Here is a 67,412-nt window from a genome sequence, read left to right as displayed (position 1 = left end):
TTTAAAGTCACTTCTTTGACCAGAACTCTGCTCTACAGCTCTTTTTACTGAGCCAGCTTTGCCAGTCACTCAAATGAATTGGTATTTGCATGCAGAAATAGAATTCTTATTTAGAGAAATAGAATTCTCATGCAGAGCTAGCAAGTAGAAAAGAACAGCCCAAGGCTGGACAGGCCATGAATAAGTTTTGCTTTGAAAGAAAAGGGTCTACATTGAACAAAGTCTTAACATTTCACGTGGCAGCTTCCATTCCCTCCACATGAGGAAATGGAGAAGGGGAAGTGAAAGGAGGCAGAACTAAATCTGAGCTGGTTCTGGCCATTGCTCCACTCATTGCTGCCCTCCTCCCCTCCCTGTGCCCAGCAGAGCCTGGCAGGGCCTGGGGGTGGGTACCCAGTGACAGTCCCTGGGGATGGGGATGGGGATGTGTCCCTGTGCCATGCCATGGGGATGGGGATGAGGATGGGGATGGGGATGGGGATGTGTCCCTGGTGCCATTCCCTGGGGATGGGGATGGGGTTGGGTACCTGATGCCATTCCTTGGAGGTGGGGATGGGTACCTGATGCCATGCCCTGAAGATGTGTCCCTGATACCATTCTCTGGGGATGGGGATGGGTCCCTAGTGCCATTCCCTGGGGCTGTGTCCCTGTGCCATGCCCTGGGGATGGGGATGGGGTTGGGCACCTGATGCCATTCCCTGGGGATGGGGATGGGGATGGATCCCTGATGCCATGCCCTGGGAACGTGCCCCTGATGCCATGACCTGGGAACGTGCCCCTGATGCCATGACCTGGGGATGTGTCCCTGGTGCCATTCCCTGGGGACCCCTCCCTGATGCCATGCCTTGGGAACGTGTCCCTGATGCCATGTTCTGGGGACATGTCCCTGGTGCCATGCCCTGTGGATGGGTACCTGGTGCCATGTCCTGGGGACATGTCCCTGATGCCATGTCCTGGGGACGTGTCCCTGGTGCCATGCCCTGTGGATGGGTACCTGATGCCATGTCCTGGGGATGTGTCCCTGGTGCCATTCCCTGGGGTGGGTACCTGGTGCCATGTCCTGGGGACGTGTCCCTGGTGCCATGCCCTGTGGATGGGTACCTGATGCCATGTCCTGGGGATGTGTCCCTGGTGCCATTCCCTGGGGTGGGTACCTGATGCCATGTCCTGGGGACGTGTCCCTGATGCCATTCCCTGTGGATGGGTACCTGGTGCCATGTCCTGGGGACGTGTCCCTGGTGCCGTGCTCGTGTCCCTCCACCATTGTCCCCGGCGGTGCAGGCGGTCCCCGGGGGGCAGGAGCTCGGGGGAGCGGGGCCAGCAGGACTCACACTCCTCATCTGGGGAACACGGAGGTGGGGCAGAGGCATCCAGATCCCTGGCAGGATTCTCCCAGCCTGAGAGGTGTCCCTGGGATGTGGCAGGTGGGACGCTGCTCGTGCCACCTCTGCCAGCAGCAGGACAGAGCCTGTCCATGGGTCCCCGGAGCCAGGGCTCACTCTGGTTGCTCTCAGTGTTTATTTTCATTTGAGCCAGGTCAGAAAGGGAACTGGGAGCTTTTTTTTTTTTTTTTTTCAAGAGACCAATTGAAACTGCAGCTGGGGAGCTGTTCCCAGCCGTGCCAGTGACTCACTGACCTCCTCAGTGCCAAAATATTTTGTACCAGTGGGAAGGAAACAGCTCCAGCCCCAGCCAGGCGCAGGTCCCAGCACTCAGGGCTGCACTCCTGGCTCCAGGGCTGGGTGCTCAGGGCACCTCCTGGCCCTGGCTCTGCTGGGCCACACGTGGCCACAGTGGCTGGCCCTGAGCCATGTCCCTCCTCCAGCTCACTGGGACACACTGGAATGGGAATGGTGCCTTGGGGGATGCCAGAAGCCCAGGGGCTGTGCTTGGAGGGCTCCTGGGCAGGAAGGGGAAACGCCAACAGCATGGGAATAAACCAACCCCCGAGTCATCCTGTCCCCTCCCTGGCAAAAACGTCCTGCCTCACTCCCCACACACCCCAATCCAAGAGGAGAGAGCACCAGGAGCCATCCCAGAGGAAAGAAAAGTGGCCAGAGGGGCCAGTGCTCAGTGCCAGGGTGTCCCCAAGGGTCCCATCCCATGGGAGGAGTTCTGCAGCCCCACGGGCACCTTACCTGTGCATCCCAGTGCCAGGTCCTGGTGCCAGGGGGTCCCCAGGCAGCAGCCCATGTGTGCAGTGACACCAGCAGAGGGCTGGCAGAGGGCTGGCAGAGGGCTGGCAGGGGCAGGGCTGCTCGCTGCCCGCCCGGCACCGCGGCTGGGCACGGCCACAATGCACAATGTCCCCTTTGAGCGGGCACTGCCACGGCGGGGGCGGCGGGCACGGGCTCAGGGGAGGGCTGGGGATGGAGCCACTGCAGCAGTTGGGTTTGGAAAGGCCTTTAAGGGCATCAGGTCTGGCCACACACCCAATGCTGCCAAGGCCAGCACTAAACCACGTCCCTAAGTGCCATATCTGTGTTTTATAAATGGGGACTCCACCATGTCCTGGATGGACAGTGCCAGTGCTTCCCAAGCCTTTCCATGGAGAAATTTTCCCTGATATCCCACCCAAACCCTCCCTGGTGCAATTTGGGATCATTTCCTCTGCTCCTGTCCCTGTTCCCTGGAGCAGAGCCTGATCCCCCCTGGCTGTCCCCTCCTGTCAGGAGCTGTGCAGAGCCACAAGGTCCCTCCTGAGCCTCCTTTTCTGCACTCTGCCTCCAGGAGGGCAGTGCCCATCCCACATGGCACATTCCTGGCATTCCTCCTCGGGATCCCTCGCTCTGCCAAGCCTGCCCCAGAGCTCCCAGCTGCTCCCTCCAAGCTGATCTCACCCAGTTCCAGAGGCAGAGCTGATCCCTCACCTGCGGGGATGTCCAGCTGGGGCACATCCAGCATCCTCCACCCGGGGCTGGCTGGGATCCTGCACCTCCTTCCTGCCCGGTGCTTCTCCCGTGTCACCGTGGGGGCAGCTGGCAGCACCACGGGCATCTCTGCCACTAAATCCAGGTGAGCTCTGCAGCCCAGGCCCTGCGGGCACCCCGGGGGCAGCGCTGCCCAAACCCCAGGTCCAACAGCAGCAGGAAGGGGTTGGCTGCCCTGCAGGATCCCTTGGGCATCCCAGGATGAGGGTGAGCCTCATTCCCTCCTCACTCACATGCTCAGAGCTTCCCCAGCCCTCAGGGTCGGGATTTGGGGTGGCTGGGAGGGCTCACTGTGCTGTGGGGGGTCTGCAGAGCATCTCTGGGCAACAGCAGCACAGCCCCTGCAAAAAATAAAGCCCACAAGGGTTTAAGGAGAGAACTTGCAGGCTGGGAGGGGTTTCAGGGGTGGGTTTTTACTCCAGCAACCAGGCAGTGCCACCACTGCAGGGATTTGTGTGCTAGGGTTGCTCCAGGAGCATTACTGGCTCTCCCAGGCTGCATACCAAGCCATGGCAGTGCCTTGGACTTCTCCAGAGCAGGGAATAATTAATCCAGGGAGTTATTTAGGCCAGCTGGATGAGGCTCTGAGCACACTGGTGCAGTGGAAGGTGTTCCTGCCCATGAACAGAGATAAATTTTAAAGTCCTTTTTAACCCAGACCTGGTAATGTCTATGATTCCATGACCCAGAGAGGGAATTTCTCACCAGACAGATTCCCATGTCTGGCACAGCTGCAGTGCCCCTAAAGCAAAACCTGAGGAGTATCCAGCTGTGGGAATGGCAGGATGGAACCCACCCACATGGGGCTGGCTGGCAACTTCCACAAGAAGGGGAAGCCAGACCAAACCTCTGCAGGGAGGGCTACACTGAGAGCAGTTCAGGGCACACTCTCAGAGCAGCTGCAGGACTGGGGATTCCTAATCCAGATCCCCAAATGCCAGGAGTGCCTGGAGAAGGGAGCATCCCCTCCATCCTCCTGCTGAGCCCCAGGGCTTTGCACCCAGGGCTGAAGGAAGGGCAGTGCTGAGCCAGGCCAGCGCTGCTCCCCCTGCAGCAAAGGCAGAGCCCGGTCCCTGTTCACCAACCCTGGGAAGCTGCACAGCTAAAAACCTCCCCCAGCTGAGCCAGGGCTGCTCTGAAGGTGCAGGAGTCAGAGAGGGGATGCAGCCTGCCTGTGCTCAGATGGAATTTTGTGATGGAATCATGCACAGCTTTACACAAGAGGTGTTGCTGCTTTGGGCCCATGCTGTCCAAGTGCTCAGAGCTCGAGCAGGGCAGTATTTTTAAACAAAGCTTTTTGCTTTCCTCAGAAGATTCTTGGTTTCAGCAGCTCCTGCTCATCAATTAGCATCAATTTCTTCTACACGAGGGAATTTTATTTTGTTTTTAATCAACAAAATGGCGTTTTAAAAAATTTTTAAACACAAGTGTCTTCCTTTGTGGTTGTGAAAGGTCTTTTTGTTTTTAAGTCTACCTTGACAACTTAGCTACGAAATCCATCCCTGTACAAGCAAAGGTGTCACCTCCTGTTTGACCTGACCTGGAATTTGCCTTTTGGCCAGCAAGCTGAAAACCTCTCACTCCACTTCCTACCCTTCTGCTTCCCAACAAATCCTGGCTCTCCCCTGGAGCAACCCCGTTGCTGCTGCTGCTGCTGCTGCTGCAGCCTGGCCTCCCTGGAAAAGCCAGGGATAAGTTTGGAATACCTCCTGGGATCTCAGCCTGTTCCAGAGGGGGTTCTCTGCCTGTGCCGGCTCTCCAGGAGCTCTGCTCCCTCTGCAATCCCCGTGCCAGCCACGCTGCCCTGCCCTGGGCACAGAACGGGGTGAGAGGGGCTGTGCAGGCACCCTCGGCTCGGGGACAGAGCTGCCACACACCCCGCAGCTCTGCGGGGCTGGCACCCCGTCCCCAAACCCCCTTTCCCAAGCCCATTTCTCCCGTCAGTTCCCAAAACACCCAAACCCTCCTGTCCCTCCATCCCCGAGCCCCTGACCCAGGCAGCGCCAAAGCCCCGCACTCCGCACCCCAGCCTGCAATTCCAGAGGCGCTGGATCGCTCCAGCCACCCGGCTGGCTTTGCACGGCTGGGACAAAGGGCAGGGGACAGCCCCGGGGACACAGAGCGGCTCTACTGACCTGCTGCCAGCTCCGCTTCCCTCCCGGAGAGCTCCCGCACGCAATTCCAGCCTCGGCGAGCCCCGCGGGAGCGCTGCGCCGCCGGGATGGAGCTGCCGGGGCTGCGGACGTGTTTGCGAGCGTGCCCAGCGCTGCCACTCCCTCACACGAGGGAAGGAATTCCTTCCAAGAGCTCCTTATCATCCTGGGAACCTCCGCTTCCCAGCAGAGGTCAATGAGTTACCCAGGGCTGGGCTAGAAACACGGCACCGCCGGCTCCCGGAATTCCCAGGCGCCTCCTTCGGCAGGAATCAATTCCAGGGAGGCTCTCATGGGCACCGTGAGCCCGTTCCTGGCAGGAGCAGCCTCTCCCGGCCTCACCTGTGTCCTGCTGGCAGTCCTTGGGGCAGCAGAATCCCGGGAGAGGCATCCCTCGGAAATCCCAACTCCGACCCCCCTTCTTCCCTGGCAAAACGCAAATACAGGCGCACAGAACAAGAGATCTGTGGACCCAGCAGTATTTATGCTAAAGTCCGCGGCAGAGGGAATCACAGGGAGGTTTTTTCCTCTTGGAAACGATGAAATGGTTAACACCGAGCTTTCCCGACGTTTCTGCTCCTCCTGAAGTCGGCCATTCCTTGGCAGGTTTAAAAACGAAGCCTCGTGGCTTTTCAACTTGTTTTTTCACACCGAACCTGAAAGCAGAGGAAGTCAGCCCAGACCCGGCTTCGCTGGAGGAAAAAGCAAACAAAAAAGATGAAAGGTTTTGTTTGAGGCCAAAGAAACTCTTGGTTCATGGTTTGATCCTCTGGTACGGGTGGGGGCACCCACTTTGGTGTGAGATGGAGCAGAGCTTTCCTTCCCTGCCTCTGGAATCCCAGTGGGGGAGGGCTGGGAGCTGGCAGGAGCACAGGGGACAATTCCTCGGGGACATTTCCTCATTCCAGAGCTCTGCTTTTGCTGTCACCCTGCGCAAATGGGCACAGAGCAGCGATAAGCACCTGCCCAATCCAGGTTTTCCAAGAATCCAGGACGCCTCAGGCTGCTCACCTGGAGAACCTGCCTCATGTACCTCCATCCCCAAGGCTGGGTGGCCTTGGGACAACATTTTCCCAGGTTTTTTAGCAGCTGGGACAACATTTTCCCAGGTTTTTTAGCAGCTGGGGCATTGGGGAAGGCGGGGGTCATGCGTGGCTGAGGACACAGGGAAATCTCAAGGCTTTCACTGCCAAACTGGTGTGGCCAGTCCCTGAGTGCAGCCAGACTGGCCTGGCTTTCAGATCTTTCTCCTCATTGATGGAGAGAAAATTCCTCCTCAGGAATTTTCTTCCACCACCAAGCCCTTTCCGACTTCTCTCAACACAAGGCAAACCAGAGCTGCTGCTGCTGCCCTGGGAATTCTGCTCCATCCCACAGCTAAAGGGTTAAGAGGGCTCTGGGGCTGAACTGAGCTGAACTCAGCGCTTCGTGTTCAGAAATGCTGAGTCCTGCTCCTCTTGCATTGTTTTCAGCCAGGGGAGGAAATGAACCCTCCTGGAAAACTGCAAAACTGGAAAACTGGAAAATGGGAAAACTGGCTGTGTGTGTGTGCTGGATGGATCCGTGTGGGTCTGGAGCCTTTGCCACACCAGGAGCTGTGGTTTGAGGTCTGCTACCTGGCACTGGGGTGTGAATCCCAGGAACCCTCCCTGCTCCTGCCTGCCACCATCACTGCCACCAGCCAGGGCAGCCTCCAGACTGTCCCCACACAGAGCCAGGGAAGTGAGAGCATGGATGAGGCATGGGAAGGAGGAAGGGAGGACCAGAGGCAGGGTGCTGGCACTGCCCAGGCTCCCCAGGGATGGGCACAGCCCTGAGGCTGCCAGAGCTCCAGGAGGGTTTGGACAGCACACCAGGGTGGGATTTTGGGGTGAGGAGTTGCACTGCTGATCCTGTGGGTCCTTCCAGCTCAGGATATTCCCATATCCCTGCATTTCAGGGTGCGAGGGGCATTCACCCTGCCCCAGGAAGGGCAGAGCTGCTGGCACCCGAAGCACCATCCCATCATCCCTAAGGAGCTTGTCCTGAACTTTGCAATAGGAATGCCTGTCCCTGCCCTTCCCCCCGTGCCTAGTGTCCCCTCAGGGACATCGAGCAGTGCTTTGGGCTCGCTGTGGCCTCCTGCAGCCCCCGGGAGAGCTCAGGAACTCACCAGTGCTGGCTGCAGCCGGGCCCTCCCTGCCGGGTGTTAATTGTCAGAGCCATTAGATGGCAGCAGGAACCGCTCCACGGCATCCCAGCCTCGGGAAAACGCGATTGCAGCCCGGCTGGCCCCAGCCCTGCTGTCCCCAGCACCAGCAGCTCCACAGGCTGGCAAAATTGGGCAGAATTGGGATCGCCAGGAAAAACGAGGCAAAGCCCCAAAACAGGGGAGCAGCACCCTGAGCAGCAGCAGGGACACGAGAGCCAGGTCTGGAGGACATCTCCAGCAAAAATAACCCTCTGGAGCCCTTCTCCAGGGATTTTGGGAGCTCCCAGCTGGTGTGACTCAGTGGTCAGAGAGGCCATGCGCAATTCCTGCAGGGATTTTATGGTTCCTGAGTTAAAGACACCCCAGGTCAGGTAATGCTGTGGCAAATCCTGATGGGAATGTCCAGCCAAGGTTCATCCAGGTGCTGCTTTGGATGGAGCTGACTGAAAATCAGCAGGGAAAACTGCTCCAAACATCAAAGCTGCTCTCCTCCAAGAGGCTTCCAAAGGAAATGTCTTTCACCTCTAGAAAATGAGACTTCCAAAATATTTCATGTTCAATTTCCCTTTCAGTCTCTCTTTTCTGTGTTATCCTCTGCTTTTACCCTGATGTTGTTTTGCCACTGGAACAGAAATAAACAGGGCAAGGAGAAGGAAAGATGACAAAGTGAATTTAAATGAACCACCCCATGTAATTCCCACAGCTCAAGCTCCAGCTTAACCATGCAGTGAGGGAATCATACTTAAAGAAATCTTTGGATAAAATGGAAAAAATCAATATTTTTAGACTTCCCTCTGGAAGAAAAAGAGAAAATCTAATTATGAAATTAATTGCTTATGCTGAACTAGGGCTTTTTTTTTTTTTTTTTGAAGTGCTTAATGATCCAAGCTTCTTGTAAAGGTGTTGGTCTCGATGCCATTTGCTTTTAGAAAGCAACAAAGCAGCTCAGCGAGGCTCAGCATCTTGTTTTGATATTTCCAGGCTGGAACATTTTGATTTTTCTACTTCCAAAGCTTTGCTGCTTTAATTTTTTGTCCATAAAACCGAGGCTGAAATCAGAATGAAAGCTTTCAGTTTAAGCTAATTAATCCAAACACTTTGAATCAAAGCCTGGGATGTTTGCACAGTGGTGTTCTCTGGGAATTTATTTTCAGGGTCTGCATTCCATTTTTAGACTGAGGAACAAAAAAAACAGAGTGAGATTTCCTAGAAAAGAGATAACCTGCTGCTTACCTGGGGCGAGCCATTCTGCAGCTTAGAAGTGGAAAAAGAAATTAGCTCTCCTTAATTACAGCATTTGGCCTCCTCCTGAGGATCTGGAGACCTGGCCTGAGCTCCAGTTCCTGGAGGTGCCCTAAATTCCCCCAGAATCACCCTGATTCCTGGTTTTCCCATGGAATAGTTTGAGGAAGAAAAGGAAAACTGAATTATTGTGACAATCCCACTGCAGCAATGCGAAAGCAGCAGCATTTCCCGAGGTCCTGCTGAGCAGGGAGAGCTCCCTGAGGAGCTCAGGGAAGGCAGGAGGAATTCCAGGCAGATTCCAGGAGTGCAGAGATCCCAGAGCTGGGCTTCCCACAGGTGGTTCATGCTGGGCAAGGCTGTCCATGAGCATCTCCTGATCCCAAACCAAGTAAGGAATTCCTTCTGCCAGCAGCCCTCGCTGCTGCAGGGCAGCTTCCAAGAGAAAACTGAAATGAACCCCGATTTCCCCTGCCCTTCAGTGGGGGGAAAGCAGGGCAGGGGCCTCAGGCTGCAGCTGGAACTGAGCTGCCTGTGCCAGGCAGGAGCTGCCAGCTGGGCTCAGCAGGGTGGCTGTGCCCACAAAGGGTCCCTCTGTGTCACACTCAGGGTGTGACATGGAAATGAAGCAGCCCCAGCTCGGGCACTGAGCCCTGACAGAACCCGGGAGCCCCAGCCCTGCTGTGTGACACAACAACTGCTCCTCCTTTTCCAGAGTGCTCCAGGGTGAAAGAGTCACAGGTTTTAGGAAAAAACACTGACTTTCAAAGCCCTTAAACCTTTGCCATCACTCCTGGATCAGTCCAGGCCATGCAGCTCCTCTCTTCTCCTGCTGTCCAGGTCTCTCAGGAGGGAATGTGGACATTCCTGATGTGCACAGCTTCTGCAGGTCTTGCTTCGACTCACCTGCTGTTGGTTTGGGAATATTTGTTGCATTTGACCCAGAGGCAGCCTTGGTGAGGATACGAAGGAAGGAGGATGCAGGAGCCAAAGGATGGAGCTATTTCTTCATGGCTTTGCAGGATGGCTCCAGATACAGATGGGCTGTGGTGCATCAGCTTTCCCTGGAGCACATCCAGATCCCACCCATCCTCCACTGCCTGGGCGCTCTTTTCACTGCCTCTCTCTGCACAGCACTAAAATTAATGCCTGAAAATGAGAGTTTGCTTGAAAATAATCTATCATTTGATTATCACTTTAATGCAGGCAGCCCGGGGAACATCTGCCTCTGCCAGGCTGTGTCTCCTCCTGCTGATGTGGGGAATTGCTGGGAAGGGAAGAAGAAGGGTTTCTGCTGGGGAAACTGGAAGAAAGCCAAACCACTGGCAAATGCCTTGGTGGTGGCTGTGAGGAGGAAGAAGAGGAGGAAGAGGGTGAGAGGAGACCTTTGCTGGACGAGGCACCAGGACCCCACTGCCCAGTTCACTGCCTCTGCTCCCAGTTGCTTTGTGGTCCAGGGACTCACAAATTAAAACATTCATTTCCATCACATGGGAAATAATTCTGCCATCACTAGGAGTGCCTGGCTTTGCACTGGGGCAGTGGACAGCAGGATCTGCCCACGCCTGACCTTACCCCTGCCAGATCCCACCTCCCAGGGGAACCAGGGACAAGAGAAAACAGACGGGAACTGCCCAGCGAGGCAGAATTTCCTCCATGCCATGACACAGCCCATGTGCCGTGGTAGAACGGGGTCTCCAGCCCCCTTAGGCTCCTCTGCTGCCTTTTGGGAACATCACAGCCCCGGACTTAGAGGCTTTTTTTGGAAAATGTCACCAGCTTGTGATGAGTCAGTCGTGCCTCTCTGCAGCTTGCCCACTGCTCCGTGCGAGGCGTGGGGCTGTCCCCACGGGCATTCCCGGCTGTTCTTTGCACTCGCATCTTCCTGGAGACAGGAGAGGCTGTGCTGGCAGCGCCGGGCAGGAGCTGAGCCGGGGGCTGGGCTGGCAGGGCCGCGTTTGGCCAGCTGGAGCCGCAGGGACAGACGGACACATGGGTGCTGCAGCTGCCATCCCCGGCAGAGGCATTTCCAGCCCGCTGGGGATTCTCGGAGCCCGGCAGCAAAGGCTGTGCACCCAAATGACTCCCAGTGGAAGGGAAGTGGCTGGGAAAGCACGGGGAGAGTGCTGGAAGCTGGTGCTGCCAGCATGGATGTGTGGGCGGTGTCCAGGTGTGCTGCAAGGGATGCTCCGGCTCCGAATGAACCAGAAACGCCAGAGCCGAGGCTGCTGATGGACCATCCCGCTGTGCCTCGAGGACAGGGTGTTTCTGTGGTCCTTTTACTCTCCTGACTGTCTCTCCCAGCTCCTGCTGTCTGAAATTCCCCTTGCAGCCTCACCATTCCTCATGTGTCCCAAGTCCCACGGCAGTGAGGAGGGATCCCCTTCCCTGGGATGCCCCTCCAGCCCTGGAGACCCAAATCCCTTCCCAGGGACAGCAGCTGAGCACAGCCTCACAAGGAAACACGGCAGAGACACGTGGAGAGGTACTGAGCCTGATTTCTCACAATTCCTGGGGCAGGTGTGGCACAAGATGTGTTTGAGCCCAGCTCCCGATGGTTCCACGTGCAACCAGCAGCTTCCAGCTCTCCAGCTGGGATCAGGCATTGGGAAAGAAGGAACACAGTGACTGAGCAGGTGGGGGAAGTTTGGTTCAGGTGATTCTCAGCATCTTATGGAGGAGGGATAAAAATCCCAGTTTCCAGGGAAGGAAAATTAAATGAAATGAGGACCTTTTTCTCCTCTGTCCTCTTATGTCCATCACTCCTGTGTCCCTTCTCGCCAGAGGATGCAGGGCTCCCCTTCCTCTGCACAGCCCAAGCTCTGTGGGACCTGCAGGTGTTGAACGGAGCAGGAGCCGTGTGGGAAAAACATATCCAATAATTACTGTGAAAATTCATGTTGCGGTGCACAGACACAAAGGGATGAAAGGAGGCTGCCTTAACATCCTGACATTTCCTCCTTTTTGACTCCTGTCTCAGGCATCCCGAACATCCTCTCCCGGCAGCTTTCGCAGGCAGTTCCCTCAGACAAAGGAAAGGAAATGGGATTTCCAAAACGCCCTGGGACGGCGCTGATGGTGAGGGGCACGGAGCAGCGCCCAGGAGCTGCTGGCTGAGCTGGGGAGGTGACAAGGGTCACAGGTCCTTGCTGCCACCTCCCCAGCACCAAAACTCACAGATCCCACTGCAGGGAGCACTGGCACCCTGCCTGCCCGGCAGTGCCCTCTCCCCTTCCCCACAGAGCACCTCTGGCACCACCCAGCTGGGGAGGGGATGCAAGGGCAGAGGTTCTGCCCTGGTGCCCCCTGAGCTCCACCAGAGCACCCCATCCTCCTGTGCAGCCCTCTGCAAGCCCAGCCTGTCTGTGCTGGAGATTTCAAGTTGTTCTAAAGGCAGCAAGTTAACAAGATTTGGAAACCAGGTCAGTGGAAGAAGCTCAATTAGCTGCTGAACCGTGGGGACCAGCTCACGTCCTGGCTGCTTTATTGACTCCTCAGACAGGTGTCATTGACACCACTCACAACAGTCTGGCTGGGATGGGGACCTTCCCTGAGGAGGGGACACCTGGACATTCATCAGGCAGAGGAAACTTTACAGAAGACCAAACTCAGTGCAGCCTGAGCCATCCCACCGTGCTGTGTCATAGAATCACCACAGATTTATAGAATGGCCTGGGTTGGAAGGGATCAGGGAAACCTTCCATTAGCCCAGGTGGCTCTGAGCTCCATCCAGCCTGGCCTTGGGCACTGCCAGGGATCCAGGGGCAGCCACAGCTTCTCTGGGCACCCTGTGCCACGGCCTCCCCACCCTCACAGGGAGGAATTTCTTCCCAATATCTAATCTAAACCTCCTCTAAAGCCACTCCCTCTTGTCCTGTCACTACATGCTCTTGTAAACAGCATCTCTCAATCTTTCCTGTATCAGCAGCTCTGTTCCCCCCAGCCCTGCAGGAACCTTCAGGCTCCCACTCCCACTGCTCGACCTGCTCTTCCCTGACACCTCAGGGGAGGGGACAGCCCAAGGGGACAGGCAGCAGGGCTTGCAGAGAGCCGGCAGCACCAGCACAGCTCAGGCGACCTGCTACCTGTCTTGTCACGTCACCAGCAGCATCTGCTGCAGATAAAGCAGCGGGAGGAAGGCGAAGCCAAAGGGGCTCTCTGAGCAGCTCTGCAGCCCCAGCAGCGCGGGAGACGCGGCGCCTGTCACGCTGCATGACAAACCTCTTTCATTAGTGGCAGGGCTGCAGCTCAGATCCTGGAATCGCAGCGAGAATCACAGCTTGGAATCACAGCTTGGAATCACAGCACGGCTTCCTGGGGGCTGCGCGGGCAGGGGGCACAGCCCCGGCTCTGTGGGTACCCGGGGAGCAGCCTGGGCATGGCTTTGTTCTGACTGACAGCGTTTCAGCCACAAAACAAGGAGCTCAGGGTTTGAAGCCCTGGCAGGGATCCTGAGGTGCTGCCAGCAGGGAAGGCTGCTCTGATCCCGAGGGAAGAGCCCCTCTCTGTCCCACAGCCGTGCAGACACCCTCAGCTCCCTTCCCGATCCTGGCATGGGACAGACTCCCAGGCTGCCAGGAGAGCCAGGGCTGCCAGCCTGGACAGCTGAGGGAGGGAATCTTGGCATGGGAGGAAATCCAGTTTACTGCACGAACTGCATCCCTTCGTCCTGGGACAGCATTTCTGGGCTGCTCAGTTGGAGAGCAAACAGTGCAGGGCAGGCAGCAGGCCACCCAGGGCTGGGCAGGAGCCCTGAGGCAAGGAGGGATCAGCCAGGGGGCTCAGGGGCTGCAGGCAGGGCAGGGAGCAGGGCAGGGGGCTGAAAAAAGGGCAGCTGGAAGGGCAGGGCAGGGCAGGGCAAAGCCGGGCTGGGCTGTGGGCAGAACTGCAGCCAGGGCAGGGCAGGGCAGGGCAGGGGGCTGAAAACAGGGCAGCTGGAAGGGCAGGGCGGGGTAAAGCTGAGCTGGGCTGTGGGCAAGACTGCAGCCAGGGCAGGGCAGGGCAGGGCAGGGGGCTGAAAACAGGGCAGCTGGAAGGGCAGGGCAGGGTAAAGCTGGGCTGGGCAGGGCTGTGGGCAAGACTGCAGCCAGGGCAGGGCAGGAGAGGGGAGAGGAGGGCAGGGCAGGTCAGGGCAGGGCAAGTCTGGGATGGGCTGTGGGCACTACTGCAGCCAGGGCAGGGCAAGGCAGTGAGCAGAAGAGGGCAGCGGGCAGAGCGAAGCAGGGCAGGGCAGGGCACTGCCAAGGCTGAGCATCCTTCAGCCGCCTCCGGGTCCGCTCAGGGATCCGGGTACCGGGTCCCCGCCCGGCCCCGCCCGTGTCTCCCGGGCCGGTGGAAGGGCAGGGCAGGGCAGGGCAAAGCCGGGCTGGGCTGTGGGCAGAACTGCAGCCAGGGCAGGGCAGGGCAGGGCAGGGGGCTGAAAACAGGGCAGCTGGAAGGGCAGGGCGGGGTAAAGCTGAGCTGGGCTGTGGGCAAGACTGCAGCCAGGGCAGGGCAGGAGAGGGGAGAGGAGGGCAGGGCAGGTCAGGGCAGGGCAAGTCTGGGATGGGCTGTGGGCACTACTGCAGCCAGGGCAGGGCAAGGCAGTGAGCAGAAGAGGGCAGCGGGCAGAGCAAAGCAGGGCAGGGCACTGCCAAGGCTGAGCATCCTTCAGCCGCCTCCGGGTCCGCGCAGGGATCCGGGTACCGGGTCCCCGCCCGGCCCCGCCCGTGTCTCCCGGGCCGGTCGCTGCCCGCGGGCGGTGCCGCCGGGCCGGGGCGGTGAGCAGGGAGTGCTCCNNNNAAGCGGGCGGCCGCGGCCGCGCTCCGCAGTGCATGGCCGAGCTCCGGCCGGCCCCCGCCGCTCCGCCGGGACCCTCCCCCGGGCCGGTCCCGGCCCCCTCCCCGCCAGCCGTGACCTTGGCATCCTCCGGCCGCGGGGACAGCCCTGGGGACAGCCGCCGTGGGATGCGTTAGGCGGCGGATCGCACGGGAATATTCTCCTGGGAGAAGGAGAGCGGCAGCCTCCTCCCGCGGCCGCGGAGCTGCAGGAGAAGCGGATTTAAAGAGCATCTTCGCCCCTTTGTTGGGTGAGAAGGACGGGGAAGGAGCGGCAGGATGAGCACTAGCAGTGAGTACGGCGTCCTCTCACCTTGGCTGAGGGAATGGGGCTGATACCGCACCGAGCTGGCTGGGAGCAATTGGAAAGAAAATGTCATAGCGGCGCTGACAAGCCTAGTGGGATGAATTTTGGGTTATTTTCCTGCCTGCCTTTTGCTCCCCTGCTTTCTGACAGGCTCTGGCTCGGCTGTGTTTGATGTGGGCTGAGCCGCGGTGCTTATCTCCTCGGAGTACTTTTCTTGGCTTGGATTTCTGGGGTTTTGGAGGGCAGAGCATCGACTGAAATGTCGATACGCAACATGGTGAGAGGCAGCCAGGAGCGCTCTGACAGGCACAGCCTCACTTGCTGCTGCCTCTGCCTGGGCAGAAATGGACGGGAGGGGAGGAGGAGAAGGGTGAGGAGAGACCCAGAAACCTGAGCAAAGCACAGGTGCAATCCTGAAAAAAAAAACCAAAAAAACCCAAACCTTCTGCAGCTGGGAATGTGGGTGTTGCTATTGTGTGTGTGAGACAGGGACGGAGGCACTCATGCGCTGTGGATGAATTTCTAAAGAAGCAGAGCTCGGAAATGTGCTGCATAAGATGAGAACTGGCACCAGGCTGCTCACTTTGGATTCTGTGCCCTTGCTGGAAAGTCTGGGAAGATTGATCAGGGTTGAGCAAGTCACAACCAATTTCTTTTCCCTGCCTGACGTGCTGTGTGACAGCTGTGCCCACCTCGCTGGTGCGGCTTTGATCCCTGGCTTTAAAAGCAGCAAGTCCCTGGTAAAGGAGTCGATGTTGATGGCCACCTGAGGGGCTTCCTCCTGGGCTAACCTATCCAGGGAAGCCCCCCTGCCCCTCCCGTGGGTCCTGGAGCTGTGTGAGGAGCGGAGCCCTCCCCCAGGCACGAAACAGCAGAGCAGCAACTTCTCCATTGCACTGGCGTGCTGAGGTTTCTCAATCCGAGGGCTTGGGGTGGTTCCCGAGCAAAACACCGTGAAAAATGCCTTGGCACGCTGCGAGGCAACAGAACAGGTGATTCCAGCTCTGTTGGGCTGTGTCAGAGGCAGAGGAAACTTTCCAGGTGTCCTGTGCCCGAGCCACACCTGGGGCAGGAGCAAGCCCCCTCCCGGGGGAGCGGGGCTGGAGCTGCCTAGGTAGGAAACAATAGGGACTGATCCTTTCCGAGCCTGCAGGATGCCTGCTAACAAAGGGTCCTCCCTCTGCTCCTCGGGGGGAGCAGCTCAGGTCTGCTGCAGAGCCCTGCTGGGGTCGGTGGCCACCGTGGTCAGGTGGGACTGCTGGGCTTCCTCTGAGCCAATTCTGACAAATGCCTGTTGGTTCCTTTTGGGATTCCTTGCCAGATCTTAATAGCTGCTGCTGGAGATAAGGGCTGTTTATGGCACTGCTGTGTTCCAGCTATCTGATGGTGCTGCAAAACTCCTTCAGCTGCGGCCTCCCACGCCCAGAGAGGTGCCAATCCCTGCTGCCTGCCCCCTGCTCTGCCCAGGGATGTGCCAAACCCTGCTCCTGCCCCCTGCTCTGCCCAGGGATGTGCCAAACCCTGCTCCTGCCCCCTGCTCTGCCCAGGGATGTGCCAAACCCTGCTGCCTGCCCCCTGTTCTTCCCTGCCACACAGGGAGGTCACTGGGCACAGCCAGGAGTCCTTGGGAGCTGCTCCTCCTTCTGCCACCACCCAGCTCTGTGGCCCTGGGCACATCACTCAGCAGTGCCAGCAGCTGCCAGGGCTCTTGCCAAGCCCTTTGGGGGTCTTTGCACTCTTTGCCTAAGTTGCCATTACCCCATTTTAAGTAGCCACGTGTTTTAGTCAAGGCTTGGCAACTCTGTGACATCCCCTGGGGCTCAGGGTGCTGGGGCTTGGTGATTTGGTCACTGCAGGGCTGTGCAAACCCTGCTGGGGCTGGCTCTGCCCTCTTGGGCTCCCAGTTGCTCTCCCAGCAGCTGGAGGGCTCCGAGCAGGGCTTGGATGCCCAAATGCTGCTTCACTTGTGTTCCAGCATGGCTCTGTGAGCCAGGCCGGGCTGAGGGGCCATCTCTGCCATCAGCACATTCTGGGACTGCTGTGAATTCTGCCAAGAGCTGCCTCACCCAGCTCTGGGCATCCCTCCCCAGCCTGTAGCACTCCAATCCATCCACGAGGCTAAAACCCCAAATCCTGGCGGCTTTGTGCCAGTGCCATCTCTGTTTCACCCCCTGTGATGCCCCTGGCACTGACCTACCATGGATTTTTCACCCCTCTGCTGGTGGCCAGTGGCTCACTGGAGTTTGGTGCCACTTGCCAGAGGCTTCCCAGCCCTCCCAGCATGGGCAGGTCTGCTGCTTTCATTTTCTGGCTGTTTTTTCCCCAGGACAAGGGCTGAAGAAGGCAGATTGTGCACAAATTTATGATGTCCAGGTGTGCCTGTGCCTGCAGGCCTAAAATTTTGGGGCTGGCAAAGGAAGGAGAGGCACAGCTGAGGACAGAATGCCACCATCTGATCTGTGAATTCCCACCACTGCTTCCCATTTCGCTGGGTGCATTTTGTTCACGCTTCTCCCCTGCCTGGAGCTGATGTGAGGCAGGAAACCTGTGGCTGTGGGCCACGGCTGGCCCCGAGCCACGCTGCTGAGCAAATCTGCGAGGCCTCCAGGAGCTCTGGGCAGGATTTGCTGGGATTATCTCTGGAGATGCTCCATGCACAGCACACAGGAGCCTTGCTGAGGGGACAGGGGGTCGCTTTTCAGCCTGGATATGAGTGTCACCGTGTCATCATCTGTCCCGTGATGAAGGCAAAGCCAGATGAAAATTGTGTATTTGGGGTGAAGAGATAAAAGCACTTGAGATCAGGTGTAAATTCCTGTCCTGAGGCTGCAGAGCAGCTCAGCTGGCCCTGAGGGTGGGAAGGTGGCCTCTGCTCCTGGGATTGCAGGCGTGCAGTGAAGGTTTGGAGGGCACAGTGCTGGTGTTTACATTCGTTAGGCTATCACTGCCTCTCACTAATTGCTTACAAATGGATCCCTTACCTTAGCAAACAGGTCTGTGCTGCTGCTTGGCATTTCCATGGGAGCTGGAGCTTGTGGGATGAACCTTTGGCCAAGAGAACATCCCTTAAAATCACCCCCTGGAGTCTGCTCTGCCTGCAGCCAGCATCTCCCTGGGAATCTGGGCAGGGAGTCTGATGTGACTGATGCTGTGTTTGTGCTGAAAGGGTTAAAGCTGCCACTGCCCCGAGGATTTCGGAGGCTGAAACGAGTGGGAAGGATCCCTTCTGCTGCTCTGGAGGGAGCCAGCAGGTCTGGGTGCTGCAGGTCCGTGGAGTGCTGGCTGTGAGTCACCCCGTGGGATTTACACATCATCCCCAGCCCCTCTGGGGTGGCACAGGGGCTCTGCCAGCCTGGGCTCTGCTTTTGGCAGCAACAAGGTGCCCCTGCTTGTTCTGGGTTCCAGCAAGGACACCCCAGCTCTTGGGGGTGAAACCCTGGCCAGCTGTGGATGGGCAGGGTCTGGAGCAGTGTGCACGGGGTGATGGGGGCTGGCTCACACTCTTGGCATCTTCCAGCCTCCCTGCTGTCTCCAACATGCACCTGGCAAAAATGGGGCCAGAATCTGATGGCAAGCCAGCTCAGGGTGGGCTCAGCCATTTTTCCCCATCTTTGGAGCAGCTGGGAGCCTGTTGGAGCACGGAGAGCTCCCAAAGTAGTTTGGTATGCCAAGTGCAAAGTTTCATCCCTATCCCTGGCACCTCTCAAATTCCTGCCCCTGCTCTGAGAGAGGAAAGGCTGGACAGCAAAGCATTTGGGATGGGAGGCTTCCTGACAGATCCTGATGAATGCAGCATGTTTGCTTGGTTATTTTTGTCTTCCCTAAATCATGCTTGCTCTTAGATCGTGATCCTCTAAGCGTAATTACCCCGTAATCTGCAGGCACATGTGGTTACAAGGTGTTTACCAGCAAACTCCATTAAGGCCCTGTGTAATTAAAGAGGAATCCCGTGGTGCTGCACATCTCTGGGAGCTGCAGCTCTGCTCCTGGGCCAGGTGATTCACCAGGTGTCCCCACCCTGCGGGGCAGCAGCTGGGAGGGTCCTGCAGGGAGGGTGTCCTACGGTCAGAGATGCAGGGAACCCAGAGGGATCAGCCTGTTGATGTCATGAGCAGGGTGTTTTCCAGAATTTGGGCACCAAGGAGAACTCCCAGACTCCCTGCCTGCATTTTAGTCCTCTCAGTACCCTGACTGTGACAAACAACCAGACACAAATCATTCCCTGTTCTCCTGGGCGGCCTGAGGGACAATCACCCATTGCATTCGCTTTGCTGCCAGAAAATTCCAATCCCGGGCAGCGGCTCTGTCCCTGGGCTGGTGGATGGGCTCTGTCCTCTGATCCAGGCTCTTTCAAACCCTCTTTCCTGGCAGCTGGCCCTTGGAAGAGCAGGAGCCATGGAAAGTGGCCCTGCAGATCCGTGGAGTGCGTGCTGTAAGGTCAATGGAAGCGACTGAATTCTTCCAAGGGCCTAGCGTGCTCTTCTGGAACAAACAGTGCATTTTCTAATCATCAACTGCTGCTGCTTTAGCAGGAGAACAGCGTTTGGGATGCCAGCAGGCTGGGCTGATGACAGGAGTCCATGTGCTGCTGCCTTTGCTGGGAAGGAGGGAGGAAAAACCCACCCAGTTCCTGCCAGACCCTGCAGTCCTGTCGTGCTGGGGCCATCACGAAGTGCTGGGAACACCTCATTCGGTATTTCGGTATTTTTAGTTCTTAAATGCATCAGTGCCTGAGTTGTGAGCGCTGCAGAACCTCCAGAAAGCATCTGGGGGTGGAGTGGTCATGGCAGGAACTGGGCTGAGCAATGATGGAGAGTTCTGCAGGATGGAAGGGAATGTGGAGGGAGGACCAGGTGCCTCGGGCTCAGGGATTTTGGCTGTGGGCAAGGCTGGCAAGGGACTGGAAGCCTGGAGCAGGGATTGTGGGTGTGGGCAAGGCTGGCAGGAGCCTGGAGCAGGGATTTTGGTTTTGGGCAAGGCTGGCAGGGGACTGGAAGCCTGGAGCGGGGATTTTGGCTGTGGGCAAGGCTGGCAGGGGACTGGAGCAGTGATTTTGGTTTTGGGCAAGGCTGGCAGGGGACTGGAGCAGGGATTGTGGCTGTGGGCAAAGCTGGCAGGGACTGGAAGCCTGGAGCAGGGATTGTTGCTGTGGGCATGGCTGGCAGGGGACTGGAGCAGGGATTTTTGGCTGTGCCAAGTGCTCCTGTGCCCAGCACCTCTGGGGTCGGGGGGCTCAGTGCATCCCTGGGGGAGCAGAGCAGCTGGAATGCACTGCCCCCAGCCCCATGGGCACTCCTGGCTCTCAGGAAAGGGCTGCCTGAGGTTTACCAGGCCCAAAGTGATCTCTCCCAGGAGCAAATTTGGCTGCACAGGTTCCATTTATTTGCTGGTGGCTCAGGTATTTGATGGGCCTGAGTTTCTGGGTGCATTTTTCAGCTCAGGTGGAGTTTTCTGAATGCTTTATCAGTATCAGCCATAAGCCCTGGCCTGGGAATTGATGAGCTTTCTCCACTGCCTGGGGCAGAGAGCAGAAAGAAAAAGGAGCTGCTGCTGTGGTTTCCTGAGCCAGCCTGTCTGACCTTCCTTTCTTCTTACCCTTGCTGGCCTGGCAAGGTCTGCAGAGCCCCAAGGATCATCTGTTTTTCTCTTCATGGACTTCATTTTACTCCACTTCCATTTTGAATCAGCTTCTTCCTGAGCCTTGAAAAAGGCTCAGACCTGGGGAAATCCTTGTGGGAAGGTTTCTCTGAGGAGCACAGCAGTGCAAGAGGGGAGCAGGTGCCTGAGGTTTGAAGCCATCCCCTTGGATTCTGGTTTTTCTTGGCAACAAGTGGCACATGTGGAGAGCTGGGGGGCAGGAGAAGCTTTGCTGGAGCCAATGCCAGCCCCAAAAACCCTTCCTCAACCCAGGCTGAGTTGGAGCTCCAGGTTTTGACCTGTCCTCAGGGACTGTTTCCCAGAAGTGCAGCCAGGCTTTGGCATCAGACAAGCCAAATGTAGAGCAGGGCTCGCTGGGGGCTCCCAAATCCACTGCCAGGCCCTGTGGAGCAGCCCCCCTCAGCCACACCTCGCTTGTGAAAGCACCTTGCACCTTGCCTGTCCTTCCCAACACCCCAGCTGTGCTGTGCTGCCAGCCCTGGATTTTTCCTGGATTTTTCCTGGATTTTTCCTGGATTTTTCCTGGATTTTTCCTGGATTTTTCCTGGATTTTTCCTGGATTTTTCCTGGATTTTCAGGATGGCCAGGGCTGGAAGGGACCTGCAGGTTCTTGTAGCACCCCCTGCCATGGCAGGGACACCTTGCACAGAGCAGGGTGCTCCGAGCCCTGCCCAACCTGGCCTTGGACACTTCCAGGGATTGCTCTTGCTGGAGAATGGGAGCTATTTTTGAATCCTCCTGGGGACTGGGTGGGTCTCTGCCTGGCTCAGAGGCACTTGCTGGGACATGTGGGGATCTCCCAGTGCCAGCTGCTCCCAGCCTGGACTCCCAGGGCAGGCACAGAGGGTCCCAGCAGGGTGGATGGCTGTGCTTCACCCCCTGAACAAACACCTCAAAGCTTTAGAGGAGCAGGGGGAACAAATCCGAGTGTGAAACCCCTGCAGGGCCCAGAGCTGCCAAAGGAAGGGGGTTCCTCACCCAGGGCTGGCCTGACAGCTGCTCTGCCCTGCCCCAACCCTCTGCACTCCATCCTCAGGGCTGTTCCTAAAAGAAGGGATGAGATCCTCGAGGGCTTTTCCTAAAAGAGGGAATGGAACCCTCGAGGGCTTTTCCTAAAAGAGGGAATGAAACCCTCGAGGGCTTTTCCTAAAAGAGGGAATGAAACCCTCGAGGGCTTTTCCTAAAAGAGGGAGTGAAACCCTCGAGGGCTTTTCCTAAAAGAGGGAATGGAACCCTCGAGGGCTTTTCCTAAAAGAAGGAATGAAACCCTCGAGGGCTTTTCCTAAAAGAAGGAATGAGATCCCCTGGGGCTGGGGCAGGGCTCTCTCTGACCCTGTGCCAGCCAGGGTGCCCTGGTGACCACAGGACCATCAGCAAGGACTGCAGCAGGTCCCCGTGTGAAGCAGGGAGCGGCCAGCAGCTGGCTGCAGCACTGGGAAGGTTCTAGAAGCCAATCCCAAAGAGGGCTGGGGTCGGCAGGGGTCCCGAGCCCCTCCAGGGTGCTGCAGTCCCGTTTCTGTGGCACCGACCCGCAGCCAGCTGTGGGCTGGGCAGCTGTGCCCGGCTCTCTGCTCCTCTCCTGTAGCAGCAGCCCCGCTGGGATGGACAGGAGGCTTTGCTGGAGCTCGGCTGTCCTCCTGTCTGTCTGTCCGACTGTCTGTCTGTCCCCATTCCCCGCCGGCACCTCCCGCGCCAGCCGCGCTGCTCGGAGGATGGAGAAGGTGGAGCGAGGGAAGGAGAGCTCGCTGTCAGCTCCCAGAAATAACCAACCGTGCCAGCCTGGCACCGGCCGAGCGGGAGGGACCGGCCCGGGGCTGCCGGGGACCGGCTGGCTCCGTGCCAGGCACAGCCAGGCTGGGTGAGCACGCTGCGGTGGCACGGAGGGTGCCATGGCATCGGGGCACTGCGGGGACGCTGCTGGGCTCCTGGCCAGCCTCAGCTTCCCTGGCAGTGACAGCTGGCACCGTGACCAGCATGGCCACACCTGGCTGGCACTGGGGTCAGTGTGCCCACACCTGGCTGGCAGTGACAGCTGGCACCGTGGCCAGCATGGCCACACCTGGCTGGCACTGGGGTCAGTGTGCCCACACCTGGCTGGCAGTGACAGCTGGCACTGTGCCCACACCTGGCTGGCATTGGGGTCAATGTGCCCACACCTGGCTGGCAGTGACAGCTGGCACTGTGCCCACACCTGACTGGCACCGTGGCCAGCAAGGTGCAGGCATCCTTCCCCCGTGGCACAGATGTGCCAGCCTGCTTTTGGCTCTTGCCAGGCTGTGCCAGGGTGCAGGTGGCACGGGTGGGGTGCCTTTGGGGTTTGTGCCAGACTTTGGGACAGGAGGGCATGGCAGCTATCCCACAGGGAATTACCAGGTTCAGGAGGGCAAAGAGGGGCTGGTGGGGCTGATGCAGTGCCTGGGGAGCAGGGAGACCTTGGTCCTGTCTGTCTGTCTGTCCAGGCTGTGCCTTTGGAGGCAGTTTGGTTGGAATTTCCCCCACCTTTTGCCCACGAGCCAAGAGCAGCTTCCAGGAGTGTGGGCACACAGGGAGAGCCCAGCCCCTCTCAGCAAGGAGGCCATCCTTTGGCTGGTGGCAGCTGCTGAGGCACGAAGCTGGATGAGCCCAGCTTGCAGCCTTTGATCAGGGAGCAGAACCATCCCTCCATCCACCCCCAGATGCCACTGGAGAGAACTTGCACTGGTGTCCCACCAGGAGAGGAGTGGGCTGGGTCTGATCCTTCCCCTCTGGAAAAGGATGGCCTGGATGAGCTGGCTGAGGGATTGAGTGTGGATGTTCTTCCTCCCCTGCTTTTGAAAAAAAAAATAAAAGAAGGAAAGGCGCTGCCTGTGTGGTGAGTTATGTGGTGATGACTCCTTCTGATGGGCTACATATAAAATCCCTCGCCTCCCCGAGGATGCTCCACGTTGAAAGCTTTTATGGCATCTTAAAAATAGCCACAGAGGGGGAGAGAATGAGAAGATGGATAGGTAGGTGGATCCCTAATAAGGAGAGAAGAGGAAACAGCTCGAGGGGGAATGGAAAGACTCTGGTGCACGGCATGTGAGTGGCTGCTGAGGGAGGGGACGATGTGGCCGTGCCGAGCCGCTGAGCTGCGTGCCCAGCAGGAGCAGGAAACCCTATAAAAAGCCTGCCTGGCAGATCTGTGCCTTGCACGTGCTGGGGACGGGGCTGGGGTGAGCAGCAGCTCGGGCCTGGCTCTCGCTGCATTCTACAAGTAGTGTTAAAAATAATCCGTGCCTTGGCCAGCTGCTGCTGCTCCTGTGGGATCCCCAAACTGCTCCTCCCCACTCATCCCTTCCCTGCAGGCTGCAGCTGAGGGATGGGGTCGCTCCTGGAACTCCCTGAGTGCCCTTTCCCACCTGGGAGCTGCCTGGCTTTGTGCTCCTGGCAGGTTGTAATGCCCAGGGTGAGACCTGAGGTGGTGGCACTGGGAGGGGGCTCAGTAAGGAGGGCACAGCCCCCCAGGGGGACAGTCCTGCTCTGCACTGCCAGCACAGCCTCTCCCTGGCGGGGAGGTGGCTCCAGGCCCTTTGCTGAGCTTGTGGCAGCTCTCCCCAGCACTCGGGGAGGATTTTCCAGAGTGTCTCCAAGAAATGCTAATTGCTTTGGCTTCTCTTGGTACAGCACAGCCACTGGGCACAAAGGGCTCTTAGTCAGCTGAGAGATCTGCCTGATCCTTCCTCTGGAGGCCCTGGAGAGCTGCTGCAGTCTGCTGTGGCCACTGCTGATCCCCACATCCCCTCTTGTCCCCAGGCTGGCCCAGACCTGTGCTCCCAATATCTGGTGGCACGAGGCACTGTGAGCTCTCTTTGGGATGTGAAACCCCCCAAACTCAGCCCTGGCAGGCACAGCGTGGTCAGATGCTCTCCTTGAGCTGCAGGAAGTGTGGCTGGAGGAATGACAAGTTTCCCCCATCCTGGGGATGTGGCAGGAGCCATCAGCTGAACCCCTGGGTTGCCACTGCCCACCCGGCTCTGCCCCTGTGCAGCAGCCTTGGTTTGGTGCAGGCAACTGGGAAACTCTCCTTGGCTTTGCCCCTGCTCCAACTGCCGGGAAAAAAATGCTGCTAACGAGGCTCCTGTGTCACACCCGCCAGCCTGTCACATCCAGGACATCTCCCTCTTGCCTTTCTTGCCTTTTTTTATCTTTTTTTTTTCCCTCCCTCAGCTAGACAGGAACCCAGAGAAGCAGAGGTTGTGGAGGGTTAGCTCCAGGGAAGAGTGAAGCTGGGGAGATCCTGCCTGGTCCCTGGGCGTGGCTCTGAGCCAGCAGCACCATCCCGGCTGGAGAGTGTCCATCCCCCTCCCCACCTGGAGGGCTGCATCCTGCTCTGGGCTCCAGGAAAGCCTGGAACACCTGGGATTGTCCAGCCTGGAGGAGAGAAGCTCTGTGCTCACCCAGCTGTGGCTTTCCAGTGCCTGGAGGGAGCCTGCAAGAGATGTGGAGAGAGAGAATTTCCAGGGGATGGAGCGGCAGGGTACAGGGCATGGCTTCACACTGCCAGGGAGTGAGGTTAGGTGGGATATTGGGATGAAATTCTTTCCTGTGAGGATGGGCAGGCCCTGGCACAGTGCCCAGAGCAGCTGTGGCTGCCCCTGGCTGCCTGGAAGTGCCCAAGGCCAGGCTGGATGGGGCTTGGTAACACCTGGGACAGTGCAAGGTGTCCCTGCCATGGCTGGCGTGGAATGAGATGAGTTTTTAGGTCCTTTCCATCCCAAACCATTCCATGATTCTACCCCTGCTTCCTGCTCTTTCCTTGCCTTCCCTGGGCTGGGAGCAGCATCCCGTGGGTGTCCAGAGGGAGAGCTGGCCAGGAGGGGACACTGCAGCAGCCCCAGCCCTCTCTGCCTGCTTGGCTGCTCAGGTGGCAGCGAGGCTCCAGTTTGGGACACAGTTCTGTTCCCTGGCAGGCAGATTTTGGCTCATTTAACCAAAAGCACAACAAAGCCCACGCTCATTTTCCCCCTCCCGCTGAAAGGGGACTTGTTCCCGGAAAGTGCCAGCTCTGCCGGGCCCATTGATTGCCCGTTAATTGTCGCTAATGAGGAGCTGGGCGAAGTGGCATCCAGAGGCTCTTGGGGACAGACTGTCGCTTCGGCTTGGGAGGGACATCTCAGCGGGGAAGGCAGCCGTGCCCTCGGCGCGGGTGAGCGGAGCTGCATGGATGGGTTTGTTAACGAGGAATGCTCCAGTTCCTGTGCCCGCAGCTCGCAGGGCAACGCCAGCCCTGGCTCGGCTTCAGAGGGTCTCTGGTGCTTTCCTGTCCACAGATGGATTTATTTCCACGTGGAGAGGTGGGATGGAGAGGGCTAAGCCCACCCTGCCAGGAGGGAGTGATGCCTTCAGTTTGAGCTTTGATATTTCCCAGACTCTGCACTGCCCTGGTGCAGAACTCTGAACTCCACATCAAGTGTCAGCAGCTCTCCTCACAGCTCAGGCACACAGAACAATCCTTTTCCAGCCCAGAACCAAGGACACCGCTGCAGCTTCAGCCCAAAAAGTGCCACCAACAGGGAATGGAGGAGAGCAATCTGGGAGGATGGGACTGCATCAGCTGGAGCTGGAATTGGACACTGAACCCCCGTATGGAATGGACCAAAACTGATCAAAGAGTGAGAACTCGTGGCCAGGAGTCCACCTGGGGTGGAGCCACGGCCGGGCTCCTGCACTGCCCGAGGTGTGTCCTGTGAAGGGCTTTTAATAAATCCCTGCTTTATTCCTTTACCAGTCCAGCCTCCACTCCAGGGAGCCTCTGAAGGCATCAGCAGGACTCAGACTGTGCCCACGAGCAGCAGGAGCCATGCCAGCGCTTGGCCCCTCGCCTGCAGCCCGCCAGTGGAAGGCTGTTGTTTCCCCAGCCCCGATGAAAGGCACCAAAGGCTTCCAGCAGGATCCAGCCCTGTCTGTCTGCCCAGAGCTTCCCCTGCCCTGGGAGTCAGGATTCTGAACAGGGGAGCCAAGGGGAGCTCGAGTGTGGGAAGGAGGAGAGAGCTGGGAGTGCTCAGCCTGGAGAAAAGGAGACTCAAGGGTGCCCTCATCACTCTGCACAGCTCCTGAAAGTGCCTGTGCTCAGCTGGGGTTGGGCTCTTTCTCCAGGCAGCACTGACAGAACCAGAGGACAGCCTTGAGCTGCACCAAGGGAAATACAGGTTGGATATCAGGAAAAAGGTTTTTCCAGAAAGGGTGATAAAGTTCTGGCATGGCTGCCCGGGGAGGTGGTGCAGTCCCCATCCCTGGGTGTGTTTAACAAAGCCTGGATGTGGCACTGGGTGCCAGGGTTTAGTTGAGCTGTTGGGGCTGGGTTCCTAATCTTGAAGGCCTCTTCCAACCTGGTCATTCTGTGACTGTGTGTGATTCTGTGACTGTGTGTGATTCTGTGAATCCCATCTGTGCCAAGCCCCTCGTGTGCCATGGGGGGCTCACTGTTCGAGGTGTGCCTGTCCTGCCACGTCCCTGCCATCCCTGGCCAGGTGTGGCCCTGCCCCGTTGGCACCTCTTGCTGGGCAGCCCCACATCCCCCAGCTGAGGCTCAGGATGGGGCTGGGGGGTGTGGAGCTCCCTTGGGAGTGTCACACTGGTGCAGAGGTGTGGTTTTACTTGTGGAGACTCCTCTCCCACTGCAGCAGCTTCCTGGGTGCCCGTGCCCTGCTCCAGCAGCTCCTTGGCACCTGTGCCACTCACCTCAGTGGTTCCTTTTATCTCCTCTCTGCTAAAATGGCTGAGCAGCTTCACCAGTCCCTTTTCTGGCTGTTTTCTCTGTTTTTTCTCCCATTCCTGCCAGGTTTCCCTGTACCTGTGACCTCCTCCAGCTCTCTGGGTGCCCGTTCTTGTTCTCACAGCAAGAGGCTTTGTCTGTGATTCCTGATCAGCTGCAGGCAGAGCTGCTCTGCAGAGGGGATCTTCCCTCTGGATTTGTTATTTCATTAGGATAAACAGCCAAGTGGGATGTTATTTTCCATTCTTGCTGAGAGAGGTTGGAGCTGCTGCTTTCTGACCCAAACCCTGACGTCTGGTTTTGGATTCTCTGCCTTTGAAGCAGGGAGGAGAAGCAAGAGTGGAGAGTGTGGATGTGTTTTTCTGTACAAGGGATTGGTGGCTGCACCACTGCTCCCCACCCTGGCGCTGCTCTGGGGTTCAGGGGAGCCCTGAGCCATGCATGGCTTATCCTGTTTTCCCCTGGTTCCAGGCTCCTTTCACAACCAGCCACTGCTGTGGATTTGGGACTGGTTATTGTTTGTGTTCTGAAATACCTTTTAGGGGGCTCAGGCAGCTCTGCTCCACTTGGGAAGCAGCAGGACAAAGAGCTGGCACATCTGGGCTGAGAAATGTGCCTGGGCCCAGAACTGGGGCAGAGTGGGAGAGCCCTGAGCTGCTGTGGTGTGTGTGCTGGGCTGTGCCCCAAAACCTGAGCCAGCCCATCTGTGCTGGGACAGGGGAAGGTGCTGAATCACCTGGCCCATCATCCATCCATGGATCCCTCCATCCATCCATCCATCCCTCCATCCATCCATCCATCCCCCAGGGTCTCTGAGCTGCCTCAAGGCTCCTCTGGGGTCTGGCAGCTGTCACCTCCTGCACCACAGTGGGACACTGGCAGGGGACAGGCCATGTCCTGGAGGGATCCTCTGCTGGGACAGTGGAAGGAGACAGGAAATGTCTCAGTGGTGCACTCAGAGGGTGGCTGTGTGAAGGTCATCCCAAGGGGAGCAGCCTCCATCCTCCACCACTGCTGTTTTCCCTCCCCACGGCTCCCTCCTGCCCCAGCCTTTGCTCCATGGCTTTTTGCCTTTCCTGCTTTTTCCCTTCCACCCTTTTCCCACCTTCCTTTTCTCTTCCCTTCTCCTGTTTCTCTCCTGGCAGCTTTGTTCTCCTGGCTGTGTACTGGGGTTGCCATGGTGACTGCCAGAGCATCTCTGCATCCCACAGCATGGTCCTGTGCCTGCCCTGGCCATGGCAGAGGCAGGGCACCCTCCTGCCCCTCCCAGGGATGGGATTCCTTGGGGACATCCCTGTGGCACATCCTGGCATCTGGGGAGAGGAGGGGACAGCGTGGGGCGGCCCTGAGCAGCTCAGGGCAGGGCGGGGGTGCAGGGCTGGCTGCGTGGCACAGCTTCACTGCTGCAGAAACATATCAATAAAACCTTCAGTAAATATTTTTTTAATAAGCAAACACTAGTTGAGGAAAACAGAGGAGCTGCAGCAGCACGGAGTGTCCCTGGGGTGTGGAGGCAGAGCTGCTTGTGGCCTTCTGGTGGCCATTTGCAGATGACAATATCTCCTTGCAGTGTGTGTCAGAATTGCTGGGCCCATTTCAGGAGATAATTAGGTTGACGTGTTATTAGCTGATTACTGGGGAAACATACATTTACTGAGGATTTATCCTGCAACCAGCATTAATCTCCTGTATAGCTGCTAAACCTCCATAAATAATCTGATTTTGATAATCAATTGCTATTGCAAGTTCCCCTATAAATCTCAATTAAATGCACATTTAACAGGCATCAAGGTGCCAAATTTGCTTGTGCCTGTGTGTCCCGCTGCTTGCCTGGGGCAGAAGTCTGGGGCTGTGCAAGCTCAGCTCTGGTTTTCAGCCAGCCCAAAAGCAGCGTGGGCTTTGCCAAGGCAGAGCATCCCAGAACAGCCCCGCTCCTCCCCGGGTCCCACCTGGGGAACCCAGCCCAGCCCAGCTCCATGCTGCTGGGCCTGGCTCTGCTGGGCCCGGCTGTGTCCTGCCTGGTGCCGGCTCTGCTGCTGGGCCTGGCTCTGCCGCTGGGCCTGGCTCTGCCGCTGGGCCTGGCTCTGCCGCTGGGCCTGGCTATGCTGCCGGGCCCGGCTCTGCTGGGCCCGGCTCTGCCCTGCCTGGTGCTGGCTCTGCCGCTGGGCCTGGCTCTGCCGGGCCTGGCTCTGCCGCTGGGCCTGGCTCTGCTGCCGGGCCCGGCTCTGCTGGGCCTGGGTCTGTTAGGCCCGGCTCTGCTGGGCCCGGCTCTGCCCTGCCTGGTGCTGGCTCTGCCGCTGGGCCTGGCTCTGCCGCTGGGCCTGGCTCTGCCGCTGGGCCTGGCTCTGCTGCCGGGCCTGGCTCTGCTGCCGGGCCTGGCTCTGCCTCTGGGCCTGGGTCTGCTAGGCCCGGCTCTGCTGGGCCTGGGTCTGTTAGGCCCGGCTCTGCTAGGCCTGGCTCTGCTGAGCCTGGCTCTGCTGGGCCCGGCTCTGCTCCGAGGGGATGTGGCAGTGCCCTCCCTGCTCAGCCCCGGACCTGACAGAGCTCCCAGTGCTTCCAGCCAGCCCCTTCCAGGCTCTGGGAGCACCTGGAGGAATCTGGAGCCAGCCAGGGAAGTTCCTGCTGGAGTTCTGCCCCCAGCCCCCAGCTGTAACTCATCCCCTGGAATGGAACTGCATTGAGAGGGCTCTGTAACAAATATCCCTGCCCCGCAGCCTATTTCTGGGGACATTGTCCCCTCTGTGACGCCAGGGCTTGCTTTGCCAGCTGTCACCCCCAGCCCAAATTCCCATTTCGTTGCATTAATATCCATACAGTGCCTCTGGACGGGGATTTGATTTCAGCTGGCTCCCCGGAGTAGAAAGAGTTAAAAATAGCAAATCCACCACCACCCCTCATTCCCTGGCTCTGACGAAGTCTCCCAGGTTGGAGTTACAATGCCGACAGGAATAGGGTTTAAAATAAAACAAGGGAGTGCTCTGCACTCTGCAGAACGGGAGCAAAGAGCTGGAGGAGCTTTAGAAAACAGGCAAGAGTTTGTCTGCCTGGCAGGTCGGTGATGCTGGGCACACACACAGAGATGAGTGGGGGAATTCAGGAGGTTCTCCATCCCCAGGAGAACCAGGCAGGAAGGAGCCCAGTGGTGCAGATCCCCGTGCAGAGCACCTCACCAGGGCTGGGTTCAGCCTCCTCGGAGGTGCAGGCAGGGACAGAGCAGGCGGATCCTCTCCCAAAAGTGCTCCCAGACTCTGGAAGCAACAGTCTGCTGCAGGGTGGCGAGGTGCCAGCCTGGCTCTGCCTCATCCCACGGGGCTGCTGCTCTGATCTGGCAGGGAAAATCCTCAATCCCCACACTTCTCCCTCTCTCAGACGCTGGCCTAGTTTAAAAATGTCAGCTCCTGGCTTTTCTTTTGTAATATTTTAAATATAGCAGCCTTTATGTCTCTGATGGATGCGCCATATGTTTGGGAAACGGCCCCGAAATCCACGGGGCTGGTGGGTGGAGGTTCAAGGGAAAGAGCATTTCCACACGGGAAGCTGCAAACACAAAACACAGCAGCAGCAAACAGCAAATCCCTCCTGCAGCAGCCAGCAATAATCTCCTTTCTGTCCTGCCTGTCTCCGGGTGTTCATGTGAGCAGCAATGAGTGTTTCCATTGTGTCACCTCCTGTCCTGGCCACCCTGGCACTGCCTCCACGGTGCCCAGCAGGAGATGCCACCATCTGACAGCTCCTTTGCCCTTTCTCCTCCTCAGAAAGCTCCTTTGCTGCTTTCTCTTTGGGGTTTTTTGGGGGGTTTTCAGCTGGGATGGGTCCCTGGTGCTCCAGCTGGCTGAGACTGCTGCAGGCCTGGCTGGGGGTGCTGTGGGTGGCTTTGGCAGCCAGGGGACAGTCCCCCCGGGCTCCCTGCACTCCCACACAGCCAGGACTGTGTCCCAGCCCTGAACACAGCCTCTGCTCAGCAGGAAATCTGGCCTCAGCAAAGTGATGAGCTCAGGCTTTTCAGCTTTTGGCCAGGACCTCAAGTTTAGATTCTTCTACTCCGCACATCCCTCAGCTTTAGGACCCAAGTGTAGCCCCTTGCGTGGACCCCCCAAAACCTGTCCAGCCCAGCTGGAGCTGAAAACAGCATCCTGTGGGCTGGGGCTGGGTCCAAGCCTCAGGCAAGGCCACCCCTCCTGCTCTGGCTGGCTCAGCTGGCTGGAGCTCCCCCCTTGTCACGCCTCAGGAACCAAATCCAGGGGAGGAGATGGACCTTGGCCAGTGCCTGGCTGCCAAGGGGCTGCGTCCCTCGAGACCACCCTGCCAGGGGAGCAGGAGTGGGGCTGGGCTGGCCCAGAGCTCCTGCAGGCAGTGACAGCTCAGGTTTGGCCCCACTCTTGGAGGGTGGGATGCAGTGGGGATGTCACAGCACCCCTGAGTGGTTTGGGTTGGAAGGGACATTAAAAATCACCTCGTTCCACCCCCTGCCCTGGCCAGGGACACCTTCCCTAACCCTGGTTGCTCCAAGGCCATCCCCCTGGCCATGGGATGGGCACAGGGGAGGGGGGAGCTGGGGGAGCCTTTTGGGTGCTCGGGAGATTTGGGGCTGGGACTGGGTCCCTGCGGGGCAGCTCCAGCAGGGCACGGGGAAGCTGCTCCCAAGGCCTGGGCACACAGGCAGAACCTCTTGTGGGGCCCCAGTCACTCCCAGTTTGGGAATCTCAGTCAGTCCCAGTTTGTGGTTCCAGTCACTCTCAGTTTGGGGTTCCAGTCACTCCCAGCTTGGAGATCCCAGTTTGGGAGTCTCACTCACTCCCAGTTTGGGAATCTCAGTCATTCCCAGTTTGAGATCCTAGTCACTCCCAGTTTGGGAATCTCAGTCATTCCCAGTTTAGGGTTCCCAGTCACTCCGTGTTTCAGTTTGGGGGTCCCAGTCAGTCCCAGTTTGGGGTCCCAGTTTGGGATCCCAGTCACTCCCAGTCAGTCCCAATTTGGGGTCCCAGTTTGGGTTCCCAGTCAGTCCCAGTTTGAGCTCCCAGTACGTCCCACTCAGTCCCAGTTTGGGCTCCCACTCAGTCCCAGTTTGGGCTCCCACTCAGTCCCAACATGGGGTCCCAGTCTGGGCTCCCAGTCAGTCCCAGTTTGGGCAGAGCTGTGCTGCAGGGGCTCTCCTGGTGTTGCAGCACAAAGGTGTGAGCCCCGAGCCCGGGCTGCAGCTGCAGTGCAGGGACTGCTGTTCTCCTGTTGCCATGGAGCTGTGCCAGTGTCACCCGGGAAAAGGGATGTGCCAGTGTCACCCGGGAAAGGGGATGTGCCAGTGTCACCTGGGAAAGGGGATGTGCAGTGTCACCTGGGAAAGGATCCAGCTGGGATGGCAGGGAGGGAGGGAGGGAGGCTGCCAGGAGGGCACCTGGATCCTCGGGAATCCACAGGTGTGGCTGCCAGCAGGGATGTTCAGCTGAACCTCTGATCCCCCAGGGTCACACCCCTGCCCTGCTCCAGCCCTTCCCCAGCTCTGTGCCCCCCAAATTCCCACCCTGGGGGTGCACAGCCACCCTCCTGTCCCCTCATCCTCCACAGCCGTGCTGGCAGCGAAGGGAAGGTGTCACTTCTCCCAAACAGGGACAGGAGGAGAGGGAACAGCCTCAGGCTGGGCCAGGGCAGGCTCAGGGTGGGCACAGTAGGAATTTCCCCATGGAAAGGGTGCTCAGGCACTGGAAGTGCCCAGAGGGTGCTGGGAATGCTGAAGGGGGGACCTTCACCTCCTCTTCTCCCTGGGGGTGTCACTGCAGCCCTGGGTGGGAGGATGCCACGACAAGGAGGTGCCCAGGGGGCTCCCTGGCTGCTGCCAGGAATTCCTGGGATACAGAGGAATTCCTGGGATACAGGGGAGCTCTTGGGATACAGGGAAATTCCTGAGATACAGGGGATTCCTGAGACAGAAGGGAATTCCTGGGATACAGAGGAACTCTTGGGATAAAGTGGAATTCCTGGGATACAGAGGAACTCTTGGGATAAAGTGGAATTCCTGGGATACATTGGAATTCCTGGGTTACAGGGGAACTCTTGGGATACAGGGGAATTTCTGGGACACAGTGGAACTCTTGGGATACAGGGGAATACCTGGAATACGGGCAAATTCTTGGGATGCAGTGAAACTCCTGATATACAGGGGAACTCTTAGGATACAGGAGAATTCCTGGGATACAGGGGAATTCCTGTGATTTAGAGGAATTCCTGGGATGCAGTGGAACTGCTGGGATCCAGCAGAATTCCCAGGATCCAGCGTGTTCCCCGGCCCTGCCCAGGGTGCAGCTCACAGCCCTGCTGTGCCTTCCTGTTGTCTGCACTCAGGTCATCAAATGTCCCTGCAGCTCCAAGAATTAGTAAAGCAACTTTTCCCTCTTTTTCTCGGGAATCTGGGCAGATCACAGCAGCACTCAGTGCTTCCAGGCTGATCCCAGATCCCTCAGGACACCCGAGGTGCTGCAGGAATGGGGCTGGGGGCTCCTGCAGGCAGGAGGTGACAGCTCTGAGCCCCAGGGGGGGTTTTGGGGTCTCCCTGGCACATTCCAGCCCTGCCTGTGTGGGAAGTAAACATCCTGCAGGCAGGCAGGGGCAGCTGCAGCCAGGTCAGCTTGGGGAGACAATCACAGCTTCCTCCACACTCGTTTGGAGAATAATTTCCACAAACGCAGCCAGAAGCAAATTCTGCTCTGCAGGCAGGGCCCTGGCTTCATTTTTTTCAGGTTTTTTTTTCTTCTTTTCCTTCTATCTTGATTTTTCTCCTTGTCTCCTTCCCTCCTTTGTCTCCTCGGGTGTTTTTGACCCCACTCCTGTCTGTCTGTGGAGCGTGTCCCCGTGTGAGCCAGCTCCACCCTGGCACGATGTGCTGCCATGCCCTCACGATGCTCTGGCACCTATTTGGGCACCTGTGGCATCCATCCCAGTCCTGCTGGGAGCATCCCTCCCTCCCTGGTGTGGTGCCCGTGCTGGCTCAGCCTCCCCAGCTCCATGCCCTCTGCCATGGTGGCAGTGCCACTCCAGCTCCCTGGTGCCATCCTCACGGCACCCATGGCTCATCTGTGTCCTGTGTCCCACCCAGGGAGTGAGGGGCAAGGGGCCAGTGTGAGCCAGGTGGGGGCAATAATTGGTGCTGATCTAATTAGGGAAGCCTAGGGCTGGATTAGGAGCTGTGACAGGGGAGGGTGTTGAGCTGTAAGCCACAGATGGCTTTGCCTGGGAGCCAGGAGAGGCTGGCATGGTCTGGAGGGGGTTCTAATCCTGCCTGGAATACACTCTGAGCTGGCTGACGGGTTTGGGAACAGAACAGGGGCTGCTCTGGGTGAGCTGGGTGCTCCCCAGTGTCCCCAGGCCACTGTCCCAGCCCTCAGGGGTTCAGGACAAGCACTGGAGGAGCAGCTGGGGCTGCTGCAGGCTCACACAGCAGATCCCTGTCCTCAGCCCATCAGCAGCACTCAGCCCTCCCCAGGTTAAAAATGTAAATATTAAATAAAGAACCACGTGTTGCTTCTGGATTTTACTGGGAAGGGAAGGATCAGGAGAGAAAAATCTTTTGTCCAGAGGTAAATCTGGCATTTTCTCCTTGGTGGAAATGGATTTTCTCTGTGGGAGCCCCGTGGAAGCAGCGGCCTGAGCACAGAGATGGCCGTGCAGGGCTCAGGTTCAGCTGCAGAGCTGAGCACCCCGGCTGCTGGGCCCTCCCTCTATTTCAGGGGCATTTGGCTGAGCCTTTACCTGGGTGCTGGCACCCCCAGCGTCCCCTCCTCAGCAGGGACTGGGCTGGACTCCAGGGTCTTTTCCATCCCTGTTCATTGGGACTGTGTCTGGAGCAGGCACATTCCCGTATGCCAGGCTCAGGACACAGCCCGAGGCTCTCCTGGCTCCCAGCCCATCCTGCCCTTCCTTCCCAAGGCGTTCTCAGGCTGCAGCCGAGCCTGGCCGCGGCAGGACAGCAGGCAGGAGCCTTTGGCCCCGCTGATGATGATGAGAAACCCACATCCCGCGGCCCTGGAGCTCCCACCCTTCCTCCCCGGCACCCTGGGACAGGCTCAGCTCCTGCCGGAGGGGAAATCCTCCCCTGGAGCCAGCCGGGCCCCGGCATCCCCCGGGTTTGGGGTGCCGGCTCCTGCGGGGTGCCCTCCTTGTCGCCAGTGCCAGCAGCGGGGTTTGTGACCTCGCTGTGTGCCCCCAGCCCGCACGCTGTGTGCCACCCCCGCCGCTTCACCCCGGCCTCTCCCGAGCTTCCAGCGAAATTCCTTCCTGCCCACTCAGCCCTGCCGCCCCCGGCGCTGCCGGGTTGGGCTTCCTCTTCCTGAGCCTCTGCCAGCCCCGGAGCCCCGGGACCGGCCCTTCCCGGGGAGTGCCGGCCGTGCCCACCGGGATGCACACCGGGAATATCCACTGGGAATACCCAATGGGAGTGCCCACCGGGAATACACACTGGGAGTGAACACCTGGAATGCACACCGGGAATTCCCACAGGGAATGCACACCGGGAATGCTCACCGGGAGTTCCCACCGGGAATGTACACTGGGAATGCAGACCGGAATGCCCACTGGGAATATCCACTGGGAATATACACCGGGAATGCCCACCGGGAATATCCACTGGGAATGTACACCGGGAGTGCCCACCGGGAATGCATACTGGGAATGCACACCGGGAATATCCACTGGGAATGTACCCCGGGAGTGCACACCGGGAATTCCCACAGGGAATGCACACCGGGAATACTCACCAGGAGTGCCCACAGGGAATGCACACTGGGAATGCCCACCGGGAATATCCACCGGGAATACCCACCGGGAATGTACACCGGGAATGCACACCAGGAGTGCCCACCGGGAATATCCACTGGGAATACCCAATGGGAGTGCCCACCGGGAATACACACTGGGAGTGAACACCTGGAATGCACACCGGGAGTGAACACCGGGAGTGAACACTGGGAATTCCCACAGGGAATGCCCACCAGGAATATCCACTGGGAATTCCCACCGGCAGTGCCCACTTTTCCTCACCCTCCCCGCCTCCCACCCCCGCCCGTGCCGCGCTGGTGCCACCACCCCAGGGGGGTCTGAGAAGAGGATTTCCATCCACAAGGAGCCTGCAGGGGATGGGGTGGGACACTGCTCGCTGCCAGGCAGCACTGGGAGCACTGGGGAGCTGCTGGAAGGGAGTTCAGCCCCAAGGAGCTGTGGAGATTTGGAGATTCCTGCCAGCATCATCTGTCAGCATCCAGCATTCCAGGGCTGGATCCATCCCATGGTGACACCCACACCTCCCTCCACACTCCAGGGTGGATCCATCCCATGGTGACACCCACACCTCCCTCCATACTCCAGGGTGGATCCATCCCCTGCTGGCACCCCTTTGCTGTAGGTGCCAGCTCTCAGTCATTGCATCCCCCCCTGGCACCAACCAAACTCAGTTTCCCATGGTGGCACCGCCTCTCCTTACTAATTCCAGGGTGAATGCTTTGCTTTACCATGGTCCCCTTCACCTGTGGCTCTCCCAGCACTGTGTAAATGTTAATTACTGTTAATTAAGCCAGGCATGCCCATCTTCCCATGGAGATGCTGTGTTACAAACATGCTGGCAGCAGGGCTGGGTGGGAATTCCCAGTTCCCTGTGGATAATGATCCAAATCCCACCTGGAGCAGCTTCTCCCTGATAGACCTTCCTGGAGGGCCAGTGGGCTGGAAGAGGGAAATAGGTGGGAAAGGAGCACCAGCTGCTCTGGTCCCAGTAGGGAAGGAGGGATGGATCTTTAAAAATGCCTCTGGGTGTTCATGGAAAGCTGTTCCTGGTTTGCTGTTGCTCAGGTATGTGGGGCTGTGGGGTTTGGGGGAACCCAAGCTGCTGGAGGAGCTTGTTCTGAGCTTGGAAATGGAAATTATCCTGTTCTCCTTCCACTCCTGAAGTGCTCAGAGTGTTCCAGAGGTTTGGCACTTCCCCATCCTGCTGGAGGGCTGGAGACGGGGCAGGAAGAGCACAGGAAACCAAACAAGGTCCTTGACCCTCCCGAAGCCAAGGAGGGCATTGCACGGGGGGAACTGCAGGTTGTGAGCTTGGAGCAGCCCTTGGGCAGGGTCCCTGTGCCCCCCCGGGGGGCAGAGCTGCTCTGCACGGCCCTGGGGGTGTTTGGGGTCAGTCCCTGCTCAGGTCACACACTGGCTGTGCCCTGGGGGTGTTTGGGGTCAGTCCCTACTCAGGTCACACACTGGCTGTGCCCTGGGGGTGTTTGGGGTCAGTCCCTGTTCAGGTCACACACTGGCTGTGCCCTGGGGGTGTTTGGGGTCTGTCCCTGCCAGGGTCACACACTGGCTGTGCCCTGGGGGTGGTTTGGGTCTGTCCCTGCCAGGGTCACACACTGGCTGTGCCCTGTGACCTCCTGGGGCTGTTTGGGGTCTGTCCCTGCCAGGGTCACACACTGACTGTGCCCTGTGCCCTCCTGGGGCTGTTTGGGGTCTGTCCCTGCCAGGGTCACACACTGGCTGTGCTCTGGGGGTGTCTGGGGGATGTTTGGGGTCTGTCCCTGCCAGGGTCACACACTGGCTGTGCCCTGGGGGGTGTTTGGGGTCTGTCCCAGCCAGGGTCACACACTGGCTGTGCCCTGGGGGTGTTTGGGGTCTGTCCCTGCCAGGGTCACACACTGGCTGTGCCCTGGGGGTGCTTGGGGTCTGTCCCTGCCAGGGTCACACACTGGCTGTGCCCTGGGGGTGTTTGGGGGATGTTTGGGGTCTGTCCCTGCCAGGGTCACACACTGGCTGTGCCCTGGGGGTGTTTGGGGGATGTTTGAGGTCTGTCCCTGCCAGGGTCACACACTGGCTGGGCACGGGCACCGCTGCCTGACCTCGGGGCTGTGCGGGGCAGCAATCCCTGACCGGAGGTGCCACCTTAATCCGGATCACTGGCAAATCTGCCGAGTGCCCACGCAGCCCCGTGGCAGCTCCCTGCCTGCCTGGCTGTACCCAGAGCCTGCCAGGAACCAGCCAGGACACGGGCACAGCCCCACAGCAGCCTGGCCCTGGGCGTGTTTCGCACTGGGAGCGGAGCACAAACCCATGAATTGTTGGCCCAAAGCAGCTCTGAGCAAAGTGGGGGCAGATTATGGCATTCCTTGGGCAGCTCCCACCCCCTCTGCACGGCTGCTGCATCCCAGCCTGCGAGGCCACTAATGCTACTTACATTATTAGTGGATTATTTGGTGTAATGAGCTTTGCCCCGCTCAGCTGGCCCTGTGCTCGGGGCTCTGGGGTGTGTAATACTTCCTGCACGGGGCCACGAGGCGGGCAGCTGCTGCCTGGAACACAGGCACACAATGCACCAATGTTCCCGGCCACAATTCCAGCCTGGCCCGGGGGTTAAGCACAAATCAGGGAGCTTTGGGGAGTTTTTGGACAAAGCAGGAGGGTGAGGGTGCCCTGAGCCGGGTCCTGACCCGTCCCCATGGGCACAGCCAGCAGTCATGGCTCAGATCCAGCTCTGGAGCACAGCTAAAAGCATCTTTCCCATCCTCAGCTCCTTTTCCTCTGCCTCCCTCCCATCAGACCAGCGAGGGCTCATGGATGTGTTGCTATGGACACGAGGAAGTTTTCCCTGGAGACCAGAAGCCCTCACTAAGCGATGCCTGCATGTTCCGACACAGATTATTATTATTATTATTTTTGTCTGCCCCCCCCTTTCTTTATTTTAAGTGTTTAAGTGTGGATGAATTCCTGGCTTTCCCCCCTGCCTCTGTCCTGCTTTCCTCTCCCAGCTTTGTGGATTTCCAGGGCTTGGCTTCGTTCTGGGCCAGGGTGTGAGCTGTGGGTGCGTGGGAGGAAGGTTCAGCTCTGTAACTCTTGCTCTGCTGGAGACCCCTGCAGAGGAGATCCCTGATTTATTCCAGCCTTGGGAAACCCTCTTGGTCCCCTCAGGCAGCTGCAGAGCTCCTGGGCACCCATTACACCAGCAACCATCACAGGAGGTGCTGCATTCCTGTTCCCAGGGCTGCTGTCTCTTGGGTGGGGGTTCCCTGCTCCCTTCCTTTTGTTTGGGACCTCACAGTGATTTAGGTCTAGACTAATTAGTCTCTGTTGGGCTAGCTCCAGGCCTGACTCCCATTTTGTCACTTCCCTGCTGGCACTTGGTGTCCTTTAGTGCCTCAGGTACCTCTGAGAGCCCTTGGCTCGAAGGGAAGGGAAATCCCAGCAGCTCCTGGAGTCTGAGCTTTGCAGGAGGGCACTGGGAGCTTCCCTCACAGCCCATTCCAGGGATGGAGCCGTGCTCCAGGAGGTTCAGCCCCTGTGCCTCTGGGCCCTTGGCACAGGGAATGGCATTTTACTGTGCCACGGTCTCAATGTCATTTTGACTTCTCTTGCTTGGCTTTTGAAGCTGATAATGGGCTGTTTCTGTTCCCTGTCACTTGATCTGCCCCTCGGTGAGCGAGGAGCCTCTGATGAGTGATCTCCTCTGTCCTGTGCCCTTCTCCCCTGCTCTGGAGGCACTTCACAGGCTGCCTTTCAATCAGCTGCTTCTCTTGTTCCTGGGAATGCAGTTCAGCACTGGGTCAGAAAAGCTCTGGCCCGCTGAAATCCTCCTTTTTGCTGCTTGGCTTGCCCAGATTGTGACTCCCTGTCGGAAATCTTGCAGCAAATAAATCCCGCAGTGCTTGGCGTGGTGTCAGCCTGGCTGGAGCTCCTGCCCAGCCCCAGCACTCCTGGGTGGGGCAGGGAGAGCTGGAGCTGCTCTGTTTTCTCTGGGTGTTTGGGAATTGCCTTGAGACAGCAGAAGGATCCCTACAGAACAGGAGGGTTTCACCCTGGAGCATGGGGGGAGGCTGCTGGGCATCACCTGGGTGGTGTCCCAGAGGGTGAGGAGTGTCTGCAGCAGGAGAATTTCAGCTCTTGCCCTGCCCTGAGGCTGCTTGGCATCACCTGGGTGCTGTCCCAGAGGGTGAGGAGTGGAGGTGAAGCCCAGCACTGTCTGCAGCAGGAGAATTTCAGCTCTTGCCCTGCCCTGGTGCAGCCCCAGCTCCTCCCAGAACCTCCCTGCTCTGGAAGGAGCTCTGGGGCCAGGCTGCTGCTCCTCGCTGAGGAGGTGACAGCCCCACCAGGGCCAGGCACTCCATTGCTGTGATGTTTGAAAGCTCCTTGACAAATGTCTCCTTCCTCCAGTTCCTAAGCAAACAAGTGGAAGCTCCAAAAGCCCAGCAGTTCCTTCCTGAGCTGCTGCCAGCTCGGAGCTCTCTGAGGGTCAGCAGCAGTGGGGATTGTCCCTGCAGTGTCCTGTGCACCTGCTGTGGGGACAGGAGAGCACTGGGAGCTCTGGGGTGATGCTGTCACCTGGCTGTCCATGCAGGGACAGAGTTTGGCACTGCAGGCCCGTGAGCATCTTCTGTGGGGCAGGGAAATCCCAGATCCAGAGAAGGCTGGGCTCCCATCTCAGAGTCACTGTTTTGTATTTGCGGGGTTCCCAGATGAAGGAAGGAAATGGTGAATATGACTATGTTCTTAGAAGGCTAATTTATATTATATTAAAGAATACAGAAAGGATACAGACAGAAGGCTAAAGAATACATGAAAAACTCATGACTCCTTCCAGAGTACCAACACGGCCTGACAGTGATTGGTCATTGAGTCAAAACAATTCACATAAACCAATGAAACAATCTCTAAACACATTCCACAGCAGCAAAACACATGAGAAGTGAATCAGATAACTATTGTTTTCATTTTTCTCAGCTTCCCAGGAGAAAATCCTGGCGAAGGTACTTTTCACAAAATGTGACAGTGACATCACTGGGTGCTGTCCCTTTCCCTCAGTGCTGGCCTGGCCGTGTCACAGCCACCAGCCTGAGCTCAGTGCAGTGACACCCGGCCGTGTCCCACATCCTAACAGACCCTTCCCCTCTCTCCTCCTGCTGTCCCTGCTTGCAGTTCCCTACCAGCAGAACCCCTACACCCCTGGGAGCAGCTCCTCTGCCATCCAGTGCTACCGCTGTGGGGACACCTGCAAGGGCGAGGTCGTGCGCGTGCAGAGCAACCACTTCCACATCCGCTGCTTCACCTGCCAAGGTAGGACAAGGCCCCCCAAAAACCTCCTGGCCACGCTGTCCCACAGCCCTGGGGACAGACCTGCCTGGCCCACTGAGGTGGCAGCTGCAGGGGGGATGTGGTGTGGCACAGGGCAGGCAGAGACACTGAGTGATGGCAGAGCCTGTGACACCTCTGGGTGTCCAGTGTCCCTACCCCAGAGCAGCCCGCAGGTCCCAAACGTGCCCATCTGTGTCTGGGGGGGGTCATAGTGTCCTTCAGCTGCTCCCAAAGCAGGAGGAGGAGCAGGGGGAGGAGGCACTGCCAGCCTGGCTGAGCGGCAGCGAGGTGGGGAGATGCCCAGAGCAGCTCTGACAGAGCTGGGGTTGGCTGACACATCCCTGTGACATCCCTGCCACCTGCCCATGGCATACAGCTGGCACCTGGTGCCCCCCAGGGCTGGCAGGAGTGCAGCAGAGAGGTTGTTTGGATCCTCCTGGAGCAGCAGGGGAGAGCTGCAGGGCTGTAAAGCTCATGGTGCAGAGCTGCTGCTGCTCCTCAGCTCCTTTATTGGAGCAGCTGCTCTCAACCAGCCTCTGCAGGCTGTAAAATTCCCCATTCCAGGGCTTTTTAAAGGCCTCTGCTCTTCCAAGCTCCATCCCCCTGGCCACCCTCTGCTCCTTGCCAGAACAGAGGGTTTGGCTGCAGGTGACACTCCCCGGGCTGTCCCCACCCTGCTGCAGCCCTGTCCCCTGTGGGGTGGGCAGCTCCAGGTTTTTGGGAGGGGGGATCTGTCCCGGGATGCCCTCAGGGCTGACTGGCACCTGCAGGGCCCCGTGCTGGGCGTGCTGCCCTCTCCCAGCTCGGCCTGGAGGATCCAGCAGGAGCTGAGCATCCAGACAAAGAGCTCAGACAGCTTCAAAGGGAGCAGCAGCCAGCAGGGAGAGCCTGGCAGAGCTCACTGCCCGATTTCCAAGTGAAAGGGAATAAATAATGAGAGGAAATCCTCCTGTCTCACCTTCCCTCGCAGCTCTCACCTCCTGCCACCTCTGGCTGGCTCCAGCCACGCTGCCTGTCCCCGGGAGCTGGCACAGGACTGAGCCACGGGATGTGCTGTTCTCACAGCTAACAGGGCACACAGCAGCCTCGTTTTATCTTGCATTTGCTTCCTGATGCTGTCCCCGAGCTGCTGGGCTGTCCCTCGTTGCTGACAGGATGTTTGGGAGACCCAGATTCCCCTGCTGGGTCTCCAGGGAGCAGCTGCAAGGGGTGCAGCACAGGGCAGGAGCTGCATCCCTGTCCCCACAGCTGCAGGGACAGGACAGAGGGGCTGAAGGACAAACACAGACCGAGGTGGGCTGTGCCAGCAGGTGCCCAGTCGCTCTGTGGTGCCCTCCCCACCCTGTCACCTTGCAGGGCGGGCTGGGCATGGTGCCCAGGCCCCAGAGCACGCTGTGCCTTGGCACTGCCAGGCTCTGCTGCTCTCCTGGTCCCTCTGGCTGCAGAGGCCGTAGGAGGGGGATGATGCTGAGGCCAGGGCTGGCCACGTCTGCTTGGATTCCTGTGATGGGCTGTGCACCACCCACACTTCCCACAGCAGGGAGGAAGCCAGGCTGGGCTGGACATCCATGGAAAAACGAGCAGGGAGAGCTCCGAGTGCTCCCGGGAGTTCCCACAGCAGGGAGGAAGCCAGGCTGGGCTGGACATCCATGGAAAAACGATCAGGGAGCAGAGAGCTCCGAGTGCTCCCGGGATCTGCTCCCGTCAGGGCAGGGCTCCATGGCCGGTACTGCAGGTGGCTCAGCACGGAGCTGGCAGGGACAACACCCCTGCCCAGCTGTCCCTGGGGCACTCCCAGCCCTGTCCTCATCTTCCTCACACCACGAGAGTGCCAGCCGGCGGGGCAGCTCCGGGAGGGGATGCCCAGGTCGTGCCAAGCTGCAGGAGCGCTGCAGTGCAGGGGCTCCCTGCCGGCAGTGGGATTCCCTGCGGGAGCGGCCCCATCCCGCAGCCCGACACTGACATCTTGTGGGAGGCCCCAGAGCAAGGGAAACCCTCGGAGATACCTGCAGGAGGCTGGCGAGGCGGCGGAGCTGGGGAATTGCCACCCTGGGGCATCGCGGACCTGCCGTGACGGCTGCGTGTCCTCCCCGCAGTGTGCGGCTGCGACCTGGCCCAGTCGGGTTTCTTCTTCAAGAACCAGGAGTACATCTGCACCCACGACTACCAGCAGCTCTACGGGACCCGCTGTGACAGCTGCGGGGACTTCATCACCGGCGAGGTCATCTCTGCCCTGGGCAGGGCCTACCACCCCAAGTGCTTCGTCTGCAGCACCTGCAGGTGAGTGGCACCCAGGGCTGCTGGTCCCTTGGAGAAGCCCTTGCCGGAGCTCCCTGCTGGCCCCGGGGCAGGAGCAGCTCCTGGGGACACTGCTGACCCCTCCCCACACGTCCCTGGCCGCAGGAAGCCGTTCCCCATCGGAGACAAGGTCACGTTCAGCGGGAAGGACTGCGTCTGCCAAAACTGCTCCCAGTCCCTGCTCAGCACCAAGCCCATCAAGATCCACGGGCCCAGCCGTAAGTTGTGCTGTGCTGGGTACACAGAGAGGGGCTGTGTGGCCCTGGAGGGGGTGACAGGACAGGTTTTGGGGCCACCCTGCAGAGCTGAGGGTTGGGAGGAAGGACAGGGCACTCCTGTGGCTCCACCCAGGGTTGCAGCTGGTTTTGGAAACTCCCCTGGCCTGTTGGTGACCTGGGCAGGTGCCACCACGCTCATGGGGAGGTTCTGGAGCTGGGTTTGCTCCAAGGCAGTTGTTGGTGTCCAGGTGGCTGCCCTGGGAATGCTCCTGGGGCTGTCACAGCACTGGTGCTCCTTGCTGACTCTGCAAGCACTGAAAGGTTTTTTCTGCTCACCCCTTGCCCTGGTGAATCCTAGAGATCCCCTAAAAGTCAGCTGGAGCGATGGACAAGCTCTTTAGGGTGGGTTTGGACTTGCTTTTGACCCCAGGTTGGGAGGACCTTCCCTTCCTGCCTGAAGGTCAGTGCCTGACACAGTCCTGCAGCCAGGCCAGAGCCAGGACAGGGTGTCACCCGTGGTCCTTGTCACCCAGTCACCGTGGTGGCACTGCTAGTGGTGGGGCTGGTGCTGACACACCCCTGTGAGCCCCCCAAGCTGCCTCCCTCTCCCCAGCCCTCGATGGAGGGGACGTGGCAGGGCTGGACTGAGCCAAAGGACAGGAATTCCCTCATCTTCCTCCGTGGGCTCCCGGAGCTGCGCGGAGCCAGGCTCTGCCTCCCTCCCGCCTTCCTCTCCCTCCCCATCCCCTTCCCGGCGCTGCTGGGCCCTGCAGCGGGGTTACCTGAGGACACCAAGCCTTATTCACGGCAGCTGCAGGCACACGGAGCCTGTCCCTGCCCGCCCTGGTGGCCCTGGCAGTGCCACCAGCAGGGTGGCAGGGAGCTGTGCGGGCTGCTGGAGCATTCCATAGCCAAGGCATCCCTGGGAGCAGCATGCCGAGCCTCTCCCTGCAGCCCCAGCCCTGCAAACAACCCCAAACCAGCAGGACCCCAACGAGGGAACAGATCCTGCTTTTGTCCAGGGGTCAGAAATCTTCCAGGCGGGGATTTGGGATGGAGCAGCCTGGGCTGGGCTGGCTGCTCCTGCTTCCCCCGTGGCAGGGATGGGGTTAACGAAACCCCCTCTCCAGGCAGACCTGCTGCCCAGGGGAGAGAGCACAAGGAGGAGTCAAGGTCAGGGTCCGAGGCCCGTGTGTTTCCTGCTGGGGGCCGGGGGAGGAAGGGAGGCCGGGGGATGGCGCAGCGGGGCCAGACGCGGGGCCGGACAGCACAGCCCTTCCTCTGCCGGCCCTGCCCAGCCTTGGGCACCTGCCAGCCCAGCGGGGCCCTCCCACAGCCCAGCACACAGCGAACCAGGCTGGAAAAGAGCTCTGAGGTCATCGAGTCCAAGCTGTGACCCAGCAGCTCCTCCCTCATCAGCTAAACGCTGGCACTGGCTGCCCCGTCCAGGCTCTTTTAAACCTCTCTTAAAGGGTGACTCCAGCCCCTCGCCCAGTCGCTGCTTCAGATAAGATTTTTATGCTGATGTCCAGCTGGCCTGGCTCAGGCTGCTCACGCCGAGGGAAGCCCAGCTCAGGGCTGTGCCCGGGTGCCAGGGGTGCCTCCGAGGTCTGGGGACAAGCAGAGGTGACAGATTGCCACAGTGAAGTGATCCCCACGAGGCTGCCTCAGGAGCAGGGTGTTTGTAACAGCAAATGCTCCGGGGCAGGGCTTTCCTCTGGGGGTGAGGGCACTGCCAGGGCTGTCACAGCAGCTGGGGGTGTCCCTGCCGTGCCCACATCCCCTCCCGTCCCCCCCAGACTGCGCCGGCTGCAAGGAGGAGATCAAGCAGGGCCAGTCGCTGCTGGCCCTGGAGAAGCAGTGGCACGTCAGCTGCTTCAAGTGCCAAACGTGCGGGGTCATCCTCACCGGCGAGTACATCAGCAAGTGAGTGCCACCGCCCTGCCCTGCCCTGCCCTGCCCTGCCCCGCCCGCGGGGCTGGCCTGGCACTCACCCAGCTGGCACCCACCCCTCTGTGCCTCTCCCCAGGGATGGCATCCCCTACTGCGAGTCCGACTACCACGCCCAGTTCGGCATCAAGTGCGAGACCTGTGACCGCTACATCAGCGGCCGCGTCCTGGAGGTGAGCGCGGGGCTGGCACGGGGACATGGCCTGGGGACGTGCGCCACGGTGCCACCCTCCAGCCCCGGGGGCCGTGCAGCAGCTGTGTCACAGCCTGACCGCCTCCTCCGAGGGTGGCAGAGCGGGGAGCAATGCCAGCCCTTGGGTACTGGAGCCGGGGACACGTCTGGGGCTGTGGGACATCGGCCCCAGCAGCTGCTGCCGTGTCCCCAGCCCATCCCTGTGCCGGCAGCCTGCCTGTTGCCTTGGAAACGCATCCCACACTGCTGCCCGCTGCCGAGCCTGCTCCGGGGCTGCAGCACCCTCCGGCGGGCACCGACCCCCTGGAACACCCCTGGAACTCCCCTGGAACTCCCCTGGCACGGCAGGAACTGGAGCAGGGGCTGCCCTTCAGCAGGGGGGCTTGGCTGGGCAGCAGGAGCTGCTCTGGCAGAGCCAGGGAGGGATGCAGGGATTGCCCAGGGATGGCAGCATGGCATAGGGGATGCAGGGGCTGCCCAGGGATGGCAGCATGGCACAGGGGATGGAGGGGCTGGCTGGGCTGGCTGCTCCTGCTTCCCCCGTGGCAGGGATGGGGTTAACGAAACCCCCTCTCCAGGCAGACCTGCTGCCCAGGGGAGAGAGCACAAGGAGGAGTCAAGGTCAGGGTCCGAGGCCCGTGTGTTTCCTGCTGGGGGCCGGGGGAGGAAGGGAGGCCGGGGGATGGCGCAGCGGGGCCAGACGCGGGGCCGGACAGCACAGCCCTTCCTCTGCCGGCCCTGCCCAGCCTTGGGCACCTGCCAGCCCAGCGGGGCCCTCCCACAGCCCAGCACACAGCGAACCAGGCTGGAAAAGACCTCTGAGGTCATCGAGTCCAAGCTGTGACCCAGCAGCTCCTCCCTCATCAGCTAAACGCTGGCACTGGCTGCCCCGTCCAGGCTCTTTTAAACCTCTCTTAAAGGGTGACTCCAGCCCCTCGCTGGCACACCATTGCCGTGCCCAGTCGCTGCTTCAGATAAGATTTTTATGCTGATGTCCAGCTGGCCTGGCTCAGGCTGCTCACGCCGAGGGAAGCCCAGCTCAGGGCTGTGCCCGGGTGCCAGGGGTGCCTCCGAGGTCTGGGGACAAGCAGAGGTGACAGACTGCCACAGTGAAGTGATCCCCACGAGGCTGCCTCAGGAGCAGGGTGTTTGTAACAGCAAATGCTCCGGGGCAGGGCTTTCCTCTGGGGGTGAGGGCACTGCCAGGGCTGTCACAGCAGCTGGGGGTGTCCCTGCCGTGCCCACATCCCCTCCCGTCCCCCCCAGACTGCGCCGGCTGCAAGGAGGAGATCAAGCAGGGCCAGTCGCTGCTGGCCCTGGAGAAGCAGTGGCACGTCAGCTGCTTCAAGTGCCAAACGTGCGGGGTCATCCTCACCGGCGAGTACATCAGCAAGTGAGTGCCACCGCCCTGCCCTGCCCTGCCCTGCCCTGCCCCGCCCGCGGGGCTGGCCTGGCACTCACCCAGCTGGCACCCACCCCTCTGTGCCTCTCCCCAGGGATGGCATCCCCTACTGCGAGTCCGACTACCACGCCCAGTTCGGCATCAAGTGCGAGACCTGTGACCGCTACATCAGCGGCCGCGTCCTGGAGGTGAGCGCGGGGCTGGCACGGGGACATGGCCTGGGGACGTGCGCCACGGTGCCACCCTCCAGCCCCGGGGGCCGTGCAGCAGCTGTGTCACAGCCTGACCGCCTCCTCCGAGGGTGGCAGAGCGGGGAGCAATGCCAGCCCTTGGGTACTGGAGCCGGGGACACGTCTGGGGCTGTGGGACATCGGCCCCAGCAGCTGCTGCCGTGTCCCAGCCCATCCCTGTGCCGGCAGCCTGCCTGTTGCCTTGGAAACGCATCCCACACTGCTGCCCGCTGCCGAGCCTGCTCCGGGGCTGCAGCACCCTCCGGCGGGCACCGACCCCCTGGAACACCCCTGGAACACCCCTGGAACTCCCCTGGAACTCCCCTGGCACGGCAGGAACTGGAGCAGGGGCTGCCCTTCAGCAGGGGGGCTTGGCTGGGCAGCAGGAGCTGCTCTGGCAGAGCCAGGGAGGGATGCAGGGATTGCCCAGGGATGGCAGCATGGCATAGGGGATGCAGGGGCTGCCCAGGGATGGCAGCATGGCACAGGGGATGGAGGGGCTGCCCAGGAATGCCACCATGGATGGAGGAACTCCCCAGGGATGCCACCATGGATGGAGGGGTTCCCCAGGGATGCCACCGTGGGTGCAGGTGCCTGTGGGATGTGTTTGGGGCTGCACAGCTGGTGAGGGGAGTGAGGGATGGTGTTGGGGAAGGACAGGGAGGTCCATCAGGGCTGCTCCTTCCCATCTCCTGGGAGTGATGTGTCCTCTCATGCTTTCTGTTCTGTCCCAGTGCTGGCAAGGAAAAAAAAAAACAAACCAAAGGCAGAAAATCCAGTCTGAGGGTAATTTAAAGGCTCAGGAGGCACAGAGAAGGAAGCCTGGTGTGATTTTACACCCTGTGATGGCACAGGGAGGCAGCAGTGCTGGAATTGTGCTCTGTCACTCTGAGAGCTCCCCCTGCACAGGGCTGAGCAGGAGGGAAGGGCTGCCACAGCTCTGCCAGCCCCAGGGCACAGAGACAGGGAGCTGCAGCCCAAATTCAGAGGTGCTGTGGGCTGGGGTGGCCGTGGCTGTGGCTCTGTGAGTCTCCAGCCTGCTGAGAGGTTCCCAGGATGTCTCCAGCCTGTCCCAGGATGTCTCCAGCCTGCTGAGAGGCTCCCAGGATGTCTCCAGCCTGTTTCACTCACAGCCCCCAAGAAGGAATCACCCTCCCTGCTCCTGGGAGCTCCAGCCTGCCCAAAGAACCTCTCCTGAGGCTGGGACAAATTTCCAGGAGCTCCCAGCACCTCTGCCCAGCCTGGGGGGGGCTGTGTGTGCCTGGCAAAGCTTTCTGCTGACTCCAGCCCTGCTGGCAGCACGAGCTCAGCACTGCAGCAGCTGCCCCAGGCTGGCTGCCCTGCAGTTCACCACTCAGCACATGTGAGCAGGACAAAGCCCTGACATCAAAGCCCTGCTGCTGCTCCTCCCCTGGGCACTGCCAGCCCCCAGGAGCCCCGTGCCAGGACAGAGCAGCCTCAGGATGCCAGCGCTGTGAGCAGGGTGGTGTTGCCTGCCTTGGGAGCAGGAGCCAGAGGGGGCCTGGGATTCCTGTAACAAAATCATGGAATGGTGGGGTTGGAAGGGACCTTAATCATCTCATTCCAACCCCCCTGGTTGCTCCAAGCCCCATCCAGCCTGGCCCTGGACACCTCCAGGGGTGGAAGCCTGAGCTGCTCACCCTCCCTGGGCTGTGGCTGCTCCCATCTGTGGATCCAGGGGCTTTAACTGTCCTCCCTGTCAGAGTGTGACATGGGAAGGGTGCCTTTAAATCATTTTAGGCACCGAGGAGCCTCCTGGTGCTATGCTGGCAGCCTCCAGGCTGTTCCCAACTGCTCCAGGCTGCCCAGCCAGGCTGGGATCATTAATGAGTCTTTAAGGGACCCTGTGATAACGAGCAGCTCCCTTCCCTCACAGCTGCACCAGCCTGGCACCGGCTGCACTAAAAACCAGAATAAAAGGAGCAAGGTTTGTGCATGGTTTGGAGGAGTTCTGAGTGGCTTTTGGAGAAGGTGTGTGATGGAATGAAGGTTGGGAATGGGCTGGGACACCCCTGGGGGAGCAGCCAGCCTCCCTGCACAGGGAATGGCTTGGGTTGGCACAGGGCTGGCCCCTCCCTGCAGTGCAAGGAAAGGAAGAGGGGTCCAAACCCACCAAGTTCACCCTCCTGCCTGTCCTGAAACCTTCCACTCATTTTTGGCATAAACTGGAGGGACTGATTGCCATCTGCCCCCCAAGGACACTGAATTCCAGATTGATTTTATGGGCAGGTTCTCAGTTATCCTTGCAGCAAATTTCCCTGTTGATCCTCCTGTTTCCATCCCCCTCTTCTTTGTAAGCAAAAGCCTCATCTTCCCTCTGCCACCTTCAATTACTCTCCCTCTTCTCCTGGTTTATTATGGAGTAAGAAGTTCTTTAGGGTTGAGCTGTGCCAGCCCAGGTTCCTCCTGCCCTGAGCTGGCTCCCAGCCCAAAACTGAAATGCTGGCAGACACTTGGAGGGGAGCAAGCTCCCAATTTCAGCTGTTAGCCCTGTCAAAGAGCAGCCAGCTGGGGAAGAGCCTGTCCCCAGCGCTGAAATTGGAGCAGAGGAGGAGGAGGAAGGTCCTTTAGGGAGAGGAGCTGACAGTGATGGCCAGGGAGGTCTTTGGGATCCTTCTTCTCCCTTTGCTGCTTCCCTGCTGTGACACCTAGGGCCAAATTTGCTCAAATCTGTGGAGGAAGAGCTGGTGCAGAGCCTGGCTGCAGAGGGTGCTGGCCATTCCCAGAGTGCCAGCTTTGCAGGGACACTGTCCCTGCTGGTCTGGGACCCCTGGCTCTATTGGTGTTGAAGGTTTGGAGGAGAGCAGAAGTTCCTGGTGTTCCTGGAAGTTCCTGTTCCTGGTGGACTCGTAGCCCAGCAGGTTGCCAGCAGGGATGAAGCCCTCTTGGTTTTCTCCATGGGATGTGGAGGCCTCCAGGGCCAGCCCAGTTTGTCACCTGGTCACTGCGGGCAGCAGCGAGGGCTGGCAGGGTCACTCAGGGACAGGGGACAAGGCCAGGTCCCCTGTCCTGCCTGGCTCAGGGCTCCTCTCTGCTCACCCCCCCAGGCAGGAGGGAAGCACTACCACCCCACCTGTGCCAGGTGTGTGCGCTGCCACCAGATGTTCACAGAGGGAGAGGAGATGTACCTGACAGGTAAGCTGTGACAGCAGGGCTGGGGACACTGCGGGTTTGGCTCCTCGTGGCACCTGGAAGGGTCTGTGTGTGCAGCCAGGGATCCCCCTCCCACTGCTCTCCTGCTGCTGGGTGCAAAAATCTCTGCTCTCCATGACCTGCCCCTGAGCTGGGAGCTTTTCATCTCCCTGCACACCTGGGCACAGCCTGATCTCTGCTCACTCCAGCCCAAAGGAGGGAGGTGTTGTGGTGTCCCCAGCTCGGTGTCACCCCAGTTTAACCAGCAGCAACTGGTTGGGCCACCCCAAACCCACCCGAGTTTGCTGTCCCAGCTGAGGTTTGGCCCTGCCCTGTTCCATTCCTCATCACAGACACTCAGTCCCACTGCCCTGCACCTTCCTGTGGCACTGCTGGACGTGGCAGGGGGACCTGGCTGGCCCTGCCAGGGAGGGGGTGACCGTGTGTGGGGCTGAGCACTGTCCCTCTGCTGTCCCTTTGCAGGCTCTGAGGTGTGGCACCCCATCTGCAAGCAGGCAGCCAGAGCAGAGAAGAAGCTGAAGGTAGGCACCGGGGCGAGGGGCATCGGGGAGGTGGCACGTCCCAGGTGCCATTGTCCTGAGTCCCTGCTGGAACTGAACTGTTCTGGCAGTGCCCACACCTGGAGTGGCTTCCTGAGGCTGCCCAGGGGATGATGGGTGGCCGTGGCTGGGGCTGTGGCAGTGAAATTCAGCCCCAAACCAACAATCTGCCTGCTCGGGGGCCCTCCCTGCCCTGCTCTCACCTGCCCTCCCCCTTTGTGCCTCCACAGCACAGAAGGACCTCAGAAACCTCCATCTCGCCCCCTGGCTCCAGCATCGGCTCCCCAAACCGTGTCATCTGCGTAAGTCCAGCCCTGCCCCTCTCCCGGGGGTGGGGACAGCAGTGCCACAGCCGCCCTTGAGCGGGACAAGCCCAGAATCTGGGGACAGCACGCACGAGTCCCCCTGTCCCTGCAGCACGCTGTGCCACCCGTGCCATGGCACAGCTCAGGAGCACTCAGGGGCACAGCCCTGCCCTCCCAGCTCCTCTGCCCTCCCCCTGCTGCCTCTCAGGCCTCTCCTCTTACCTGTCCCTGCTGCTGGGGTGACAGTGGGCTCTGTCTGCCCTGCTGGCTCCACGCTGCGCTGCAGCCTCCCTTCCCTTCTCTCCTCCTCTTCCTTTCCATCTCTCTGTCTGTCTCTCCCTCTCCCTAGGCTAAAGTGGATAATGAGATCCTTAATTACAAAGACCTGGCAGCTCTTCCCAAGATTAAAGCCATCTATGAAGTGCAGCGTCCCGACCTCATTTCCTACGAGCCCTACCACAGATACACGTCGGACGAGACGCTGGAGAGATATAGCTATGGGGAGGTACTGGGGCTGCAGGAGCCCTGCTGGGCTGCAGGAACGGGCCCCCCCCCTGGGGAGAGCTCTGGGGGGCTTCTCATGCCAGTGGGAGCCAGGCAGGAGTGGGGCAGGGCCTCTCCCAGAGGCTTGGGGAGGGTCTGTGATGGAGGTGAGGTGATGCTGCTGTAGAGTCAGAGATCCCAGTGACCTTAGGGAAGTGCAGGGACACACAGGGCTGTGTGAGAGGAGTGATGGGCAGGGAATCCAGCCCTCACAGCCCTGAGCCTGGCCCCTGGCAGGCAATCCTGCAGGCAGCCAGCACAGCTCCTCGGGAGCAGGGCTGCCTCTGGGGTGCTGGCTCTGCAGCCAGGGAAGGGCTGGGGCACTGCATTTCTGCAGTGCAGTGAGGAGGGGATGCTCAGGCACAGGACTGTGCTGCCTACCCAGCTGGGGCTGCTGGAGGAGCTCAGGGAGCTCAGGGAAGGAGAGAGCCTGAGCAGCTCACACAGGAGGGGCACCTGAAGTGGTGCTGTTAGAGGATTTGGCAGCAGCACCTCTCACATCCCCACCCCAAGGTTCTGCCACAAGCCTGGCATCCTGCAGCCCACCAGGATGGTGCAGGCAGCGTGGCATGGCCCTCTGTGCCTCCCCCTCTCCACAGAGCTCTCTGAGAGCTGCCAGCTGCTGAGTGCTCCTGCCAGTTCCTCTCCTGGCCAGGGCTCCCTGCCCAGCCCTGCCCCAGTTCAGCTCCAGCTGTACCCCAGTGTAACACAGGGAATCAGCAGCTGTGGGACCCCAGTCTGTCCCTGCTCCTCTTAACCACGTGCTGTCTCTCTCTCTCTCTCTCTTTTCCTCCTCACTTTGCCTCCTGCTGCCTGCAGTCCTTGGGGACCCTCTCCCCGTACTCTCAGGTAATGGCACTGTGGGTCTGTCCCTCTGTCCAGAGGCTCTGCTGCTCATCCCCCTGGGCTGGTGGCTGTCCCAGGGTGTGGGGAGGTGGGAGAGGGGGACTGTTGTGTCCTTGAGGCCCCAAGGAGAGCAGGATCAAAGCCCTTTCTGGCAGAATGGCCCCAGGGTGCAGCTTCTGCCCCGTGGAGGGAGCCCCAGGAACTGGGAACAAGTTCAAGGGAAGGGGACAATCCCCAGGCACAAAACCTCTGTCACCTGCTCCCCACCCCTGGGCTCTGCTGCCTGCGCCCTGGCAGGGGGAGGCAGAGCAGCCTGGGGACCCCCCCAGCCTCAGAGGACACAGCCACTGCCCGGTGTCACACCCAGAGCACCCCAGGCAGGGACCCCATCCGTGGGATACCCCCTGGCAGCTCTAACCCCGCTCTCCACACCTTCCCCACGCCAGGACATCTACGAGAGCTTTGACCCGCGGCAGAGGCGAGCCTCCAGCCCTGGCTACATCGACTCCCCCACCTACAGCCGCCAGGGCATGTCCCCCACCATCCCCAGGTCCCCCCACCATTTCTACCGCTCAGGTGAGGATCTGGGCCGCCACCCCAACCGCTGGCTGGAGGGAGGATCACAAAAATAGCTCTGGGATTTCTGTGGTTTCTCATCTGGCGAGCAGCAGGGGTGGTCCACGGTGGGAGCAGTGCCCAGCTCTGCACATCCCCTGGTTCTCCAAACTCCTGCGAGCAGCAAGGAGAGGCCAAGGGGAATTTGGGGCTCAGGCAGGATGGGGTGGGAGGCAGGTGACCTGCAGCTCTGGTGAAGACCCCTCAGCCGCCCTGGTGGCTCTGGGAGGGGTGTGCAGGAGAGTGCTTGTGCCCGGGGAGCTCCTTGCACACGCACAGCCCGGAGCATGGCAGGGAGCAGAGCGTGCCTGGCCGTGTCTGCTGTCCTCTGGAGCTGCCGAGGAAGGACTGGAACACTCCGAGCCCACCCAGAGCCCCGCTGCACCGCCAGGGGCTCATCCCTGCCTCTGCAGCACGCTCGGCTTTCCTGCCAGCACCGCGCCGGGCTTTCCTCCGCATCCCGGAGATGCGGGAACTCTGCCCCGCTCCATCACCGCCCCTCCTGGAGCGCAGCGCCCCCGTCACCCCCTCCTCACACGGGTCACCCCCGCTCTTCTAACACCGCTGCATTTAACACCCGTTTTCTTCTGCCTCTTGTTCTCTCTCTCGGTCACTCACGGCTGCTTCTGCTCGGCCCCGCGTAGGCACCGAGAGCGGGCGCAGCTCCCCCTACTATAGCCAGTTAGATGTGAGGTCCTCCACTCCAACCTCATACCAAGCGCCCAAGCATTTCCACATCCCAGGTAGGCTCCGGAGCGCCCCGCTGCCCGGGGAGCGCCGTGTCCGTGGCATGCCCGCATGTCTCGTCCCCGCTGTGTCGCATGCCTAGCTCCGCCGCCTGCCTAGAGCCAGCTGGCAGCAGGATCCAGCCCTGGTAGAGGCCATCCATAAACAGGACCTACGGCTTGAACCCTGCTCCTTCTCTCCCCCCCTCCTCTCCGTCACGGCCCCGAGGTGCCAGAGCCGCCCGGAGTCTGCTTGATCCTCGCAACATCCCTCTTCTTCCTCCTCCCTGCCCTCCCTCCACTCTTCCCCACACCAAGATGAGTGCCCTGGTGAGAGCCTGTCCCCTGCCCTGCCTTCCCCCCAGGATCACCAGCCGGAGCGTGTCTGCCAGAGGCGTTTCCACACCCATCCGCTACAGATGACTATTTTATACTCCCCCTAGGGCCCGCCGCTCCCTCCCCCCAGTGTCTTCTGGGCTTGCCAGATGCCTGCTCCCCTTCTGCAGGGATTGCAGGGGGCCACCAGGTAAGGGCCACCACGCCACCCGCCCCCGGCCACGCAGAGCCCACGGGGATGGGGCCGGAGCGGGCAGGAAGGGAGAGGGGGTCGGGAAGCAGGGAGAGCTGCCCAGCACCCCTCGGCGGGGTCAGAACCCCGGACCGTGCACCCAGCTCTTGGCATCTCCCCGTGCCCCGAAAGCGTGGCACCCTCTCCAAGGCATCTCTGATGCCCTGAGGACACCCGGAGGCTCCCCCAGCTCTGCTCCCATCCCGTCCCTGCCCGTCCCTGCCCTGCCGCTCGGTGGTTTATGGATGGCCCCATCCCTGCTCCAGCTCGCTTTCCCTCCCGACTCGCTCTTTTCTCTCTCTGCTGCGGAACGAGGCTTTGGCTGGTGTTGGCTCGCCGCGGGTAGCTCGCAGGCGGTTCTGGCAGCTGCTGGCACCCCGAGAACGCCGCGGGTGCCTGCCTGGCAGGCTGTGCCCCGGCCCGGTGCATGCTGTCGCTGGGCGCTCGCTGCATGTCCTGTCGCTCCTGGGCAGCCGGGACCGCGCTCCCGGAGCAATCCCGGGGCACTCCCGGAGCAATCCCGGGGCACTCCCGGAGCCCTCCCGGAGCAATCCCGGGGGACTCCAGGGGCACTCCCGGAGCATTCCCGGGGCAATCCCGGGGCAATCCCGGAGCAATCCCGGGGCACTGGAGGGCCCGGGGCCGGCTGTGTGATGGAAGCGTGGCGTGGGGATGGTGGCTCCCGCAGGAGCCGTGTCCTGTGCGCTCCCAGCACGCCCACACTCACCTCCCTCTCCCCTTCTTTCTTCCCTTTCTCCCTCTCTTCTCCCACCAGCTGCTGGCGAGAGTAACATCTACAGGAAGCCGCCCATCTACAAGCGCCACGGTACGGTCTGGCTGCCGTGTCCCTGTCCCCGTGTCACCCAGGGAGGGGACCAGCGTGCTCTGGGCTGGGTGGGAGATGGGGCAGGCGTCGGGGTTTGGGTGCTGGGCTCTGGTGGGATGCTCCTGCTGCTGCTCTGGGCAGCAGAGAGCGTTCAGTGGGGGGGACACGTGTGACTTTAGACCACGTCCCTGTTGTGACAAAGGCTGGCAGTGACACCAGGGATGGCTGTGGGAGGGGGAGCAGGGCCTTGGTGGGACAAGGGAGTCAGAGCAGCCTCAGAGAAGGGCTGAAAAAAGCAATTTGCAGTTTCACATGCAGCCCTGGAGAAAATGCAGCCCATCGTGGGTGGCTGCTCCAGCCTGAAACACGCCTGGGGGTGCTGCAGGTTGGGGAGGGTGCTTGGTGGCCCTCGGTGCTTGGTGGCCCTCGGTGCTTGGTGGCTCTCAGAGGGGCTGGCTCGCTCTGTCCCCGCCTGCTCCTGCTCGGGAGGGACAGCAGCTCCCCCTGAGCAGTAACTGTGTCTCCTCTCTCTCCCCGGCTCTCCCCTCCCTCCTGCCCACCTCCCACCGCCTGCTGCTGCTGCTGTAAGTACCTGCTGGGTCCCCTGTGCCTGCCACCTCCTGTCCCTGCTGCTCCTTCCCCTGTCACTCTCCTGGCCCCTGGTGCAGCAGAGCTCCCCCCTGGGCTCCCCCGTGTGCTGTCGAGGCTCTGTCCCCAGCCTGAGCACCCTGTGTGTCCCTGCCATGAGGACCCAGCCCTGCCAGAGCCCCTCTGCTGCCACCTTTCCCTGGCAGAACCCAGAGAGCCCCGTCCCTGCTGGGTCTGAACCTTGCTCCGTCCCCTCTGTCACCTCCTGGGGACAGGACAGGGCAGGAGCTCGGTGGCACTGCTGGGACTGGGATGAGCAGGAGCCAGCACTTGTGGTGCCGTGGGCTCTCAGCCATTTGGGTCCCTTCCCAGCCACATCAGTGACATCCCCTGCTTGCCACTGTCCCCACTGTCTGCCTCAGCACCCATGAGGAGGTGTCAGCAGTTGGAAAACTGATTATTCCCAGCTCTGCTCCAGGCCCAGACACAAATCCCTGGCAGTCCCGGGGAGGGAAGAGGCTCTGCCTTGGTTTGGGGGGGATCTCTGCAGATCCTCACCTTGGCTCTGCCTGCTCCTTCTGCAGACAACCCCTCTGCAGCCACCAAGAGCAAAACCAGCGAGGACATTGCTCAGTCATCCAAGTACAGCCCTGCCTACTCCCCTGACCCCTACTACCACTCCGAGTCCGAGTACTGGTCCTTCCAAGGCTCACCCAAAGGTAACAAATTCCCCTTGGGCTGGGAGAAAGGGAAACCCATTCCTGCTCCACATTTTCTGGGAGGAAACGCTGCTTTGAGTTGGGTCTGGACACAAAAGTGGGGTTGGGCTGTGATACCTGCCAAGGTGACCCCAAAACCCAAGGCGTGTCTGGGAGCCGACTGTCCCCATGCAGCTGGGGCCTGCCCCTCCCTGCCTGTCCCCCCTTTTGTCCCCATGTGCCCCCTGACGTGTCTCCTTGCAGCTCCCCGGGCCCGGAGGTTCTCATCAGGGGGCGAGGAGGATGGGTACGACCGGGGCATGCACAAGGTGAGTGCCAGCCCTGCTGGGCACAGCCAGCACCAAACTGTCCCCAGCTGGCTCTGGGGAGAAGGCTCAGCCCAGCTCTGCCACCCGAGAAGGTGCCACCACCCTCCCTGCTGCCCTCGGCCATCTGTCCCCTCCTGGCCACCCCCAGCAGGGACTCTGAAGGAGGGCACAGCTGAGGCACCCCCACCCCAGCAGCTCATCCTCCGGAGATGCCCAGCCCGTGCCAGGGGATGCTGTGCCCTTCCGTGGTGTGCCAGAGAGGGCTGGGCAGGGACAGGAAGGGTGCAAGGTGGCCTTTCCCCCCTGCCAGATCCAGAGTGGCATCGGGAGGCTGATCCTGAGGGAGGAGATGAAGGCTCGCTCCAACTCCTACGCAGACCCCTGGACACCCCCCCGCAGCTCGGCCAGCAGCAGGGAGGCCCTGCACACAGTGGGCTACGAGGGCTCCCTCAATGGCTGTAAGGCTGTCCCTCTGTCCCTCTGTCCCACCCGGCACAGCCCCAGCCCCTCGGGAGGTGGAGAGGGAGGAATGGGATGAGGAAAGGGCTGGTCAGAGGTGCTGGGCATGGAGCAGGGCTCAGGAGGGTCTTTTCCTCTCTGGAGGGCTCCATCCATGCCCTGTTACCCATTTGGGATGGGGCATTGCCCCGGGAATGGCTGAAGGATCCCTGGGGGATCTGGCAGCACAGCCATGCCCAGGTGCTGGCACCTCATCTGGGCTGGCACCTCTGGGACCTCCTGGCACCCCAGGGCTGCCCTGCTTGCTCTGCTCTTCTCACAGAGCCCCCAGAGCCCCCAGCCCTGCCCTTGGGGCCACAGGAGGCACTTCAGAGCCTGGCACCACAGCTGCCCTGTCCATTCCATGCTCTCCTTCCTCATGGCACGTGTGCCCGCACAGGGCTGGGGACACTCAGGGAGCCCCTCAGTCCTGTGGGCTCCTGGGAGCACCAGGGAGGATCCGGGGGGCTGGGGATGGGCACTTGTGTGTGGATGGGGTGCCTGGCCCTCCCTGACAGCAGCTCTGCTCTCCTTGCAGCTCCCAGAACTCACTACCTGGCCGACAGCGGTGAGTGCCTGACCCGAGCTGGAGCAGGGAGGGGAGAAGGGAAGCCAAAAGGAGCCCTTGAAAGCCTGGCTTAGGACAGAGCTGGAGCAGGGCAGAGAGGATGGAGAGGGGGAGCTGGCAGAGGAGAATGTTGCTCTGTAGGGTGAGGTGGGAGTGGGCCACAGGAAAGGGATTTTGGGGAGAGGAATGTCAGCACAGGCTGGGAATGAGCTGGAGCTGGAAGGAGACAGAGCTGGGAGCACAGAGGTGGCCCAGTGGGGGCTGTCCTGGGCTGTGAGGCTCGTTGCTGCTTTCTCCCTGATGGCCCTTGGTGGCTCCTTTGCAGATCCCCTCATTTCGAAGTCGGCCTCCCTTCCTGCCTACAGGAGGAACGGGCTGCACAGGGTGAGTGCCTCCTGCTGCTGCCAGGCTTTCCCCCTTGTCCCAGGCATTCCCAATCTCTTCTCCCAGGCATTCCCAATCTCTTCTCCCAGGTATTCCCCATTCTCCCCCAGCTCCTCCAAGCCCCCAGTGCTCCCTTTCCATCACTGGGATGTCCTGTTTCCCCCTCCTCTGCATCCCTGCTGCCCTGTGCCAATTCAAAACGATTATTATCATTAAAAATCATAATTTATTTGGGTCCAAAGTGGCCTGTCCAGGCAGTGTCTGCCCTGAAACTCCCACAGGGCAATTTCCAGAGGGATGCTGGTGTTGCTCTCCAGCAGAAGAGCTTTGCTTTATATCCTGGGGATTGTTTGGGATCAGGAGCTCTGCTCCTGCCCCCGTGTGACCTGGGCTTGTCACTTCACCTCCTTGGTCTCGATTTCCCTGCTGCTGGGTGGGAACCCAGGACACCCCTCTGGCAGGAAGCCAAAGACACTTGGGATTTTGATTTTAACTCGTGGAGCAAATTCCCAACCTTGTATGAAGAATCACAAGTCACAGAAGTTTGAGTAATAATGAATTAATCACTGGGTGAAAAATGGAGTTTTGGGGATTTTGTTATGGGGGATCTAGGAGGCAAGATGGAGGGACATGGGCATTGTCCCATGCTTCTTCCTTCTTCTTCCCAGCCTCCATCTTCTTGGTGATGGTGGCACATTTAGATTGACCTAAAGTAGAAGTAGACAGTCTAACATAGGCGATAGGTATTCGAAAACAATGATAAATAAAGCACACGTAACTCGTAGCATAAAATGCAGACAGCAGCCCAGGGGCAGGCAGTGTGCCCTGACAGACCTGCAGGTCAGACCTCTGCGGGTCTGAGAGAAAATATTCCAGACAACAGATAATAAACAAACTTGTCAACACGAGCCAAAGAATCCCAACTCTTTCTTCAGCCGTCGGGCTGGGGAAAAGGACTCTCGAGTCATCCTGACAGCAGGGAACCTGAGAGGTGGGGACCTCGGTGTCCCCGCTGGGGACGTGGGAGTGTCTGGAGGAGCCTCCCTCTCACTGCCCCTCTCTCCATCCTCCGCAGCCTCCCAGCGCCGAGCTCTTCCACTACGACAGCACCAACGCCGTCAACTGGGGCATGCGAGGTGAGGGGACAGGGCTGGCACCGCGGAGACAGGGGATGGGGCTGCCAACCCCCCCTCGGACAGGGCTGGCATCCCAGGACACGGGATGGGGCTGCCAACCCCCCCTCGGACAGGGCTGGCATCCCAGGACACGGGATGGGGACACGGGCGGGTCCCCGCAGCTCGGGGGAGGGTGGTGGCAGCAGAGGTGTGGCTCATGTGTGTCTTTCTGCTCTCCCCGCAGAGTACAAGGTAAGAGCCTTCTGCTGCAAGGAGAGGCCACCAGGCAGAGCCCCGGGGATGTGTCCGTGTGTCCCCAGGCTCTTCGGGGGGAAGCTCTGCCTTTGTTCTGCTCCGTCCTGCAGCTGACAGCCCACCGCAGGACTGGGGGGCTCACAGCAGAGCCCCTCCCCTCCTGCAGCTCCCGGGTCAATTGTCCCCGGGTGAGGAGCAGAGCAGGGGGTTGTGCTGGTGCTTTCCTGCTGGTGCAGAGTGAGCAGGTTGTTCCAGAGCCACCACGGAGCTTCAGGGTGGATCAGAGTCACCCTGAGAGCAGCTCCCACCTCTCCTTGTCCCACCCAAGCCCTGGAGGCAGCTGTGCCACCCAAACCCTGTACATACAGCAGGAGGCTTTGCCCTCGTCCCCAAGGGTGCCCCAGTGTCTCTGGCTGCCCCAGGGTGTCCCTGTCCCTGTCCCTGTGCAGATTTACCCCTACGAGCTGCTGCTGGTGAAGACGAGGGGGAGGAACCAGCTGCCCAAAGATGTGGACAGGACTCGGCTGGAGGTGAGCAGAGCCTTCTGCACTGGGGACAGAGGGCACAGAGGGACCTGATCCCACGGGGGGGGCCCTGGCACACAGCATGTGGGGCTCGTGGCCCTGTGAGGAGCATGTCCACAGCTGCTCAGGGGCACACGAGTGGCAGGGCACTGTCACAGGGCTCCTGTGCCCCTGCTGGGGCAGGAGGGAGGCAGGTGCCCCCTTCCCTTGGCACCCCATTGTCCCAGCGGGCAGGGCGTGCCCTCAGAGCCCCTGCCAGGTGCCCAGCTCTGGCCCAGCCTCCTGTTTCTCCCCAGAGGCACCTGTCCCAGGAGGAATTCTACCAGATTTTCGGGATGACCATGGCCGAGTTCGACCGCCTGGCGCTGTGGAAGAGGAACGAGCTGAAGAAGCAGGCCCGGCTGTTTTAAACGCAGTGCACTATAAATATATACATACCTATAAATATATACATAGAGAGATCTCTATATGGCAGCTCTGTATGATTCTCGGGGCTGTAAGGGCCACAGGGGCCCTCCCTGCACCCCTGAGAGTGAATTGGAGTCTTGCAGATCGTTTGGTGCTCTGTGTTTGCTTTCCTTTTCCAGCTTTGATTTCTGTACGGATCCCTGATCTCTCCCCAGGCTTGGTGTCTGTCACTGCTGCCCCACAGGGACACGAGGGCAGGGGGGGATTCACATCTGATATTTCAATTTCCACAGGGACACGAGGGCAATGGGGGGATTCACATCTGATATTTCAATTTCCACAGGGACACGAGGGCAGGGGGGAGGATTTTCCTGCTGCAGCCACGGAGCCTAGGGCTGGCAGAGAGCAGGGCTTTGGCATGGGGGGCTGCATTTTTGGGGTGTCCCATCCCCTCCTGCTCAGCTGGGCTGTGGAGTTGGGTGGAAAAGGCAGGAAAGTGGGATCTCACTCCAGGCTCCTTAAATCCATCCCTGCCTTCACATGGCCAGGACTGGGGGCACTGAAATGCAAAGCTTGGGGCAGGGGATAGCAGTGGAGGGGACCCTGAGTCCCACTCCCTCCTGGGCTGGTGGCTTTCCCTGCAAAGCCTGGGTTGGCCAGAGCCAGTTTATCCTCCCAAGGTGCCAGAATAGCCACTTTCCATCCCCAAACTCAGCCCTTCTCAAGTGGAACAGCCAAATCCACCTCCTGCCTTGTGCAGTTTCTTGCTGCTCTTCAGGTTTGTCCAGGGCTGAGTGTTCCAGGATATTCCAGCTGGGAGCTGGGGGAAGGCCAGAGGAGAGGAGTGGGAAATGCAGGTCCCACTACCTGCTGGACCTCTCCTGGGTTTTCCTGAACTCCCCATCACCACTGCCATCATTCCCTGATGAATCCCTCTGGGAATGCAGGCAATTCCCTCCGCTGCAAACTCTACATGTCTGTATCCCAAACTCTATGGGATAACTTTGTTTTTTGCCTTATTTTTTTTCATAAAAGGAATGAGGTTGTTTCCACACAAACACCTTCCCTGCTGTCTGTGGTGCTCTGCTTTCCTGTTTCCTCGTCCTGCAGGATTTTCAGGCGTGCAGCAGGGTTGGACAGTCCCAAAAACAGGCAGGGACCTGTGGGGTGTCAGCAGGAGCTGGGTCAGCTGTAAGGGGACAGTGCAGGTTTTACCTCCACTGTGCCACATTCTGGTCCCCTCTGAAGCCCTCCTGTCCTGGTGTCCCCATGGAGTGGACTCAGTGCCCTCCCTGCCATCCAAAGCTGCCCAATTTGTTGCCCAAAACTCCATCAGCAGGTTCCCCTTGCAGGGGTTTGCCAAAGTCCAGGGAACTCACTCAGGGCAGGGATTTTCCCAGCTCCAGCTCTGGAGCTTTGTGCCAGCCAGGAGAGGGCTGGGCATTGAGGTGAAGATGGCAACATTGCCCTGGGAGCTGCTCATCTGCTCCAGTGCAGCAGTAAATGAGCCCAGTCGATTTGTAATTATTTCACTCATACAAAATAGGGCTCTCTAAATCAAACTGAACCCTTTGTGGCTGTAGGAATCTTCCCTCTCCAGCAGCAGTTGCAGTGAGGAAGCCTGGGGGATGTTATTAATAACAGTAATAACACAGCAGCAGGATATTTTCATTTCCAAAGCATTTTATGGACAGTAACTCTCCTCCACAAGGACCTGCATGGCAAAGGTGGGGAAACTGAGGCAGGGCTTGTTTATTTTTCTCTCAGAGCCAGGGCATCATCTCCAGCTCCATTCTGGAGCAGCAGACACTCCAGGGGTCCCTGCTGGTGTCCCATTGCCCTGGTGGGGAGCAGGGGCACCCCAGGTGTCATCACCTGCCCTGGCAGCTGTCCCTGGCTGCTCTGCAATTCCCAAAGCAGCCTGGCAGCGTTGGCAGCCCTGGGCTGAGATTCCTGCCCCAAAGGAGATCCCAAGTTGTGGAAGAACACTGGGGCTCAATCCAGAATGGAGAGACCACAAACACCATCCGTGCAGGAGCTGGTTCCCAGCTGGGCATGGGGAGTGAGAGGGGCTGAGTTTCCTGGGCTGAAATTGCCCCAAAAAGGGGAATTTCTCCAGGCCAGTTGCTAATTCACAGCTGATATTTCAATTCTGGCTTTCCCAGGAGATAATAACTGGGTATATGTGAAAGCTCATCACATTTCTGTCCCAGCCTGCTGTCCCCACTGCTCCGTCCCAACCCTGCAGCCCGGATTGTCCTGGCAGTGCCAGCAGCCTCTGTCCTTGCTGCCACACCTGGGACACTGTCACCTGTCCCACAGGTCTCCCAAGCCCAGATCTCCCTGGGGGCTGTGCTGGGGAGTGACAATGACAGTGGCATGGCCAGGGACACGCCGGGCACAGGAGGGAGCAGACATGGAGAGGATTTTGGGGAGGGGGACACGAGGAGTGCTCAGGGGGAGCTCTCCTCGCTACGAGCTGCGGGAATTCGGGATTTTTCCCCTAAACCGAAGTCGCCCAAGCCGGGCAGGTGGAGGTGGCGCACTCACGACCCCCGCCCTTCCCGGGGTGGGGGGTCTCTGGGTGATGACGGGGATGCGGGCTGGCAGCGGACCCCAGCCCAGGGCTGTCCCCGCTGCCGTGCCGTGCCGTGCCGGTGCTGGGCGCTGCCGTGCTCGCAGCCAGGGAGGGAAGGAGGGAGGGAAGGAGGGGCGGGTGAAGGGATTGGCCGCCCCGAGCGAGAGCCGGCCCCGCCGGGCTGCCCGCCGCACTCGCCCGCCCGCAGCTCCCGGGGCGGCCGCGGCTCCGCACCATGGACCGGCTCAGCGGTAAGGGGACACGGGACGGGCAGGGCAGGGCATCCCCTCCCCGGGCACAGCGCAGGGCAGCGGGGATGCCCGTGCCAGGCGAAGGGAACCGCGGGTCGCGCATCCCCGGCTCCGTGTGGGATCCCGCTCCGCAGCGCTCCTCCTGCACGGCCGGCTGGGGCAGCGGCTGGAAGCAGTTTCTGTGTCTGCTGGGATGGGTAAAACAGCACGAGCCTGCACGGGAGGCTGTGGGGTGTAAGCGCTTGTTAAGGGAAATTGTGGTGGTGGAAAGGGAGGTGGCGCTTCCCGGTGGGGCTGATGGGTTCGGAGGGTGTCCCTGTCCGGGAGTTTCCCAGGGTTTTCCCTGTCCGGGAGTCTCCCAAAGCCGCGGAGGGCTCGATCCTCGCTCTGCTGGGAGCAGCTCCTTCCCACCCGTGTGGGATCCCTGCCTGCAGCCTGTGGCATCGGGCTCACGGAGCTCCTGGGCTTTGATCTGGGATCTGTATGAACCTGCCAGGGCTTTGGGCCAGCTCTGCACAGAAGGTCCCGGCTTTCTGCTCGGGCTGCCAGGTCCTGGAAGGGAGCACGGGCAGGTTTGCAGGGGAATTGCTCCTTGCTGCAGCTGATTGCAGCCTGGGCTGCACGGGAGGAGCAGGTGCTGACATGGTGGAGCACGGGGTGCTGGCCCTTGACCTGTCCTTGGAGGTGCTGCAGAAATCCCGGCCAAAAGCGACACGAGAGGTGGCCAGGGGCGTCTGTGGCTGCAGGGGCTGGAGCGCGCTCAGGAGTGCCGTGTCGGCAGCCCCGGGTCAGCACCACAAACAGCCGGCGGTCAAGAGGTCCCCTTGCCGATGCAAAAGGATGGGGTGGCGTTTCCGCAGTGGAAACAGCTCTGAGGAGTTTGGGACTGCTGCAAACGCAGGCACGGGGTCAGTGCCTGCAGCCCGCGAGGGGACAGGGACGGTGACATGGACGGTGACAGGGACAGCCGTCCCTGTGGCCGTGTCCAGCCAGGGTGGCTTTGCCCGCTCTGGAGGAGGGAGCTGAGGCAGGAGGGGAGTGTTGTCAGTGACACTTGATGCCAGAGGACATCACTGCTGGGCACAGGGGGGGCAGAGGGTCTCGGCTTCCCCATTCTCCTGCTGTCTGAGCTGATGGGAAATTCTCTGTTTGCACCCCAAAAATCAAACCTAGGACCTCATGGCAGGGAAGGAGGGGATGCCCAGCTGAGGGAGCCGTGTCTGGGCATGGTTTGGGCTCTCCACATTGACCCTGCCAGCGAAGAGCCTTTTTATCCCCCTCGCTGGTGCTTGCCACGGCAGCGACAGCAGCGCCTGCCTGCTTTGTTTTGAGTGCTTGTGATGAATTGCTGCTGGCACCTGGATGGCTCCTCGCTAATGGAAACCTCCCCCAGCCCTTCCTGCTCATCAGCCGGAGCTGCTGGATCCCTCTGGGGGCTGTGACTCCTGGAGGGAAGGTTTCCTTCCCCAGTGAAAGGGGTGTCAGGAGCTCTGTGCCCATTCCCAGTCTCTGGCAGCCCCTTCCTTCACCTGGAGCTCTGCTCAGGCCCTGCTGTATCCTGATTTGATCATCTGCCAGATTTTTCTCACTGCCCAGCAGGCTGGGCAGCACCCAGTACATGGCCCAGCTCTCACCAGTGCCTGGCTGGGGGATTGGTGCTCTTGGCAGAGTTGTTTCAGGTTGTGCTGATGGAGAACCCAGCTCCCCAAATGTTCTTTTGCAGGCTCCTTTGCTCAAACACGCCTGTGCTCACACGTGGCTTCTCCTCCCTCATTAGTGTCTCTCCTCTGACCTTTTGAGCCACCAGAATTTAGGTCCTGCCCCAAACTTATCTGGGCTCTAAATCCAGCAAAGCCATGGAGATGTGTCAGGGATAAACTTGGCTCCAGCTCGCCCACAGGAATGGGGAGGCTGCAGGGCGGGTGGGAGGGAGCCGGGATCATTCCTGCGAGCAGGAATCCTGCCGGTGGAAGGAAGGGCTCGGGGTGCTGAGGAGCACAGCCCGGGCCAGCTGTTAGCGCCGGGCAAGTGCCGAGCTCTGCTCTGCATTGCAGCCATTCCTTCCATGGAACCGCCTGTTCCCAGCCCGGGGGAGTTGGGGAAGGGGCTGAGCCCCCCGGGGTGGGTAAAACAGGGTGGGAGGTGGGATGAAGGTGCTGATGAGGTGCTGGAGTTGTTTGCCCCTCTGGATTTTCCAATTCCTGCTGTGTGCAGCGCCGGCTGTAGCAGGGAAAGGCTGGGTGGGTGTGAAGCCTCCCGGCAGCTCTGGAGAGGGGAAGGACACTGTGGGATAGTGTCCCCCAGCCAGGAGCCCTGGGGACTGTCCTATCTGCCTGCACTGCCTGGAAAACCTGCCTCTTTCCCACTCTTGACCTGGAAATGCTCTTTTCCTGTGCAAACGTGCTGAGCTGCGAGGCTGCCGTGCCCTTTGCTGCGCCTGAGCTCCCACGGGCCTGCAGGAGGTTCCTATCCCTGCCCAGGAAAACTTTGTTTAAGGTTTTGAAGAAGCTGTCTCATCCCCAGCAGTGGGGAGCCTTTTCAGAGCAGAGCACTGGGCTCGACCCAAGCTCTGCCTGTTGTTCAGTGGCCAAATCACTTGCTGGGGACAGGAGATAACAGCGGAGCAGAGTGGAGGCTTGAAGTGGTTTCTGGCTTCCCAGACTTGTGTCCTAACCCCTTAACCCTTCCCTGTTATCTAGTCTGGCACAGCTCACACTCCCTCCTGAGGAACACATCTCCTGCATGTAAGGAACCTTCAAATTAACGACACAACTCTTTCCTGCAAAATATCGATTCGATGTCACTGTCCCAGAGCAGCGACAAGACAATGGGGCTGGAAACCTTTCACTGCCAGCCCTGCACAAACAAGGGGCTGGCACCTCAGCCGGGGCACCCAGGAGGTGACAGAGCAGGGAGGGCACCCTGGCAGGCAGCAGCCGCCTGTCATCGCCCCGAGGCGCTGGAAGCAGCGGCATTTGGGGAGCTCAGGTCCCTGGGTGCGTTCTGGGGCTGACAATCTGCAGTGGGGAAGGATAAAATAACCTCTCAGAGCCTCCCCCCGCGGCAGCTCCTTCCTTTCCTGCTCCTGATAAAGCCTGCCGTGGCATCAAAGCCTGCTCTTTGGCAGGCGAGGGAAAACACTGACATTTCGTAACAGTTTGGAACAAAAACAGCTTTGCTGCAAGGGGTTTCCATGCTCAAAATAATTTTTTTTTTTTTTTTAAGTGGTTTTCGTGTGCATTTGATCCTGGAAGTGATAAGAGGGAGCTGGGGGAGACGCTGGTATGCTCTGATTGCTGCCAATTAGCAGGAGATGTGTAAGGAGCGCTTTGAAGAATGGCTTTGCCTTTCTCCGGGGTTTTTTGGGGGTTTTTTTTGAGCATTAAACCCACCTAAGTTTGTGATGGAGGAACAGCTGCTCTTTTTACGTGGTCCAGAATTTTGGGAAACTGGTTGTGAAGGGCAGAAGAAGGAATAGAACTTTAGTAGCAACAGGTTTGAGAGCTGGTTTTGGAGTTAAAAGCAGCTGAGCCAGTCCCAGCACTGGTGGAGCCACCGGAGCGGTCGCTCACACCTTGTCACCTTTCCCGCTGGGACATCCCGGTTTTTTGAGAGCTGGTTTTGGAGTTAAAAGCAGCTGAGCCAGTCCCAGCACCTTGTCACCTT

The 67,412-nt window shown here is 59.8% G+C and overlaps 3 protein-coding genes across 8 annotated transcripts in view; 2 read left to right on the top strand and 1 right to left on the bottom strand.

The window, feature by feature from the left end:
• SH3TC2 (SH3 domain and tetratricopeptide repeats 2) overlaps nucleotides 1-1,476 on the bottom strand; it is a 15,983-nt gene extending 14,507 nt beyond the window's left edge. Inside the window, exon 1 of the mRNA XM_041398049.1 lies at nucleotides 1,209-1,476. Coding sequence (XP_041253983.1) covers nucleotides 1,209-1,476 — 268 coding nt within the window. The remainder of the gene's footprint in view (nucleotides 1-1,208) is intronic.
• A 12,827-nt stretch (nucleotides 1,477-14,303) lies between these two features.
• On the top strand, nucleotides 14,304-60,970 carry ABLIM3 (actin binding LIM protein family member 3). Of its 5 annotated transcripts, XM_041397722.1 has the most exons (23): nucleotides 14,304-14,624; nucleotides 40,963-41,100; nucleotides 43,215-43,398; nucleotides 43,522-43,634; nucleotides 45,434-45,560; nucleotides 45,664-45,757; nucleotides 50,478-50,565; nucleotides 51,046-51,104; nucleotides 51,353-51,424; nucleotides 51,777-51,932; nucleotides 52,790-52,819; nucleotides 53,263-53,392; nucleotides 54,076-54,174; nucleotides 55,500-55,550; nucleotides 56,723-56,857; nucleotides 57,101-57,165; nucleotides 57,476-57,623; nucleotides 58,202-58,231; nucleotides 58,557-58,615; nucleotides 59,691-59,751; nucleotides 59,975-59,982; nucleotides 60,435-60,515; nucleotides 60,806-60,970. In XM_041397722.1, the coding sequence occupies exons 1-23, from the start codon at nucleotides 14,612-14,614 to the stop codon at nucleotides 60,917-60,919; spliced, it is 2,055 nt and encodes a 684-aa protein (XP_041253656.1). In that variant the 5' UTR covers nucleotides 14,304-14,611; the 3' UTR covers nucleotides 60,920-60,970. The 5 variants fall into 5 exon arrangements, with proteins under 5 accessions (XP_041253656.1, XP_041253653.1, XP_041253652.1 ...); XM_041397719.1 differs by lacking the exons at nucleotides 51,777-51,932; nucleotides 52,790-52,819 and having other exon boundaries at nucleotides 56,738-56,857; XM_041397718.1 differs by lacking the exons at nucleotides 51,777-51,932; nucleotides 52,790-52,819.
• A 2,728-nt stretch (nucleotides 60,971-63,698) lies between these two features.
• The window catches only part of AFAP1L1 (actin filament associated protein 1 like 1), a 19,777-nt gene continuing 16,063 nt past the window's right edge, over nucleotides 63,699-67,412 (top strand). For both annotated transcript variants that reach the window (XM_041398024.1, XM_041398023.1), the window contains exon 1: nucleotides 63,699-63,746. In XM_041398024.1, coding sequence (XP_041253958.1) covers nucleotides 63,731-63,746 — 16 coding nt within the window. In that variant the 5' untranslated portion in view covers nucleotides 63,699-63,730. The remainder of the gene's footprint in view (nucleotides 63,747-67,412) is intronic.

Source organism: Onychostruthus taczanowskii, unplaced genomic scaffold (genome assembly GCF_017590055.1).
Source record: "Onychostruthus taczanowskii isolate IOZ18803 unplaced genomic scaffold, ASM1759005v1 scaffold14, whole genome shotgun sequence".
In the NCBI taxonomy this organism is placed as follows: Eukaryota; Metazoa; Chordata; class Aves; order Passeriformes; family Passeridae; genus Onychostruthus; species Onychostruthus taczanowskii.
Note: the sequence above shows the minus strand (reverse complement) of the source record. Positions and strands in the feature narration are given on the sequence as shown.

Bases quoted from the DNA above. Each gene is read 5' to 3' on its own strand.
- ABLIM3 (XM_041397722.1), top strand. The intron at 51,425-51,776 runs GTAAGTCCAGCC...CCCTCTCCCTAG, and splicing joins CCCCAAACCGTGTCATCTGC to GCTAAAGTGGATAATGAGAT. The intron at 55,551-56,722 runs GTACGGTCTGGC...CTCCTTCTGCAG, and splicing joins GCCCATCTACAAGCGCCACG to ACAACCCCTCTGCAGCCACC.